The sequence below is a fragment of the Haliotis rubra genome, unplaced genomic scaffold (genome assembly GCF_003918875.1).
Source record: "Haliotis rubra isolate DU_JTF1 unplaced genomic scaffold, ASM391887v1 Scf1775, whole genome shotgun sequence".
Lineage (NCBI taxonomy): Eukaryota > Metazoa > Mollusca > Gastropoda > Lepetellida > Haliotidae > Haliotis > Haliotis rubra.
In genome coordinates, this window is record NW_025765753.1 from 42,352 (window position 1) to 113,545 (window position 71,194).

At 40.6% G+C, this 71,194-nt stretch overlaps 2 protein-coding genes across 2 annotated transcripts; both read left to right on the forward strand.

Annotated features, from left to right (window-relative positions):
- Positions 1-12,280: 12,280 nt before the first annotated feature.
- LOC124273176 (kinesin-like protein KIF11-B) lies at positions 12,281-36,072 on the forward strand. The gene is made up of 24 exons (XM_046708394.1): positions 12,281-12,424; positions 13,117-13,344; positions 14,208-14,349; positions 14,677-14,796; positions 15,095-15,219; positions 15,899-15,989; positions 16,287-16,353; positions 16,646-16,724; positions 17,160-17,256; positions 18,558-18,742; positions 18,987-19,074; positions 19,344-19,553; positions 25,181-25,388; positions 26,443-26,615; positions 27,767-27,895; positions 29,208-29,453; positions 30,254-30,315; positions 30,817-30,916; positions 31,325-31,408; positions 32,177-32,272; positions 33,400-33,622; positions 34,390-34,571; positions 35,325-35,423; positions 35,902-36,072. Exons 1-24 carry the CDS (start codon positions 12,360-12,362, stop codon positions 36,070-36,072), a joined length of 3,270 nt encoding a protein of 1,089 aa, XP_046564350.1. The 5' UTR covers positions 12,281-12,359.
- A 22,311-nt stretch (positions 36,073-58,383) lies between these two features.
- Positions 58,384-60,681, forward strand: LOC124273177 (death-associated inhibitor of apoptosis 1-like). Its single transcript, XM_046708395.1, has 2 exons — positions 58,384-59,191; positions 59,655-60,681. Exon 1 carries the CDS (start codon positions 58,493-58,495, stop codon positions 59,165-59,167), a length of 675 nt encoding a protein of 224 aa, XP_046564351.1. The 5' UTR covers positions 58,384-58,492; the 3' UTR covers positions 59,168-59,191; positions 59,655-60,681.
- Positions 60,682-71,194: the final 10,513 nt, after the last annotated feature.

Genomic DNA, 71,194 nt, shown 5'->3' on the forward strand with positions numbered 1-71,194 from the left:
ATACCACACTGTTGTTGCTTTTGTTGCAGCTGCTACTGCCACTGCTACTACTATTGCTACTGCTACTGCAACTGCTTACCTAAGTCTACAGAGACATCTACAGGTTCATCGATACCGTCGAGAGATACTCGTCCTGTTATTTAACGCAAAAGAATGTTGTAATTGTCATTTGCTTATTGCCTTAACCAACAAGATAACCAAACCCACCAACCTTCTTAACATAGCAGATGTAAGGAGACACTTTTAAAACGATACATTGGCAACGTATCTAACTGTACTTTCATGTAGCACGAATCAAAGACCTACACCGTACCAACAAAAGCAATATATAGATAACTTATAATATCTTTGTATTTAGTACTGCCCTCTGCAACATTAGAACCTAATTAGTCTGTCATACAGATCTTCAAACAAATATACCCAATGCAGCCCGTGCAAGTCTAGAATGTGTGGCAAGTCTAGATTACCGCAGTTTCAGGGTCTCTGAAAATGAAGAAAGTCTCTTTGCTCCTTTTTATTGTATTTATAATATTAATTAATAACCTTTTATTTTTTGTAAAACATGTTTATATCAGAGACTATCCGTTATTTTAGAACCTATATTATGGCGGTCACTAAATATTCGAGCCTGGGCCAGACAATCCAGTGTTTGACGACATGAACACCTCTCTCTACACCACTGGTAGACTAACAACTAGTCTCTGAAATGAACATATTTTACTGAAAAAAGTTCATAGTAAAATATAAAAAATATATAATGAAAAGGAGCCCTGAGACTTTCTTCATTTACCTGAAGCTGAGGAAATCTAGACTTGCCACATTTTCTAGACTTGTGTGGGCTTTCTTGGATATATTTGCTTCAGGGTCTGTACGACAGACTACACCACTGGGATTTTTTTCATCTCTTTGCAGTTCACAGAGTAAACGAAAACATAATTGACAAGGGACATGTAAATTCATCATACACCTGACAAGTCTCTTTGATGTCGTTATGGTAAAACTATGCAGAGAAGATAAAACGAAAGCATGGGTATTCTATTCAAACTGTATCTGGACCAGATGAATATTTTTTGTCTTTGTTGCTTAAAGCCACCATCAGTATTCCAGTTAACGATCCACCGCGATTGATATCGTGAGCAACGAGTCATCCGTGTACCATGATACGCTGTCGACAAAAGTCGCCGAGCCTCATTATCAAATACATTTGACTGCCTCACACCACTACCATACGGTGCTGCATGTTGACCAGTTCAACGCGGATGCACACTGAGGAGATACTCCAGTCAAATACCGTTGTGTCGAACTTCCGGTTATGGTTGATATCAGAATATTCATTATGCATTTGTGTCCATAGCACGAGTGAGTGAGTGAGTGTAGTTTTACGCCGCATTCAGCAATATTCCAGCTATATGGCGGTGGTCTGTAGATAATCGAGTCTGGACCAGACAATCCAATGATCAACAGCATGAGTATCGATCTGCGCAATTGGGATACGATAACATGTGTCAAGCAAGTCAGCGTACCTGACCACCCGACCCCGTCGATAGCTCGCTAATGATCAATCTGTATGGTGTGTGAGTGAGTTAGTTTAGTTTTATGCCGCTATTAGCAATATTCCAGCAATATCACGGCAGGGAACACCAGAAATGGGCTTCACACACTGTGTGCATGTGAGAAATCAAACCCTAGCCTAATGTTTCAAACTTTCGGATGAACGACAAAAAAACAGATTCGATTCCTCACACGGGTACCATGTGTGAGACCCAGATAGTGATATTGCTGTAATGTTGCCAAAGCAGCGTAAAACACTATACACTCGTTCACTCTTTTCGATGTACCTGGTTGAACACAGAAACAATGTCTATGATGATTCATCTAATGCAGTGAATCACAACAGGTCAGACCCATTCTATTATTGATGCACGATGCAGGATCTACCAAGCCACATGTGACTCACTGAAAAAACAATGTCATATATATTTCCAGTTTGTGAGTCATCTGCCTTCCTCATAAAATATTTTGGCTGCAGTACTTTCAATGTGGTTTCTCTTCCTTGTTCCTAAAATCCGATACGTGAAATCTGTTTCCTTTTCTGATTTGATGCCTTGTTTCGACAGATTATGTTCCAAAGATAATGTTTTCCTACAACTGATAACAAAGTGCTTTAAAATTAAAGGGAACTAAAAGAAAACACAAAATTTCAAGAATGTGGGTCTTTTCATACCTGATGACACATATGTCAGTCACGTGTCAAAACTGCAGTCGAGATTATACAGATATGTTCCATATTAAACTGGGGGGGTGACAGATGCTTGCCCTGGATGCATGTTGTGTTAAGATGTTTTAGTTATGTTGAGACTTGTGACGTACTAGTGTAAGTTAATTGACAGGTTATGCATGGGGAAGATCAAGAGACGCTCTTGAGGCTCTAGGGCACAATATAGATTGTGACTGAGTGAGTATGGTTTTACGCCGCTTTTAGCAATATTCCAGCAATATCACGGCGGGGGACACCAGAAATGGTCATCGCACACTGTAGCTATGTGGGTATCGAACCCGGGTCTAAGACGTGAGGCGCAAACAGCCCAATTGTTAAAGCGTTTGCTCGTCAATATATACTCTCCCAAAAAAGAAACGCATCATGAAAATAGCAATTTCATGTAGCAATGAATTAAAACGTGATTCATTTTACAAAAGGTTTTGCTCTGTTTATGAGTCCTATGGTGTTTATGTTTGAAACATCACAACAAAACGCACCATCCGTAAAATACCCGTATGTAACAGCATGATTTTCAATTTCGGCGTGTAGTGTCACAGAATACACAATTCACATGCAATGCACGTGAAAGTTGGAAATCAGATAGTCTCAATGATGGGTATAAAAGGTTGATCGCTGTCTGTCGAGTATTCACTGTATTTGGAATATTGTTGACGAACGCAAAATGCCACGTCTAAGTGAAGCCAACCGTCATATCGCCACTGGTTTGCTTGAAGCTGGCCAGTCTCAACGTGCAGTTGCCCGACGCATGAATGTTCACCAAAGCACCATTTCACGGCTCTGGGAGAGATATCGCCGGCAGAATGCGGTAGCAGATGCCCCTCGTAGTGGGCGACCTCGAACGACCACTGCGGCGCAGGATCGCTACATCCGGGTACATCACCTGCGTCATCGAACAGCTACGGCGACCAGTACCGCTCGACAAATACCCGGATTGAGGAGGCTTTCTGCACAGACCGTCAGGAACAGGTTGAGAGAGGCTGGTTTACGTGCCAGAAGACCTTATTTTGGCCCTGTGCTTCGACAACAACACCGTCGACATCGAGTTCAGTGGTGCACCAACGTTCAGGCCTCAAACCTACCGAATTGGCGTAGAATCTGGTTCAGTGATGAATCACGATTTCTATTGGAACGACGCGATGGAAGAATGCGGGTGTACAGACGTCGACGTGAACATTTCGCCGACGCTTGCGTTCCCCAGGTGGGCAGATTCTGCTGGGGAAGTGTTAGGATGTGGGGAGCGATCACCTGCCGTAGGAGAAGTGATTTGGTGATGATCCAGGGCAATCTGACAGCTCAACGGTACTGTGACGAAATCCTACGCCCACACCTCCTTCCAATCATTGATCGCCAGAGGGAGTTGTTTCAACAGGACAATGCCAGGCCCCACACAGCACGTCACACTAGAGACATCCTCCAGAACAACAACATCAATGTGCTCCCCTGGCCCTCAAGATCACCGGATTTTAACCCGATCGAACATCTGTGGGGTGCCCTGGACAGACGGGTGCGACGCTGTAACCCTCAGCCCCAGACATTTCAGCAACTCGCACAGGCACTACAGGCAGTGGGCTGCGATTGGGCAACACGAGATTCTGAGACTTATTCGTTCGATGCCGAGACGATGCCGTGCAGTTCTGGATGCCCACCGTGGTCACACGAGGTATTGACTTCAGCGCCACCACACGTCTCCATGTGACACTCAAACTGACTTTCCTCGAGTTGGTGCCAAATACGGATAAGTCTGCATTCCCAGTGTGCAATTTCGCTATATTTCATTGACTCATAAAGCCTACAAGATGTCTCAAAATAAACATAAAAATACAGTTGAAATTCCTATCTGCGTTTCTTTTTTGGAGAGTATATATTGTGAGGGTAAGACACTAAATACTAATTCAACAGACGTAGACAAAATTGTGGATTTTCTCGTCAACATTTTTCTTTATCTCACCACTTGACCTAAGTGGCGTTGAGTGAGTGGATGTATAGGGAGTATTTGGTGACTGAGTGAGCAAAATAATATTTTTGAGAGCAATCTATATATTCCTTTCACAGCTGTAACCAACCAATATATTTGAACAATATCAAACAATCTATTCATCTTTACCTTCATTATTTAATTATATTTACGTTTGTGTATTGTCCATAAACCAAATTCTTCATTTCTTTTAAACCACTGCCGTCAAACTATTCGTTTGGGGCATATCTCGAACAAAATATTCTCCAACCCTCAACCCGAGAAATCAAGATGGAAACACTCCAAACATGCTTAAGGATAACCATTGCAGTTCCCCGTGTCTCTACTGTATGAACATCTGCTAAAGGAGATAGTCTAGTAATGCATTATCCTTCAGAAGCCGTCAGGGTGTGTTGAATAATTAGTTATACACGCCAATCAGCCATGTTATTCTCCAGGACCAGGTTGTCATTCCTAAAGAGGCTCGGCTCGGTCAGTTGTCGGTTTCAGCAGATTTCGTGCAACATTTATTTATATATACATGTAGTCATTTTGTTTTTGTTTTCGCCTTTAGCGGCCATCCATAGGTCTGCCTGCTAGAGTAACTGCCCTTTATCAAAGGGAAGTAACTCTAACCCGAATCTATGAGACATCGCGTTTATTTAGAGTAAAATATACCAAAGACCCTGTGTACATGCGTCTTAGGATATACGCACAAAGACAAAATGAGACGTGTTCTATGGGCACACCGGCACTTATTTTGGCCATGTCCAGCCGTTTTGAATTGGTGGAAAAGACCGCGGAGGTCTAATGCTCTTCCTACTCGGATACAATGCCGTCCGGTAATTCCGCGCACATAAGCACATCGATCGCAACACGGCAACTAACGTCTCTTATTTTTTTGTGATTTACGTGACTAAACATGCTGGTATGCATCATATTTATATAAGACTATAAGATTCTAACGTTGCATTATGCCGTATGGTTGACCTTACCGGCGTTCTGACGACTTCGCTTGTTGTCCGGTAATTCTGCGCAGCAACTGATGCGCATAACATCCAGCTGGAGATCCGAAGTATGGAAGCGTATTAGGGCCAGATTATTTTCAAAAATCACTTCATCAATGTAAGGAAGAGTGTTTCATATTAAATCCAATTATGAATAATGAAGAAAAAGGTTTAAAAGTCTGAAGAAAACGAATTTTTATAAAACTGTCAATTAATCTGTCAGTTTCTGTTACATTGTATTTACTTACCTTTAGTGATTAAAAGCCAGTCCCTTGTAGAAATGTCCCGATTTCAAGCGTAAATGTGGTAGCAGACAATTTTACCTTCGATACGGAAGTACGCTATTGCAGCTGCGCAGAATTACCGGAACCTGATATCGCTGGATGATAGTGATTAAGTTTCTTTTGCAATATTTATCTTCAAGGTGCACAACCGAGTAAAACACAGTGTTCAGTATCTTAAAATCGTTATGATTGTTTTGATAGTTGAAACATTGACCTCTTGCGTTTTTCTTCATATTCCGGAGGGTTCCGATTGACAAGTGCGACGCCATGTGTTTGTTTGTTAACAGGGAGGCATAATACACTGTACTGTAATAGACTCTGTTTATATTGCTATACATGTACCAGTAGTTGAAGATGAATACCATTTAAATTGTCAATGTTTAAAAAATGCATCAGATAGAATGTTTTCCACCTAACCTATATATTGGTAACCCGTGTAAAGATAGTCTCGTTAGTCTTGTGTCATCTAAGGATGATGTTTTGATAAGTGTTGCTACTTTTTCCTTAGTAGGGTATATTATGGCTGTACATTGTACACAAATGTTTTCACAGCTTTCAGAGGCAATAATGTATGACCATTACTGGTTTTACCAGCATCAAACCAAAATGTAAAAATATTCTGTAATGTGGGCCATGGCCTTGTATACTGAAAATAAATCTGTCTGTCTGTCTGTCTGTCTGTTTGTTTGTAAACACTGAAAAAGTACCTACCTGTCCTTTCACATTTGCATTCTTATGTGACCACAACAAGTACCGTTCTATTTTTTGACGATATTCTGCCGAGAATTCCCATTATATGATAGCATGTATTTTAATCTAAAGATTTATTGTGTATATCAATAAAACCGTATTTTGTCCTAGTTACATTGAGTCATTGACACAATGTTTCAGTTCAGCACTAACTACAAAAACTAAACAAAGGCTGTGAATGTTGTCTAGTCCTCGTAGCTTCCCTTTAAGTATCATCCGGAACATCAATAACGCCAATCACCGTTTCTTGACACGGTGAGTCACTGTTGCTGGTAGTGCTTATACACATTTAAAGTACACCTTGGAATGTCTCCTGACTCTTCCCGAAGAGGTTAATTTGTTTAGAATGCAGGATCGACTTACCTGAAATCACCGCTACTGCGGTATGGTGCGGTATCGTCCTGGCCAGGACATAGTGCCTGAATAAACATGCACTCCAATATGACTTCCTTTTGCTGAAAGTGAATATTATTTTACGTGGCTTAAGCAATGGTCCAGCAACATCACGGCCGGTGACGCCAGAAATGGCTTCAAACATTCACACTGCCAAAATGTGTTTTGAATATGTATATACATACAAGACATGTTTAGATATACACGTGTTTAGGAATGTGCTTAAGTCTCAACGGAAAACACATTTGGTGTGTTCACGTAAACACGATTTGGGTCAAAACACATGGAATGGGCTGCCGTCTCACAGCATAAAACACCACCTAAACACATCACCGTTATCTAGGTTAACATTACCCGAAAACACAATCATAAGCATGCTTAGACCTCTAAACGTGTTCAAATTATGAGACAAGTAACGTGCTTAAGTTTGTGTGTAGGATGTAAACACATTTTAACATTGTACCCATGTGTGAATCGAACCTATGTTCGGTGTGGTGTGCGAACGCCTGTAACAATTAGGGTACACGACCACCAGCTTGTTAAGACCTGCATGTTCCAGCAAACAGCAAAGAATAGAAATATATAAATGTAACTTTCTTAGATATGACCTGGGTGTTTACAAGGGATTTATTCTACTGGGTTTATGGGGGCGGTGGGGTAGCCTAGTGTTTGCTCGTAATACTGAGGGCCCGGGTTCCATTCCCCACATGGGTACAATGTGTAAAACCCATTTCTGGTGTCCCCCGCCGTGATATGGCTGGAATATTGCTCAAAGCGGTGTAAAATCATACTCACTCACTACTGGTCCTGTAAAATATCCCGTGTATAGGAATAAATAGGAATAAATTCTGTCAAACATACTCATATCTTCATTTATCCAGTGTGTTACATCCCCGTTACATTATAGTAATAAATATAGAACTACGATGATCTGGATAATCGAGGATGACAACCGTAAGGAAAATGTGCGCTCAGCTGTTAACATTAAGTGGAACTAAATATGAAAGCAGCTTCGTTTTACCATCTTTGAGTATCATCTGCTCATCCCTGAATCCCGAAAACTACTTGACACAAATCTCAACTGCACGTGTGAGAATCCAATCAAGAAACGCAGAACAAAATCCCGTAGAACCTAGGTCGTTAAAAGGAGTGGTTTGACGTTAAATCATTGAATTTAAAAAAAATAAATTAAAATGTCATTTAAACTTTTCAATCAAAGTGCATGTATCATATTCACGTATATAAATACCCTATAAAGAGACCCTCAAATAGTACCAGTTGAAAAACAGGAAAGTTATATGGCGTAAATGTGCTGGGGAATGACATGAACTGAGATTGTCTGTTTGTTGTTTAACGCCGCACTGGGCAATATTCCAGCTATATGACGGCGGTCTGTAGATAATCGAGTCTGGAGCAGACAAGCCAGTGATCAACAGCATGTGGATCGATCTACGAAAGTGGGATACGATGACATGTGTCAACCAAGTTATCGAGTCTGATCACCGATATCGCGTTCAATATGAGAGTTGAACGTGGATTTGGCTCTAACACTTGGGGCGCTCCCGTGTCCACGTGCCCATAAATGAAGCGGGCATCACCATTCCCAATTGAAATAACAATTATATATTACTCAAATGTAAAATGTTTTACTCATGCTTTCTAAAACAATAACTGAACTACTAAACTACATTACGAAATTATTGAACAGACATAAAAAAGACCTGTATCTTTGCGTCCTCTTGAACACTGTTCCTATCACGAACATTATTATTTGAACAAACTAACAGTGCTTTACGACACAAAAGGGCCCGTTAGCATATTAAATATACATTTTTCGAGAAGTGTTCAACCAATAAATATACATTATCTACCAGTCACAGTAAAGGCACATTTAACTAAAGCTTAGTCTCCGAAGGTCTATAATTTTGATAGAAACAACAACTAGATTAACTTGAAACGAAATCAATGAGAGATGGGAAATGTAAAATTGCTTCATTTAGGACTATAGTATTGCAGATTTGACAGGGCGGAAAGGAAAATAAAATTGTTGAGGGACTGTGTCACAGATCAATGGCGGCCGTGATATATCAGGAATTCCGGATTCTATCTGACAGTTTTTTACAAGTTTCCTACCGACGTTAAACAAACATTATTTCCAAGTTTCCGGACCCACTGCAATAATTCTATTTCCACATGGGTTTTACTGGGTGCGCGAGTAGTTCCACTTAATCGTACAGCTTAGTTTCCTGCACGATGAAGTCATTGGGAAACCACTTCAGTCGAACAGTCTCCCCACATACGGGAATTATAACACGGCGATTATTTACTTTAAGTCATGAATAAGGACCTCTGACTGGCAAAGGAAGGAGCTCAATATCAAGCCTTCCGTCTGTTTGCCCTCACTATAGTCAATGAGGTTTACTTTCACATATCCTTTCCCTTAAGAAAACAGAACCTGGTCATACCATACTCTGAACCGTATGGCACGGGGGAATCTCCGCCTTCTAATTGGCGAATCTACATAAGCATATACTACAATGAAGCCAGGTGTAGAAGGACAATGTTTCTTCATCTCGAGGCTTGATTTGTATCAATGGAATTTCTTGCTCAAACAGGACATAAGTACGCGGACGTATGTGTTCAGGTACATATTGGGTGGTCTGCCGTGTTAAAGTATCCTTGAATCTTCGACTGTCTGGTTTGGTTGTGTTCTGGAGAGTCTCCCCCAAAGGTCAAACTGCGTACAATCTGTGAGCTGGCATAAAATTGAGCCCATTGCCTGGTTTGTCGACAGTGAACATAGTTTACTTATTATTGAAGCTGATTAGACACATCTGTCTTGGACGCTCCGACAATGGCGCATTGTGACCTTCTTGGGATTCGACCTGTTACAACACTCCACAATCATCGACGTTCTGTTCGAACATTTTCGTAATATGCTCCGTATAATAATGAAAAGACTTGCACAAGTCTCTAAGGTAATAATTAATAGTTTAAATGATAATTTCTCAAAAATATTAATATCCCTCTAACAGAATGGCGTCCTTGGATGTACTGTTCCCTTATCTAGACTTGTCTCTCTAGGATGAATTACTATACATCCGTAGGCTCAGCATTCTCAGTACAGCCTTGGAGCAAGGCTAAATTATGATTAGTTAGAATTTGAATATATACTCATGCCAATAATGGTTGTCACCCCTCCCACTCAGTACAGCCTTCCCCAGCACCCTCTCACCAATTAAAAATTGAAGGGGTGACAATCTATTGGCATCTGAATATACATGGGTATAAAGAAGCTATTTGAATGTGTGAGCGACTGTGTTTTTACGCCGTTTTAGCAATATCACGGCGGGGGTGGAGGGGGTGATTTCTTACCGTCATGTTTTTCAAATACCTACATCATGTTACATTTTCAAGGTAGCCTATCGACCCGTGAAGATCCGGATTAGAATTGATCTTCAGTAACCCATGCTTGTAAGAGGCGACTAACGGAATCGGGTGGTCAGCCTCGCTGACATGGTTGACACATGTCATCGTATCCCAGTTGTGTATATCGATGCTCCTGTTGTTGATCACTGGATTGTCTGGTCCAGACTCGATTATTTACAGACCGCCGCCATATAGCGGGACTATTGCTGAGTGCGGCGTAAAACTAAACACACTCACTCAAGGTAGCCTATCACTGGACATAGGATACTGAGAGGTTGTTCTGTTTATCGATCAACCTTGCCGTTAAATGTCACATATGTTATGTGAAACAAGCCCCTCCGACAATGTTATAGTCTGTCATACAGAAGCTGTAACGAATATATCCAAGGAAGCCCTTGCGAGTCTAGAATATGTGGCAAGTCTAGATTACCAAAGTTCTGAAAATGAAGAAAGTCTCTAGGCTCCTTTTCATTACATTTTATGATTATTATTCAGGAACCGTTTTTTCTGTATACTGTACCAGGTTCATTTCGGAGACAAGATGTTATTCTAATAATGTCCCTGCATACCACGGCATGGAGCATCTCACAGATAACATCCTTGCCTTTTCAGCATGGAATAACCTATGTGAGCATTGAGTCAAGGCCTTTCGCCCTACAATATGAAAGCACGTGGTTCAAATCCCGTCTCGGGACTCACAAATGTTATAGCTCCTACAAAACCACGAAGAAATAACTCGTGAGATCGAAAAATTTGCACACTCACGCACAGGCGCACCCAGAAGTGTGTGTGTGTGTGTGTGTGTGTGTGTGTGTGTGTGTGTGTGTGTGTGTGTGTGTGTGTGTGTGTGTGTGTGTGTGTGTTGGAAAATGGAAGTGTCCCACCCCACCCCTTTGTCCTGGTAGTTTATTAAATCACCCATGAAAAACGGGTGAAAATGAAGTGTGCACCCACCCTTTCTCAAAAAAGCTGTATCCACCCTTGTCACTCCCCTCCCTTCATCCTCAAACACGCACAGGCGCACGGACTCACACACGCACGCCTTTTTCTTGCTTATCGGCGCAGACACAGATTATTGAAAAACCGATACAACGTGACAACGTGACTCTTCTCTTGTTTATGAAAGATACAATCCTTCCCATCCTCTCATCAAATTTGTATGTTTGAGAGAACAATTAAAAGTCGTGGTTGGTGGACAAAGGGAGATAACCCGTGAAGACTCATGGATTTGCTACCTGGTCCGAGCCAAGCCTTATCTTTCAACAAAAGATATACATACCAACATGGACAATTATGAGTAGTTCATATATATATATCAGGGAGTTGATCAAAATGTCAAAGCTTACCTGCTATTTTGTTTTGCAAGGTTATGATTTAATTATACATATGAGCTCCCTGAAGAAACGAAACGTAGAACAAATGTGTCCAGTGATTATTTTGAGAACTTTTTAGTATATTTGCCACTGTACACACGTGAATTTCGCTTTTCATATATATTGATATGTTGCATGCGCATTTATGAAAATTTATTCGGTGGTAGTCTATATATGTAATCTTTCCGACTCTTTGATTCTTCTTTGGGTGACCATCCCCTAATGCGTGCCTTTTAAATCTTGGCCCTTCCTGTAATTGTCTTTCCTTTTCCAATATCACATGGTATTTAAATACATGCGTTCAAATTCCATCTCCCATCCCGAACATTTTAGGCCGATATAAATTGATAATCCTCCTTTCTCTCAGTTTGCAATATGGAATCACATGTCATTGATGTCAGAGCTATATGATAATATCATGCCATGAATGTTGATAATAATTATTTAAATCAAACCTGAAAGTGGTGAATTATTAAGATTTAACATCAGGGTGATTTTACGTGCGTTTTAAGTAACTCATCCTTCGCATTACATTATGGCTAAGTGTTTTCTTTCTGTCAAATATACGCCATTGCCATTAGCCTTGTTTTATTAAGAAGAATATTATCGTGCATAAGAAGAATATATTGATACAAACAGGTTTCAGACTAAAACAATATATTTGAAGCTATGATTCAGTTGAGAAGACTGGGTTACTACCCACAACACCATTCTACCAGTTTGTGGAAAATGAGAGTTACTCCCCTTTGATATTTTGAAAATATGACCAATCACAGTTAAGCTTTCACAGGCATTTTGGTTATGGTTGACTCATCTGATTGGCTGCTTCGAAATAGTCACAAAATTCGAACAAGGCGATAGCTCCAAAGAAAACAAACCACTGGCAAAATGCCTCTTTACAAGAAACCCGAAAAAGAAAAGAATCAAAACATTCAAGTTGCAGTTCGATGTCGGTATGTAAATCAACAAAATTGGTTTAGTTGTAACATTTCATCGTTTGTCTTGAGACGTTTTAGTTGTGTTTTTTTCGGACGTGTCAATGATCCGATGAGATGACAAAAGGCCGTGGAACTGCTGAAAAGCTTATATTTTGGCTTCTTATCATGCTTATTTCAACAAGAGCGTGCTATTGAAGACTCTTGCATGTGGGTTAAAGGCGTGTGAACGTACAGAATTATTTTGAGTCGAGTTGAGTATACAAGTCAACAGTAAAGTGTTTTTTCTCCTATGAACATGGAGATTGGAGGCTGGTGGGGGCCTATTAACGGTAATTTTACTTCCCTAATCTCGCATATGATGCGTGTATGACATGATGTATTGATTTCGTATGCTTCAAAAGTCAAGATTACTTTCATATCCACAGGCTATCGACACATATGATATGCCCTATAACTGTATAGTAATAGTATAGTGGCATATCGTATGTGTCGATAGCCAGTGTTCATATCCTAGGCTATAGGAATAAAACATTTAAAATTATTTTCCATAATATTTTGTCCCCCCATGTTTTTAGAAATGTTGTCATTGCCCATAATATGATACTGCTTGTGTGCTGAACTTTCAATTATTAACCATTTATGACAACTTACAAATAATATTCATTATCTCAACTGAGGCCAACAGCATGACTTTTATCCTGTTTCAGACCAATCAATGGCATAGAGAAGAAACAGGGATCGTATGCAGTAGTAGATACAAATGGAGATAAGAAAGAAGTGACAGTCAAAGAAAGACTAGGAGTCAGCACACACACAAAGACCTTCACCTTCGACCATGTGTTTCCCCCACATTGCAAGCAGCTGGATGTCTACCACAGCATTGTCACGCCCATTGTTGACGAGGTCCTCCAGGGATACAACTGTACAGTCTTCGCGTCAGTATATCTTAGTCTTTTGAAGATTTATTAGGATTTTAAAATTGCATATTATAATGCATATCAACCTCATTATTATATATCAGGTCTTTATCTCTGACAGGACCTTTACTAAGGTTAACCTTAAGTCCGGGTTAGAATGAGCCTTCAGTAACCCATGCTTGTTTTAAGAGAAGACTAACAGGATCGGGTGGTCAGGCTCGCTGACTTGGTTGACACATGTCTATTGTCATCGGTTCCCAATTGCGCAGATCGATGCTCATGCTGTTGATCACTGGATTATCTGGTCCAGACTCGATTATTTACAGACTGCCGCCATATAGCTGGAATATTGCTGAGTGCGGCGTAAAACTAAGCTCATTCACTCAGTTATCTCTGACAGATTATTCTTTGTGGCAATATGTGTTATCACCTCCATAGAAGGCTGTGTCTCGTGAATCCTTCACAAACTTTGTCAACCCCGTCTAAATGAAGGATGTGTAGATTCCAGAGGCAATTCGTGGTCAGCTTTCCAAAAGCTTAGGCTTCATTTGTTTGCTGCCTCAATTTTGGGAAAATCTTCCCGAAAGAAAAAACGCCACAGGAATAAATATACCATTGATGATCATGACAGTAGTGAGTGAGGTTAACTACATCGTGGCATCAGCAGTATTGCAACCATATCGCCAGTTGCCCTGGATAGAAGACACATTTGAGTAGATGCCATGACTGTCATAAATACATACAGATGTAAAACATTCAACGCATTTGTATCATGTGATAATATTTCAACAGGTGTTTCTTCACATCTCCTGTCTCTAGAATATTATCAATGTCATCTATGTCTGAAAAGGTCTGTCTGTTAAAATGTATCCTATTTGCAGATATGGCCAAACAGGCACAGGTAAGACCTTTACAATGGAAGGTGATCGCAGCGATGACCCCAACATCTCCTGGGAAGATGACCCACTGGCTGGAATCATCCCAAGAACCATGTACCATATATTTGAGAAGCTGCAGAATCAGGTAGGCAGCCCTCTGTGAAGATTCTGTTCAAGTAATGATGATATAATACACTGTGGGTGTGTTGAGCTAAAATATAAGCACCATATTTGAGATTTCACATTAACCTTATGTCATATCCATGCAGTTGTATGCTTGAATTGTGATGAGTTAGATCCTGAGACTATTGGCAAACATGCCCTGCTCTTGGAAAAAAACACCGCAAGACTCACACTGATACAATGCTGACTCTAATCAAACAGATTGAAGAACAAAATCAGTATGTTCAAATTGTGAAGCATTTTGTATTTGTCAACCACAATGACCATGTGCTTCATCCCTGTTTTCTAGGAGGTCGAGTTCTCAGTGAGAGTGTCCTTCCTAGAACTGTACAATGAGGAGCTGTTTGACCTGTTGGGATCATCAGAAGATCCTCTCCGCCTCCGCATCTATGAGGACAGCACAAAGAAGGTATGTAGACATAGATGCCCTTGATACACAAGAATCAGTTTGATACCCAGTTGCTTTGTAGTGATCTGGATCAGTAATGCTTGTACATATTTCTAACCCGGTTAAACTGTGTAGTTAAAGTAAGTGTTTAAACTGTACAACATTCTATTTTTGAAGCACTAGGTATTATGGCTTGTACAAAACCTTTCTCTATCTTAAGTCCATGTTAAGGTATGGGAATACCATAGATTATTGCCATAGATTATTGAGATAGTCTTGTGTGTGATCCATTGTCATGATCATTGTTTCTTGCATCCAGGGTTCTGTGATTATCTCAGGCCTAGAGGATGTGGTTGTTCGCAATAAAGATGAGGTGTATGCCATCTTGGAGCGTGGAGCTTCCCGACGTCAGACTGCCGCCACACTGATGAATGCTACATCCAGGTAGGTTGTGGTGTTTCATACAACACTCAACTTGATGGGATTCTGGGGTAGGATGGTTAAGCTGGTCGTAAGTGGTGGCCAAATAGATTGGGTGGTCAAGCTTGGTGATTCTTTGATGGCGTGTCATTGCACCCTGGCTACATGGATCAATGCTCATATTATCAGTCAGAACATTTTCTGGTTCAGTCTCAGGGGTGGAAATAACCCATTGCCCGACGCCCGAGTCCAGTGTTTTTTTCTGTTGGACAAGCAAATTTGTATATCACACTGTACCGGTGTCCAGTTGACTTTCCAATATTAATTATGTTGTTTATTTAAAAAATCAACAAGAAAACGTACGGTATAGTGGAAAAATTATCAGGGCAAGTGATTTTACATGTGCCACTGTACCGGAGTACACTAGCAATTTTAACGTTATTTCCCCCCCCTGAGTCTTAATGATTTATAAGCCTTCATTAGGTAGCTATGACAACCTCTAGTCTGTGAGGACAAGAATCACTATGTGATTATGATCACATTGAGAATTTGCAGTTGTTTTGAAGGTGGAAATTCTCTTGTGCAGACTCTGATTGAATTGGGTCCTATCTGTCCTCGTCTCTTTACTCGATTAACTTAATGAACAAATTACTTCATGAATTCCTGGTTGTAATACAAGGCGTATCTGACATGTTCTGTCTAGTCGCTCCCACTCAGTCTTCTCTGTGACGATCCACATCAAGGAGAACACGGTAGAGGGGGAAGAACTCCTCAAGACAGGCAAGCTGTACCTGGTAAGTGCTTGTGTTGATGTCATTGTAGTCTCCAGATCGGAAGCTGTTTGCCAACATTGTTTTGAGTGAAGTCTAAGTGACACGACTCCAAAATGGATGCCAAAAGACTGTCATGATGATAATGAATATAAAGTATATGTTGCAACCAGTGGTGTAGGATTGAGAATCAAGTGCAACACTAACTGTGAAAAGATAATGGACTCCTGATGTTCTGCACCTCCAATGTGTTATGATTTGTGGGGGTTTGGTGTGTTGCCATGGTAACACCTCTGAAGAACATTGTTAACTATGCGACAGGTTGACTTGGCCGGGAGTGAGAACATTGGCAGATCGGGAGCAGTTGACAAGCGTGCTCGGGAAGCTGGTAAGTAAATAATTCATTGATCCTCAGGGAAAGTACCAAGTCCTGCTTGAATAAGAAAAATATTTAGTATGTTGACATTTGCTGTCTATTTTATTCAGTTCTAATATGTAGCAAAATTCAAGTATTGAGAACTCTTTTAGAACTATAGCAATCAACGATTCACCACTACTTGTCAATGAAGACCCCCGTCCTCAAATTTTTAGTTATTCATGCTGAGGGACTAGTAGAAGTTTTCAAAGCTGTAGAGATGTGAGAAGTGTCAGGGTTGTAATGTATTTCATGTGTTTGACAGGTAACATCAACCAGAGTCTGCTGACACTAGGCCGTGTTATCACCGCACTGGTGGAACATGCCCCCCATGTACCTTACAGGTTTGTGCTGCAGGATCAACCAGCTGTTTGTCTGTGCCAGGTTTAGATACCAACACACAGTAAAACTCTTATATTGCAATGTCGTTAACAACAGATCTTATTCTCATCCAATATCTCTGTGTAAAGATCTGTAGACAACCCTAGAGCCAACTTTAACCACCCAGTCTAAATGGATTATTTTATTTATAGCCAACCGCATGTCAGTTTCTAAACTGATTCAGATTCATTTCTTTTCATCATTGGCTGGAAAAGTTAGATCTTAGTTAAAAGACCCTATATCATGGGAGGATTATGGTAGAACTAGTTTTCAACAGAAAAATAATATGCACTGAATATTTTGTTTCAATACGTGATAAGTAAATCTTTAAACATAATTGTAAACAACTGTTTGAAATTAGCTTAGATCAATTGTTGAAAGGGGCCTTTTGTTTGCAGAGAGAGTAAGCTGACTCGCCTCCTACAAGATTCTCTCGGAGGTCGAACCAAGACATCTATCATTGCCACCATCTCCCCAGCCTCTTGTAACCTTGAGGTACACAGCAGTCTTAGTTACAGTATTGTAAGATGTAACGCAAGGGAGTGGGCAATTGTAAGGGTGCGACATTCATATCTGTCAAGACTAATTTCATACTAAAACAAAACCCCATTGAGGATCTTGGTAAGGACTGGTCTTCAGCAGCACATCCTCGTTTTAAGATGGGATTAACAAGTTCAGCTGATGGTTGATGCATGTCTTCATTAGTGTTGGGAATTGGTTAAAATCTCATAATTTATGATTGGTTTGTTATAACGATCAATCATCGAAAAAAATTGGTTAGCGTCATTAATGAAATCTGTTAATGCACATAAAAATAAGGAAAAAACTTGTAGTTCTTTTGGGTTATTTTGCAAAATTTCACATCTTTAAAGGATGACTAGTATGTCAGGAACAGAAATGTCTTGGAGTCTTTAAGATAAATTCAATCATGACTTGAAATGAACTTGTAGTGCTTATGAAATGTAACAGACAAAACCAACCTTGTGAAAAATGTTGTTTATGAAAACAAGTGTTCCAGAATTGTTTGTGTTCGATTATGAGAAAACATGATCGATTGCTTGGTCGTTAAGTCACTGCGACCAATCTTCGATTATTTCAATTAATTGGACCACCACTAGTCTTTATATCCTAAGTGTAAACACTGGTGATCTATAAGAGACCGTTTACAGACCACTTGAGTAGTGCTCAGTGAGGCAACAGATAAACCGAATGTACAAGGCAGGAATTTTATGATGCAGCAAAGAGATAATTTATCAGTGTTCATGATAAGGGTTTCAGATTATTCAAACAAGGACAAGGGTGGTCAGGTAGTCAAGTGTTTAAATCATTTGCTTGTCAAACTGAACACCCAGGTTTGATTCACCTCATGGGTACAATGTGTGAAATCCATTTCTGGTGTCCCCTGTGATGATATGGCTGGAATATTGATAAAAGTGGCGTAAATCCATACACAATCTATCAAGAACCGAACTGATGCTCATACTATTGACCATGTGTTTGCCTGGTAAATGCTTGATTACATTTGGTTGAGGGACGGTGGGGTAGCCTGGTGGTTAGAGCGTTCTCTCGTCACGCGAAAATCCGGGTTCGATTCCCTACATGGGTACAATGAGTGAAGCCCATTTCTTGCGTCCTCCGCCGTGATATTGCTGGAGTATTGCTAAAAGCGGTGTAAAACCCAACTCACTCACTCACATTTGGTTGATTCTTGCCAGAACTGGTATTTTTATGATGATGTCACATAAGATGTAGCAGTACATGTGCTTTGTTTAGTTTGGTTTGTGTTTCATTTGCAGGAAACGTTGAGCACCTTGGACTACGCTCATCGTGCCAAGAACATCACTAACAGACCAGAGGTCAACCAGAAACTGACCAAGAAGGCTCTTCTCAAGGAGTATAATGAGGAGATAGAACGTCTACGTCGTGATCTGCAGGCAGTGAGAGAGAAGAATGGAATCTACCTGGCCGAAGAGAACTATGTGTGAGTTGAAGCTTTAGCAGTGTGACAGGCCACACAGCAGTTTTGCAGCAGTCACAAACTGTCAGTATATTACTAGTGGTTTATTCTGTTGTATTTAAATTGAATAGTAATTGTTCAACAGTGGCACAATCCACATGCTCCCATCGTTGGAGACTTTGATGAAGAATGTTTCCAGGTAGCATTATGATGAACCTTTTTCTTTTTAAAACTTTGCGATTGATGGCTGAAAATTTGTATGTTTCAGTGCTATGCAGAATAAAATCAGTCAGCAGGAAGACTCTATCCAGGAGTTTGAGGAGAAAATCACAGCCCTCACAGAAGAGATGACTTCGGTATGTGTAGGCTCAGGGTGTATGTTATGCCAATAGTCACTTTGTATTGCACTTTTCTGGGCTGGATATAGGCACAAAGCACAGCATTATCATGCCTGTCGATAGATCAGTTTGTAATCAAACTTCAAATAAAGCATACAACAGTTGGTGCTAGAGGGTCACATTACCACATTACCAAACATTTACATCATAGGTGGATGTGTGCAATAAAATGCTTCATGTTTTAGTCAGATCACAGCACCATTAATGACTTCATATAATTGATGTAGTTGTCGGAGCTGTTCACGGACACGAAGAAGGAGTTGGAGGAGACATCGGAGCAGCTGACTGTGACCACCAAGAACCTGGAGGAGACGACAGTAACACTGCAGGAGACCCAGGTGAACCTGAAACACACGACCCAGGACCGCGACGAGCAACAGTTCCTGGTGGGGGAACATGTGAAGACAGAGGACCTGCTGTACACCGAGGCCACTGAGGTAAGCCTGTCACTCAGCTTGCTGTCGGGGGGGGGACTGGTGACGGGGTAGGGATCACATTGGAAAATCTTTAGAGGGATAGAGGTTGAAATTATTGTCAAATTTGGGGAAAAGTTGACACTATTTGAAACAAACTGGTATGATGTATGCATTTTGCACTTAAAATGTATTTTGCTGGATTCATTGTTATTATCGATGTGCATACTTAGTTGAAGGCTTCAATAGCAGATCTGTTTAGTTCTGTGCTTTTAGTATAGTTCCTACAATTGTAGAAGGTGACTTAGTGAAAGATATATGGATTTTGAGAATAAATAAATTTCTTTAGTGACAAAGTTTCATTATTTTCATGAAATACAGCAGAAACCTGTACTCAAATGCATACATTTATTGAAATGTTTTTAAATTTAATGTCATAAATATTTCTGCATTAGTTTACATATATTTTTCCTTATCCTGACTCATGCTTAATTGCTTGTCTCCTTCTTGCGAAAGGTAGTGGAACACTTGAATCCCCTTTTGAAGCTCCCTTCAAAAAAACGGATGTAAAATCACTCACCCAGTGTTATCTCCCTTTAGCTGTTTTGGCGGGAAACTCCGTCACATGACCCCACATGTTTTCACTCTCTCCTTCTTCGCCCTAGAGGACGTTTATGAGAGCGCCTGGGTCCCCTATATGGCGTTATATCCTTTTATATTTAGGCCTTTACTACTAAATTAGCTTTATACGGCATTTACGATTGATATACCAGCAATATGGTTTGAAATTTTTGTCTAAATTATCTGTTTATTCACGTTGTTGACAGTTTTTTTTATCTTGTTTACAACTGATGAAAACTTGCATTCGTTGCAGATACCGTTTGTCGGTTGCTGATTCGCATTTATTATGTCCTAATTGTACTTCAATTGTTCTTCCAGGTTTCGCTGTTAACTTTGTCAGCATTTATCTGAATTTGAATTTAATAATAATTTGTATTCCATTCTTAGACATGCCAAGGACAGGTCTAGACGACTTTTACAAGTCATGTCTAAACCGAGTGATTGCGCTGATAACTGTTTATTGCTGTCTGCTGACATTCACTATTCCAGTGTTTTACCGGTTGCTTCTACGGAGCATGTCGCTGTGACTGATTGCAGCTCAGCATGGACAACGATGAATCTGCAATAGATGTTCCAGAGGAGCCTTTGGGCAGGAGCAGAACCAGACGTTCACTGGAGCATAGCAGATCCTCCTCCTCAGATACGGACAGCCATCAGGAGCCTGCGCGCAGGCACCCTACATACTGTAGAAGAGAATCTACACCTTCACGAAGGCACAGAGACACGTCTCAAGGCTCCAGGGAAGATCCTTATCTGAATCAGTCGCCTGCATGCAGGTCTCCGTGCAGGTCTCCACGAAGACCTCCACGCAAGTCTCCATGCAGGAAGGAGACACAATGGCAACCATCTCCAGAACAAGAAGCCTCTAAATCTGAAGATGATGGTGGAATCATATTTTCCGATACTGAGATCAAATCTTGGATGGCAAATGGATTAGAACTTGCATCACCTTCTGAAGAGGATAATGAAGCATTCACGTATATGATGTCTAACGAGGACTTTGATACACTTACCCTTCCACCCATCGATCCTGTCTTGGATGTATCGGAGAACCTCAGCACAGCCTTCTGGAAGGCAACGAAGTTCCAGAGTCAAAGTGTCCCACCATTCAACGCCAAGAAGTTCTCTCTTCACCGCATGGAACCCTTCATGAAGGCCCCATAGATAGATGAGAACTACAAGATCATCAACGACTCCTGATCTAGGACTTATAAAATGGAGGATAAAAAGTTGGTACAAATAGACACAACTACCAAACGTACCTTCTTTGGTCTAGCCAGGTCAAGAGCCATCAATGAAACCCTCATCGTGAAGTTTAGAAACTTGACCTCTGAAGAAGATAGAATGATCTACTCGTCATTGCCGACAAGGATTGCTGTCTTCCTGTAGTTGGAGTGAGCGCTTCACCAAGTCAATATACAGAGCTCCGTGGTCAGCATCATCTATCTTCGCAGGGGAAATTGAGGACGTGGCCAAGGAAGTAACGAAAGAGTCAAGGGAGGTAATGATGATCAAGTCCATCGATACACTAGTCAGTGTTATCCGTCAGACGTCGCAACCCTACTCCGGCAGGTCGAAGTTTACGGGGATACAGAGAGCCATTGAAAAGAAATACGGCAGCTCCAGAGGAGGCAAGGATTCTTTTCGTCGCCCAACCTGAGCTCCTAGAGGTAACCCCGGAAGAGGCAGGGCACCAAGAGGTGCCAGGAACTGTCGATGCTGAAGGATGGGTTCGGAACGACTGGAGTCTTCCACCCCCAGCCGTTCCCATACAACCTTCAACAGTGGGTGGACGTCTACAACGCTACTGGAAGAATTGGGGAATTCTTCAGGACGACTACGTATCCCAGATCCTACACAGAGGATACAAGATACAACTACAAGCAGTACCACCGTTGACAAGCAACTCTCTGGCCCACAACTATTCTGCCGACCAGATGGAGAACCTACTCAACGCCATCACAACTCTACTCGAAAGGAGGCAATCGAAGAAATAAAACAGGAGCTCGTCACGCCCGGCTTTTACTCCCCAATCTTCTTAGTACCAAAGAAGAATTCCAGGTAAAAGTTCCGACTTATATACAACATGAGGAAATTCAACCAAGATTATCTTCACGAGTCCCGCAAAGTTCAGAATGATACATCTTCCTCAACTGCGACAACTCGTACGTCCGTTAGACTACCTCGCCAGCATAGATCTACAGGATGCGTATCTTCACATCCCGATACATCCGGACTCAAGAAAATACCTACGATTCCTCTTCAACATCACTTCCAATGGAAGGTGCTACCATTTGGAATATCGTCAGCACCCTGGTTGTTTACTCGAGTGACAAAGCCAATCATCACATATCTACATCATCGAGGTCTACGCAGTGCATTTTACCTGGACGACGGGATTCAAGCTCATCAAGATCCCAGTCAACTCAGACTGCAGCTAGACTTCACAATCAGGCTACTCACTCAACTAGGATGGCTAGTAAATCTCCTCAAGTCGGAACTAGAACCCACACAGGATCTGCAATTCCTAGGAATACGGCTCATCACATCGCAGAATCGTATAGTCGTCCCAGAGGAGCGTGGGGTCAGGATACAACAAATGATATCTCTAGCACTACTCTCCCAGTTACCACTACGAAGTTGGCAGAGCCTACTTGGCATTCTCACGTCAGCAACAGACATGACACGCAGAGGAAGGCTACAACTGCGCCCACTACAAGTGTTTGTGAACGCTCATCTAGACAGTCTGGACTCCTTCGGACTACTGGACGGACTGAAACCATATCTCCTATGGTGGACTCGGAAGTCTACAATGTTCAACAAACAAATACCAACATTTGTCTCTCCGGTTCCGGATCCACAAGCATGGGCAACAGATGTTCTAAGCATCTCCTGGGAAGGACTAAACGCTTACGCGTTTCCACCTCCAGCTCTAATACCGCAGGTGTTGCAGAAAATCAAGCAGGCGAAGAACCTGCAACTGATTTTGGTCGCGCAAGGGTGTGGTTTCCCATCCTCATACAAGAACTTTGAAGTTCAACCCTGCAACTCCCAGAGTGGCCGAACCTACTAATTCATCCGCACACCAAGCAAGTACACGGAAGTCCACCAGTATTCCAACTACACGTATGGAACTTATCAAAACTTGCTTGAAGAAAAGAAGATATTCCGCCAGAGCAGCGAACGCAGTCACACTAGCTCTACGTAGATCAACCCGCAGCTTGTACGACGACAAGTGGCAGAGTTTTGAGAAATATGCATTGAGGAAGGGCTTCACGGCGATGAAAGCAACACATCCTCAAGTGGCGGAATACCTTTGTCATCTAAGACAAACATGGCGGTTAAAAGGTTCAACACTCTCTACATACCTAGCCGCCCTCAGCTCAGTTATCACCATGAAGACGAGTGTGAAACTGACCAAAGTACCAGAGATACTGGCTCTACTACGCTCCTTTAAGTTGGAAGACCAACAAAAGAAATTTAAAGCGCCTGCTTGGGATCTCAACGTAGTCTTGCAGCATCTCACCAGTGACGCTTACGAACCACTAGAAAGGACATCCTATGAGTTTCTAACACATAAAACTCTGTCCCTGGTCACCTTGGCAACAGCAGCTCGGATGTCAGAAATACATGCTCTGGACTTTGAACGAATACGATTTGATGCACATCGCAACATCATACATCTGGGATTGAGTTGGGATTTCATAGCAAAGAACCAACTGCCCGGTCAGCCAGACAGAAAATTCCACATCCCCAGCACTCTTGTCAGTCCTTGGGCCACAGGATACTCAGGATCTATCCATATGTCCAGTCAGAGCATTGAAAGTCTACCTACAAAGGTCTAAGACGAGGAGACTAAAATTCAAGCACCTTTTCATCCCTCTATCTACGGAGACACCTACAGAGATCCCACGTACAACAATATCAATATGGATGAGAGCCATCATCTTAAGGGCCTACAAAGCAGCAGGAACTTGAGCCTCCACGAGCCTCAATCCTCGTGAAGTCAGAGCACTGGCATCGACATTCGCTCTACATGGAAACTGCTCCATCTCGACAATAATGGAGGGCTGCTATTGGAAGTCAGAGACGGTGTTTGCCAACCACTACCTCAGAGACATGGCTACCAAGGACGTCTCCGGCATTCACCAGTTTGGGCCTTTTGTTGTAGCACAACAATTGACGGTTCCTCAAAGGCGCTGAGATGAATCTCACCCTTTTATCACGTGACTTGTAAAAGCCAACACTCAGAAGAGTTAGAGCTTAGAGTCCATGCGCATGTCTGGGATAGGCCAGCATGAGTGACAGACCCTATACTTGTAAGGACATACTCGTATATGATGAAGGGTCGCTTCTCCACTTGATGCGAGCAGCGAGCATCAAGACATGGAGACACTGAATGTCAGGAGAAGCGGTTCCAGAGAAATCTGACAAGTTGTTGTCCCCCCAAACTCATCAGAGGAAGCTAGAAGGAAGGATCAGCATAGTACTATAAGAAGTTCCCTCAGGGGGGTATGCAGGACGTAAATCAGCATTGAATCCAGAGTGGCTTGACCCACCACCGGTTCTGTTAGATTCTACAAGCAATTAAGCATGAGTCAGGATAAGGAAAAATATGTAATTTCTTTTATTAAATTGATATTTTATACTTATCCTGACTCATGAGGTAAGCCCTCCCAACCTCCTCTCATGGCACTCTGGATGTCCTGAAATCCAGGTGTCGGAGAGAGAGTGAAACATGTGGGGTCATGTGACGGAGTTTCCCGCCAAAACAGCTAATGGGAGATAACACTGGGTGAGTGATTTTACATCTGCTTTTTTTAAGGGAGCTTCAAAAGGGGATTCAAGTGTTCCACTATCATTCGCAAGAAGAAGGAGACAAGCAATTAAGCATGAGTCAGGATAAGTATATAATATCAATTTTAATTAAAAATTACATATTCGTATAAAATACTTAAGTAGCGGATTGACAGAGCAATTAAGTTTTGTGAAATCAAAGTCTTCTTCACTTGATGTTTTTGTGTGTTTAGCTGTTGAGCACAGCTGAGTCATCAACATCCGATGTGAGTGGTCTCCATGCCAAGTTGGACAGGAAGCGGGCAGTAGAGGCCCACAATGAGGAGAGCCAGGTGACCTTCCAGGAACGGTTCCGAAATGACATCAGCAACATGCGCAACTCAGTCAACACCTACCTCTCCCAACAGGACTCCTTCAAGACCAATGCACTCGGCAACATAGGTTTGTACACGACCATTACCTAAACAGTGATAGGTTTCCTTGTCATAGGGCAAAGCTGTCATACGTACGAGCTGGTTCCCGACTCCCTTTGTGTGCGCCAACTTGCGATATCCCAGACGGGGCCCAGCATACTTCTGGTACCACATTTCCAGTGACAAGCGTATATTCAAGAACCAGTTCTGGTTCCAAATTGTGTGACCGCCAATTATAACTTTACTAGACCCGACCAGGTGTATAACCATGTTTGGCTGTCACAGCTGTTGACAGCCTTAATAGCTGGCTAATTTGGGGATGGTTAGGTCAGAAATTTGTTATTCCTGCAAGGATTATCTGTTTCTAACAACCATGAGACCATTCGAAAATGTATGAAACGTTGTTTGTCACCAGAAGTACTAAGGTCTCGCAAAGTGCTTATTGTGTCCTAAGCAATCTTAGCCCTACAAGGTTTGTAACTCCAGTTGTCTTGAGACATAGCCTTAAGATGGTCTTATTGCTGAAGTCGTTTTGTGCATATGGGCCCAGGTAGAATGTGTTCTTTGCACTACATAGTTAGTTTAAGAGGAAAGTCATTTGGGATCATGAGGAGATTTCCAGGTCAGGCAAACTTTTCTGGTAGTTAAAGGTGATTAAATGGATGACTGACTTGGCTGATAGCATGTCACAGTAACCTGATGGCATGTCACAGTGACCTGATGACGTGTCACAGTGACCTGATGGCATGTCACAGTGACCTGATGGCGTGTCACAGTGACCTGATGGCGTGTCACAGTGACCTGATGGCGTGTCACAGTGACCTGATGGCATGTCACAGTAACCTGATGACATGGATTGTTGTTCATTATATCAACCACTGGACTATTCAGCAGGTCATACAGCTGGAGAATTGTCAGTTGCAGTGTTAATACAACACAAGTGCTGATTTTAGTGTATTATGCTTTCAGTAAATACCCTGTTGTTACATTTTTGTAATCATTATATCTCCATTACCCAATGACTTCTTGTATGTAATGGCAATTTATATCATCAAAATTCTTACGCAACAATTTCCCTCCAGAAACAATGTTGAGCCGTGGCAAATCACAGGCAGACAGTTTGACATCGCAGATGACCGGTCTGGTGTCCCTACTTGGTACCCATGTAAAGACAGTTGACGCCCATACACAGCAGGGACACGAGGACAGTCTCAGCACCCTCTCCCACATCCAGGAGGCCGTACAGTCCACCAAGGTAGGTAGTCAGTTCCAGGTGTGGAGATCATCCCTTAACACATAGTAGCACACTGTATGTGTCACCAGTATATGTATTCCTTTTTCAGAAGAAGTCATCCTTGGGGTACATATAAGCATTAAAATGTCCATTTTAAATACATATGACAGTTGTAACAATATTTCAATAAAATATTTTACAAAATGGAAAACTCGTTTTTGTCTTGTGAGACCACCCCACAGGGCCCCACAGGGCCCTCTACAGCCAACAGCGGGTAACTCTGGCTGCTTACCTCAAACCTCACTTTTCATGCTGTCGTTTGTATAAATCTTATGATCTACTGGGGTTATTGAAAGAGTTCCACCTTGATTGCATTGGGCATTTTATTTGGAGATACACCTTTGCTGAAACACTGTGAGTTTGAGTATATAAGCAGGGCTCCTTATAAATTCTTGAGGCATCGAGTATTTACTCACAAGTTATTCACATTTAGCAGTATTCTTTAGGTATTCATGATAACTTTACTCCCTTGGGTCCAATCAGTTGGGTATTTTTGCACCCATACTTTTGTTTCAATAATTTTGCCTAAAATGCTCTCAAATGATTTCCTTGGAGACACCAGAAACCCATGATTCTGGGATTGAATCCTGATTTGCCCCCAATTGTTCTGAGCACCATTCCCAAGCTTGTGTTTCATGCAGTAATAATAGTACATGTCTTCAACCTGTGTCACCTCAAACTCATTAAGCTAACAGAAAATGATATAACTGGAATATTGTTAAAGCACAACAGTTTACCTAACAATAAGCAAGATGTCAAGCCTATTAAAGCATTTTCTCTGCTGTAGAGTTCATGTACGTGGACTGTGGCCATATAATCAGTAAATACAGTTCCGTTAGTATAGTTATCTGAAGAGAAAAAATTGGGCAATGTTGTACTTCAAGGGTGTTGAAATCTATCCTTCATATATTTACACAAAGAAATCAAAATAAATTGGGTAATGTTGAACTATTTTGTGTCTTTTAAGCAAATACTCACCTGATCTGGAGCTCTGATGTAAGACAGTTTATCTATATCCAGCAGGCACATATTACAAAAGACACATAGTACAAGAGATTCACAAACATACTACTATTGTGTTGTTAATGTCTCTACCCTCTTTCTCCTGACAGAGTTCGGAGGTGTCAGCTCTGGACTCCCTGACTCAGACTGTGGTTGTTTCCTCGCTCACCGAGCTGCAGAACAACATGAAGCAACTCAGCTCATCTCTCAGCTCTTTGGCGGAGTATGTGCAGCAGCAGGTTAGTGAAATCATTATTACCTACGAGGGCGAACATATCAGGGTTCATATTTTTCATACGATGCCCTAGGGCTAAATATCACTTTGTCATGGTGACGTTTCTTCTGTGACGTTGCATTCAACATGCGGCGATGGCGGGTAGACAGCCTATGTTTGAAAGTAGATTGGGGTTATTTTCCTCAATTTGATGACTTCGGCAATTAACAGAATATTATATTCGTGCCCATATCATACTATGTTTACGACACTCGTGCCTAAATATCGGTATATCCCTCGCTCTCACTCGGGAAATACCAACATTAAGGCACTTGTGTTGTAAATATAGTATGACATGGGCACTCATATAATATCCTCTATATGTGTCATGCCAATATAAAAAAGTACTGGAATATTTGAAAGAGTGTAAGAATATTATACCGGGTAAGTTAGTGAGCAATTAATGAGAATCTAAACAAGTTTAATGCTTTTCTGTAAGCAATGTTAAGAGGATTAGTAAACTATGGCCACACTGCTGCCTTGTGACAGGCACAAATCATTGTTCAAAACAGCTGCTTGTGATATTGTTATCCCCCGCAACGCGTTTTACGGGGGGTATTAAAATGGACTCCGTCCGTGCGTCCGTCCGTGCACTTTTGTCTTTTCCGGAACAGAACTCTAAAACCGTTCACTATTTCTTCACCAAACTTGGCACATAGATAGATCTGGCGGTGTACTGGTGCCTTTTGGTACTTATGGATTTCTGAATAATATATTTTGGGCATTTCCATGGCAACAAGCTTGACTAATACTGAAATTAGTGGTAGTGTTCTTTTCCGGAGCAGAACTCTAAAACCGTTCAATGTTTCAAACTTGGCACATACATATATCTGGTGGTGTACTGGTGCCTTTTGGTTGTTTTGGAATTCTGAATAAAATATTTTGGCGTTTCCATGGCAACAAGTTATACTAGTACTTTGACTGAAATTGGTGATAGTGCTATTTTCTGGAGCAGAACTTTCAAAACCTTTCAATACTCTCCTTCCACTTTTCTATATACACACATAAATATTTGACATAATTATAACTCGTAGACATAATCATGAAAAGTATTTTGCCATTGCAGAGGATATTGATGACTTTGTTCTCTTGTTACCCTGATTTTTCAAACTGTTGAGACATTTCCCCTTGACTTTCATGGTTTGTTATTTTCACAACAGTGCAAAACAACCCTCGTATTTGAGATTATATTGTTTTCTTACCATAAATCCCACCTACTGTGCTTTGTTTTTCCAAATATTGCGCTGTTTCCTATTTATGGTAAATTGTTTTAACAGCGAGAGAGTCAGACTGCCCTAATCAAGGCTCACACACAGAAGCTCCACACAGACTTGAGTGCTATCACAGACACTGTGAGGAGTTATGAGAAAAGCCAGCATGAGAAGATTGTGACACTACAAACACAATCCCAGGAGAATGTGGCCACTCATGGCACTCTACAGAAGAGCATAGAGGAGAAACTGAAGGAACTGACTGACCTGATACACAACAAACACTCACATGTTGCCCAGTACAATACACAGGTAAGACCAACAGGGACAGTGGTAGTTATGTGATGCAACATACGCTTGTTTGGTCAACACTGAAGGTACTTGGTCTGTTCTTGCTTGTCCTGTCAATAAACAGGGTAGACGACATGGCCTTGTTTGTCCTGTCAGTAAACAGGGTACAGGACATGACCTTGTTTGTCCTGTCAATAAACAGGGTAGATGACATGGCCTTGTTTGTCCTGTCAATAAACAGGGTACTTGACATGGCCTTGTTTGTCCTGTCAATAAACAGGGTACTTGACATGGCCTTGTCTGTCCTGTCAATAAACAGGGTACTTGATATGGCCTTGTCTGTCCTGTCAATAAACAGGGTACTTGACATGGCCTTGTTTGTCCTGTCAGTAAACAGGGTACTTGACATGGCCTTGCTTGTCCTGTCAATAAACAGGGTACTTGACATGGCCTTGTTTGTCCTGTCAGTAAACAGGGTAGACAGACATGACCTTGTTTGTCCTGTCAATAAACAGGTACTTGACATGGCCTTGTGTGTCCCATCAGTAAACAGGGTACAATCGACATGGCCTTGCTTGTGAGGTCAATATATAGGGTAGATGACATGGTCTTGCTTGTCCTTTCCATAAAGAGGGTATATGACATGGTCTTGCTTGTCAGACTGAAAAAGCACTCTACATGGAGCTAGTAAGACTTCTAGTTCCTGTGCACAGCTATTGAGTGCTACCATATATCATAATTAAGAGCTTATAAAATCGTTTTCTGATGATAGTACAGGGTTTAAAGGCCAACAGTGTTGTAATGCTGTCTCTCATCTTCAGGTGACGGAAGCACTGGGAAACAGACAGGAAGATGTGACACAGCTGTCCTCTAGCATACAGAGGTATGTCCATGTTGTTACTTGTCATTTTCACCTTTTCAAAACAAAAACGTCTTCTGTTGTGGTATAGTGTGTGTTTCAGATGTTCAGTCGTATGTGACATCTTTTTATTAAAAGATTAATGAGGAACATTGTCAGCTATGTCTCTTTGCACAGCTGAGGTTAACTTTCAGTATCGTCTCCTTTGTTTTGCCATCATTAGGCATGCTTGTAATCTTCTTCCTTGCATGTATGCCTATATCACATTGCAAGTGTCCTTTACAATAATTTTGAAATTTTACCTTTAACCCTTCAATTTCGTGACATTTATATTTAATGTGCTTATTTTTGTCAATATTTGAGAAATTAGGAAGTTTTTTGTTCAAATTTGGATTTTTTTGCTGTAATTTCCGGCCGATTTAGGGCCAAATATAGGCCTTTCGAGCAAATGTAGAAAAATCCTTGGAAGATTAAAAACATTTATCCATTAATGTCATGTATGTTACATGCATGTGTGTATTGCAGTGCTGTAGACAGTGCTACCACTGACTCCTCCACCAGTTCAGACAACCTACAGAGTCAGCTGCTCAGCTGTGAGAAGTCAACATGGGAACAGATCGACAAGGTCAGTCTTTACAGTTAGATAATCAAGATTCTGTAGAATGCTTCTATTGTGGAAGTCAGTGCTTCTTGTTGCAGAGATACTCACATGAAGGTCCGGGTTAGAATTGATCTTCAGCAACCCATGCTTGTCATAAGAGGCGACTAACGCGATCGGGTGGTCAGGCTCGCTGACTTGGTTGACACATGTCATCATATCCCAGTTGAGTGGATTGAAGCTCATGCTGTTGATCACTGGTCCAGACTTGATTATTTACAAACTGTTTTTGTTCTTTTACAAAACACTCATGCCTTTATTTGGAAATTGAAGCTGACTGAATTTGGTGTGTTTTAGCTTAAATAATATATTTTACGTGTTATCAAGTGTGTGCATAATAAATCTATGACCCATCTGACTAAATCATGTTTGCAGATGTGTTCTAATCTTGAAGACAATGAGAAGAAAGTGGGGAAACTTCAGACAGACATCACAGACAACCTGAAGCAGAGATGTCAGGTCAGTCCACGGGACACCTTCTCACTCTAATCCCGAGAGTTTGCAGCTGTCCTGCTTGAACGAATCAGAAATGTCCACTTTGTTTCCTTTTCCTATCACTTTTAGTTGGTTGAAATTTGTTGCAGAACTAAAGTACTGAGGACCGGTTTGAAATTAGGACCATCAATGTTACTTGTCAGTGAGGACTTACATCGTCAGACTTCACTTGTAAATCCTGTACAGTTTATTAGGCTTGGCCAAGTGTGAATGTCATAAGCAGTATAGCAACATTTGGGGATAGAGGGTTATAATATTTTCAAACCCTCACTAGGATTATTCAGCAATTTCTTAGATTGGTATTTTTAGATTGTAAATGATCCAGAATGACTGCCCAAAGTACAAAGAGTGGGTTCATGATGAATTCTGTTCTAGTTCCAAATTCTCACTTTCAATATGTCACTCAATTTTGAACTTTAGCTGTGAGGAAAACTGCCATAAGCATAGGAAGGCAAAAGCAAAATGGAACCTGTTATAAAATTTATTCAGTATTTAAATAAAAAAAATTAATTAATTTACATCCCTGTCAAGTCTGAAATGTGAAACTAAAATATATGTAAAATATGAATCAGTTGATGTCATACAAGCATCATTACAGTCCATCCTATTAGCAGCTTTATTAGTGGATGGAAACCAAATGAAACAAGAAAGAAAATACAACAATAGATATTCATTGTGAAGTGAATTGTGAGGATACTGAACTAGGGTGACGCTGTTTGCTGTTGTGTTTAGGCCTGGGAAGACCACAGCCGTGAGACAACAACAACATTAGACAAGCACAGAACAACACTGCAGGACAACCTGAAACAACATCTCAACAACACACAGGTAAGGTGTCCCCACAATGTGCAGTCTGTGTAAAGATTTGGCTTAAAGTTATTCTTGAGGAACTGTTGCTTGTTGTAAGAGGCAACTAATAGGATTGGGTGGTCAGGCTCGCTGACTAGGTTGATGCATGTCATCTTGTCCTAATCTTGTAGACTTATGCTCTTGATGCAAATCACAGGATTGTTTGGTTGATACTCAAATATTTACAGGCTGTTGTCATATCTCTATTGCTGAGTGTGGTTTTAGACAGCAAGCAAACAAAACACATGTGAGTGAAAGCTGTAGGGCTTCCTGGTGAGCATATATGTCTCCAGCAACTCAAGGTTGTCATCTGAGCTTGGCTGGTCAGACCACCTCTGTGGTGTAGTGGTTAGAGCGTCCGCCCGGAGAGCGGAAGGTCGCGGGTTCCATCCCCGACCGAGTCATACCAAAAGACGTTAAAATATGGTACTTGTTGGTCCCTGCCTGGCGCTCGGCATTAATGGGTACAACAAGGACTGGTCTGGTCGGCTCGGAGTCAGTATACTGTGTCTGAGTGGGGTATTCATGCTTACTGCGGCGTGGTATCTCAGTGGGCTAGCACTATAAAACCAGCTTAAGTCTGGGCTAGTACATACACATACACATACACACGCATGCACGTCGTCATATGAGCGAAATATTCTCAAGCACAACGTGAAACCCAATTTCACATCATCTCACCTTGGCTGGTCAGGTTTGGTGACGTAATTCATTTCATGTCATCTACCTAAATTGCATGGATCAGTGACCATGATGTCAAATGTGTTACTGCTGGAATATTACAGAGTGGTTTTAAACAACGAACAGAAAGTGTAGCATGTGATAGAATTGGTAGTGAATGAAATTAGCACTAACCTGAAGACATTTGTGTTAAAGGGTGATCATGGTTTTACCTAGGTATATATAGTCACGAGGCTGGTAGACCTTCAATGTTAATTCCTATACCTGCATGGAAGTATTTCTAACTACTAATCAGAAACACTACCTGCTTTTTGGTGTTGTAAGTCCATATAATTAACTGATTCAATTTAATACAGGTATACTTTGTAGATATTTAGAAGGAAGAGCTATCTTGGTATTTTCTGACGGCCATGTGTCTGCTTCAGTCCCTGGCTGCATCAGTGTCGGAGGTGTCAAGTCAGGTGTCTACATGTGTCGGGGAGAATCTAGAGATGGAGGTGTCCGAGCTGGGTCAGCAGAGGAAGTGTGTGGATGAGCAGCATGCAGGGACCACGACGTTCAGTCAGACCCACACAGAGGAGCTGCAGGCTAGGCTGGGTGACGTGGACAAGTTCATGGCAGAGGAACTCCACAAAGACATTCCTACAGGTGGGTGGCTCCTGGTTGATCCACAGCCTAACTGGTTTGGTTGATTATATGGATAGACTTTGTGACTTGGTTGAATGTGTTGTATATTCTACTCCAATGGCAAGATCATTTCTTGCAATATTGGCCACTGGATTGTCTAGACTAGAATCAGTTATGTATATGCTGCTGTCAGATATGAATGAAATTATGTACATATACTGGATTGAATAACCTAACATTCATACCAACGAAAATGATTTGGGAAAATTGAAAGGTTTAAAGTTGGATGATCTTAATGTTATTGGTGGACATTATTTGAAAATTAGAGACTGTGTAATAGCTTGTTTGGTAAATATAATTCATTATCATAATTCATTTCCATCAACTTATTGAGAGACATCATATTGTCCCCATTGACCAGTAACTTAATTTAAAATCGGCCATGTAACAGTAGAGTGAGTGAGTATGGTTTTACACCGCTTTTAGCAATATTCCAGCAATATCACGGCTGGGGACACCAGAAATGAGCTTCTCACATTGAATCATGTAATGGTAGAATTTAACCTTATCATCCTAAAACATCGAATGTACAGATATTTTTAAGTACTGCCGTTCCAGTGAACAAGTAAATTTATAACTGAATCGAAATGCTACATATTACATTCTAGTGTTTCCTGAAATGCAAACATGTGGAAGTTGTCTCCCTTAGATCAGTTGACTTGACACTTAGGTTCCCCATTTTCTGAACAGTCACACACTCTAACTACATTGTGTTATTGTTCTGGCAGGTCAAACCCCCCAGAGGCGAGACTTCAGCTACCCCCGGGCCCTCAGTAAGACTGACCCCCACGATGCCTTGCTGAAAGAGTTCCGGGACCATCAACAGGCTGACCCCCTTGCAGTCAGTCTGTCAGATGCCCTTGAAGCTGCAGAGGTGGACGACAAGATGGTCAGTTCACCAGAACCTGAGGTACGTGGTCAGCAGTTTCCTATTGCCAGACATTTAGAATCAACCTGTCAATATTGTCAAAGTTTATGTAAGTTTCGATCCCATAAAATCAGATGTGTTACCCCATCGCGATACCTGTTGACTGCCTCCTTGGCCCAGTTAACAGATTGTCTGTCCAGACCGTAAAATATCATTGGTTCATTCTCCATACAAAATGATCTTGTTGCTCAAACACATCACAAGTTGCTACTTGTTTGACTGTCTTGTGCCTGACATTTATGGGATAACACAAGAAATTCAGCTTGGGGGTCAATGTAATGTGTCTGTCTGGAGCGTTAGGGTAGCCTGGTGGTTAAAGCGGTCGCTCATCACACCGAAGACCCGGGTTTGATTCCCCTCATGGGTACAATGTGTAAAACCCATTTCTGGTTTTGCCTGCCATGATATTGCTGGAATATTGCTAAAAGCAGCGTAAAACTTAACTCACTCTCTCACTCACTGTAATGTGTCTGAGTGGGGCATCCATATTAATCTGCGGCATGGTATCTCCATGGACTATAACTATAAAAACCAGTGTTAGTCTGGGCTAGTATTAATAGCCACACTCTCTGATCAAAATATTTTTGAAAAAAACATTTCACAGTGAAAGCTTCCTATTGAATCATAGAGATGTAGAAATGATTAAATCAAAAATTGTTTGAAAAGGAAATCTTTTGTCGTTTGGATCCGTGTTACCTGATTGAATGTGTTGTATAACAAGCAGCTGTCTTTCAGGATGTGAAGGACATATCTGACAGCCTCAGTGACGCCGGCAGTGACGTCTCCACCAACTCCAACACATCCGGCATCTCCACACTCAGTGACAAGAGTCGGGTATGTACACACGAGGCTGCGGTATGATGTACTTGAAGGACAGGGTATCTCACTAGCTTCATTGAGATGAATTATTATGAATTTACTGTCATATTACAGGAAGCATGGGATTCTGATATTTCATGACTCTCTGGATTATTTTGTGAATGTTTCATGCTATTTGATGAAATGTTTATGTGTAGTCTAAAGTATGGCCCATAATTATTATTGTGGTACCACTGTATACAAATGAAATCAAATGATATGCAGGTCAGGAATTCACCAAATATATATTAAACATACTGTTTGCGTAATGAAATACAATTTAATGACTGTTTGAACAAAAAAAATAAATTTTCTTTGTCCTTTTAAAATATCTTCAGTTTGTTTTTTTCCTGTGACATTGGACATTATTCCTCAAATCACATTTATGTTTTCAAATTGAAATGTGGAATTATATTTATGACCTATAATTTTCTAAATACATTTATGTTTCCAGGTTTCCAACAAGGAAAACAAGCAACGGATGAAGCCACCAAGTTCATCCAGAGTGAAGAAGAACATAACGACACGGACCCCAAATAAAACTCTCACCCCCCCAGAACAAGACCAAACTGCCCCTGCGGCAGGGCAACACTCCTCTCTCATAAATACAAAACATATTCTATAATCATAATATTTAAAACCTTCATGTAATCTCTGTTGGACTTGACTGCATATAGTCTAATCCGCAAGTGATGTGCACACAGTGTAGCTGTGACCTTAAACTACAGCTCTAGCTATTACCCTGAACTAAATCATACACAGCACAGTGGTTAAAGCGTTCGCTCGTCACGCTGAAGATCCGGGTTCGAATCCCCACATGGGTACAATGTGTGAAACCCATTTCTAGTGTCCCCCGCCGTGATGTTGCTGGAATATTGCTTAAAGCGGTGTAAAAACCAAACTCACTCACTCATACACAGCACCAGCGACAACTTAGTCAGAGTGTGGAGGTTTGAAATTTCTAGCCTGAATTAACATGACTGCCCAAAGTGTTGAGATCCATAATCACAAAACTCTGGCCTGAAAATTGCATTCATATGCACAGAACTTTCAGTTGTATCTATCCTGGTGTCTTTTCTTGAGGATTTCTTGAGGATTTCTTAAGATTATGCTGTGCCCCAGTTGGTTGCACAATACAATTGTGGCTTGTAAACTTTAATATAGACATATGACAATCATAGACCTATAACTGTATTATGAAACTGGACCCAGGGCCCGCTTCTGGAGCAACAATTGCCTTTTGAAATGGGCTCATAGTCCTATTCCACAAACAGTCTCAATAAACATCAGTCATATCTCATACCTTATAAGGGGCGGTGGGGTAGCCTAGTGGTTAAAGCGTTGACTCGTCACGCCGAAGACCAGGGTTCGAATCCCCACATTGGTACAATGTGTGAAGCCCATTTCTGGTGTCCCCCGCCGTGATGTTGCTGGAATATTGCTAAAAGTGGCGTAAAACCAAACTCACTCAGTCAGTCAGTCATACCTTACAAGGACAAATCTCTTTGTAAAACTGTAAACAACAAAACTTCATCAATATTCCAATGGTTTGTATACAGTATTATCCTCCTGAATCATTGGAAAATGTAGTGTACACAAGCCTGTGAGGTATTATCAAGGCTTTATCCTATCCTATCTGTTCATCTTCAGTGCTCCTATCCTTCCTACTCAAGCTCTGTATATTACTGTGTATCATATTGTATAAAAGCATATTATGCATGCATTGCCATTATTTATGTCAAGGATAATGTCCTGTAAATATCATTGCTCATCATAGTCTGCTGAAAGCAGGAATAGTGAAAATTAGTGTTTCAGTTCTAAATCTATTAATGTATAGAATTGTTGAAAAAGTGTTAAAATATGTGTTATGTGGACAGCTTGAATGAGGCTATGCTGAATATTCAAGCTGACATTACTGTCAACTTTGTGTGCAGTTCTAGGTCTGGTTCTGTCGATTAATTTGCTCATCATCAAATATTATTGATTTTGTTTACAATTTTTAGATGAAAGTTCAGTTTAATCTTTTTATTGAATTTATTTGTATGAAAACTGTTTTATATCAAGCTTGAATTTTTATGCTATCATGTAGAATTTTAAGTAAATGATTGGTGTCTGTTGTCATTAATGTGGACTAGTTGTATAAACAAGTTGAAGTCACAAGGATTTCATTTGTATGAGACAGATTGATGTGAAGTGTATATACACAACATGAAATGTAAGGCTGAAACAAAAGTGATAGAACTACAGTGTTATCCCGTCTTTATTAATCCTCTACCCGACAGAGTTGTGTCCCTTTAACAATACTTGCTGGCGAGCATCTCTTACATCTTTGGTGGAGCAATATATCTAAACTTTAATGTAGTGTGTGAGGATGTTTGTATAAAACCGAATTCTGGCATACAGAAAATATATGATCCCGACAAGAAACATTCACGGAAATGCTTGATCCTGATAGCGATGGTACTACATTGAAACAGAAGCTATCATTCCCGTCAAGCATGGCTATGTATTGTTATTACACTCTGTAATGAAGCTGTAAGCAGTCACTACATTCATATTGTTTCCTTTGTTCCACTAAAGAGCAGTTAAAACCTGACTGGATCATTTTCAATATGTAATTTAACTGTCAATGTGAGCTTGTTTTGGTAAATCTTATTAAACAACATATATATTCTATTTGGTTCTTCTTGTTTTGTTACCTGAGTCATAATGATGTTGAAGGCACCAGACATATGTTCACGGCTATTAATATGGTAATATTTCAGAAAAGCAGACTCGGCATACGTTAAGAGGGGCTTCTTCCCCACATTGGGAATGTTATGAATGGTGTTTACTGTTTTGAAGTTGAAAAATTATTTTACCAGAAGTTGTGATGTTGCTGAAAGCAGGGGAAACTCACACAAACTCACAAAGTGGCAGCAGGATTTCACCGTATGGTGCCCATTTGCATTGAAACTGTATGCCACCCCAGAAGGTCCCGATAGATCAGGGGCTCCTTTCACGAAGCAACCTTTACTAAGGTTAACCTTAACTACCATTCTTTAACACTGCACTAAGGTTACCTTAGCGACTTATGATCACCTTAGTGCTTTGTGAAAGGAGGCCCTGGGTGCCGTTCCACTAACCGATCCAAGCTTAGATCGAGACTCTTTCGTGCAAGAGATAGAGGAATGCGAGGCACGCGTTATCTCCCTTTGCATAGTCTAGCAAATGATAGAAAGTAGTTTACGAACCAACTGAGAGTGAGTGAGTTTAGATTTACGCCGCACTCAGCAATAGTCCAGCTATATGGCGGCGGTCTGTAAATAGTCTAGCTAAGATGCATAGCGTTCACTAACATGAGCGTTCATGTTAGTGAACGCTATGTATCTTAGCTATAAATAATCGAGTCTGGACCAGACAATCCAGTGATCAACAGCATGCGCATCGATCTGCGCAGTTGGGAACCGATGACATGTGTCAACCAAGTCAGCGAGGCTGACCACCCGATCCCGTTAGTGGCCTCTTACGACAGGCATGGGTTATTGAAGTTCAATATTCTAACACGGTCCTTCATGGGTATTTTTCCAACCAAGTGTAAACGTGGAGAAAAAAAACTAGAGCAAAATATTAGGGTAGTGAGCACCTTGGTTTCAGGAAATCTGGGCTGTGAGAACATAGCATTGGGTTAACGCTTTTTGGAACAATATTCAGCTATATTTAGGTTAAGGCCACGCGATATCGCCATGATGTATGATCTGATTATAATTCTGGGTTTTGTCATTGCCATCCCCCGTGTCCTCCGGTAGTCGGCGGCTCCTGGAGAACAGATTAATATCACGGATGTTCGTATTAGCCCACGGGTGTCATATTATATCCGTGTTTGAAAAGTCAATTGTTAAAGTCCGTGATCATTTTCAGGAAGCATGTGCTGTGGCAATATTTCTGACGTGGGACTGAAATATCATTTAGTTCCGTTTGAATTCAGCTGATATGTTCGATTCAGGTTTACTTGTTGTTCTTTGTTAGTTTGTTTATTGGTTGTATGACGCCGCACTAAGGAAAAGTCCATCTACCAGACAATTGTTTGTGAGGTGAGGTGAAATTGGGTTTAACGCCGTGCTTGAGAATATTGCGCTCATATGACGACGTGCATGCGTGTGTATGTGTAGGTGCGGCTGCTTGTACTAGCCAAGACTGAAGCTGGTTTTATAGTGCTAGCCCACTGAGATACCATGCCGCAGTCAAGCATATATACCCCACTCAGACACATTATACTGACTCCGAGCCGACCAGTCCTTGTTGTACCCCATAATGCCGAGCGCCAGGCAGGGACCAACAAGTACCATATTTTAACGTATTTTGGTATGACGTGGTCGGGGATCGAACCCGCGACCTTCCGCTCTCCGGGCGGACGCTCTAACCACTACACCACGGAGGCGGTCCTGATTGTTTGTAAATAATCTATTCTGGACTACACTATCCAGTGAGTGACACTATGAGCATCGATTTATGCTTTGGGATACGATGACGTGCATTAACAAGTCAGCGAATCTGAGCATCCAGTCCCGTTAGTCGCTTCGAACGACAACAATAGAGGCGGTGGGGTAGCCTAGTGGTTAAAGCGTTCGCTCGTCACGCCGAAGGCCTGGGTTCGATGCCCTCACATATTCCAGCAATATCGCGGCTGGAGACACCAGAAATGGGCTTCACACATTGTACCCATGTGGGGAATCGAACACGGGTCTTCTGCGTGACCAACGAACGCTTTAACCACTAGGCTACCCCACCGCCATACTATTGAGCGAAGCATTCACATCAGCATTATGTATCTGATTTCTAAAACGATCTTTTCCGAATCAATATAATGAAGGCCCACCATTAATCTGTTGCGGTCGAAGTATCTGAATCAAGGTGCATGGTGGAGAAATTATGCCAAATATTTTCAGCACTACCACTTATCGGTTAACATGTTGATTGAAATGTACATGTCATGATCACTCAGACGTGGAACGATGCTGTTTTTGGTAAATGTTGGCCAACATCCCATTTTAGTTAAGATTGGTTGGTTATTGTTTTACGCCGCACTCAGCAATACTCCAGGTATATGGCGGCGGTCTGTAAATAATCAGGTCTGGACCAGATAATCCAGTGATCAACAGCATGCGTATCGATCTACGCAATTAGGATACGATATCATGTGTCAACCAAGTCAGCGAATCTGACCACCCGATAACGTTAGTCACCTCTTACGACAAGCATGGGTTACAGATAGCGCTGGACGGGTCAATTTTTTACCCGGGTACCCCACTCTGATATATACCCGTTATGTAAGGGCCTATTCGATTATGCTAAACCGGTTTTGGTTTCGGGAAAATCATGCACTCGATTATGTCGAAACCTAAAACTGGGTTCTGAAACTTCGAAACCATCTCCGAGGCAGGTTTCGCAGTTTCAGTTTCGCGTTCTCTCACAACAAACATGGCGGAAACGAAAGCGCCAGGTTCAGCTGATCTTGGTGGCAAAATAGAGCAGCAGTTTTGGAACCAAAATAATGATAAAAATCAACTGAGAACTAGGAAAATATTATTTAAAACCCCAGTCTATTGAACATGACTATTTTATGTAACTTGTATATATATAATATTTACCTCCAAAAACATCTCATCTCTTTATTATTTGGTTATTCACTGATAAAATGAAAAACATATGCTGTCATCCAATTCGTTCCACATATACAGTAGCTGAGACATTTTTTGGTATCCATTTTGAAACCGGATGGTGAAACCATCCACTCGTTTATAAAACAAGAAACTAGTTTCACTTTGAAACCATGTATCCGAAACTAGACGCTCGTTTATAACAGGAGAAACCAGTTTCAAAAACCAACACGAGTTTCGCAATAATCGAACAGGCCCTTAATTACTGACAGCAAATTTGTAAGAAATGGCAATATATTCTTCAGCTCGGAGGCTACAATTTCGAGTTTTTCAATATCTTAACCATGTATTATATTCAAAACAGGTAAATTATGTCTAAATCTTCAAAGACAATACAACCTTTTAATCATGAAATAATAACATATTACGTTGTTTAATCTATTAGTCACATGATCATAACGGGTCCGGGTATTGAGACGGGTCCGGGTCCAACTCATTACCCACCCGTCCGGGTATCCGGGTTACCCGTCCCAGCCCTAGTTAAAGACGAATTCTAATCCGGATCTTCACGGGTCATTTCTTACTTAAGAAAATCAGTTTGCTCTACCCCCATGGGTAGTGTATAAAGTATAGTATTTCACTGAACTAATACAGTTAAAGCACGTAGACGCTTGCCCATTGTGAGGCAACTATAAAGTGTACTTTATCGCAGTGTCTGATAAAGTACTATCGGCGACTTTGATATGACAAGTTTTACTGATTTACGTTGGAATATGGCACAAAAAAGTACATAGCAGGATTTTGAATATATGTGCTATGCCGCCATTAAAAGATACAATATATTCTTAAGATGAAGTCACGTTTCATGCACATGTGTTGTTTAAAACTGTAGGAGGTATTATTCAGTCTCAGCGTTTTCTTTGCCTTCACGAAGCCACCGGTCGGTCGGTTTAGAATTTAAAAAACCAGAATTGAATAGTCTTGGTCTGTACGTATCTACATCGGAAAAGAAGATAAAAACATGTGTAACTTTTATTCTGCTTTATTTTGCTTGTTTAGGAGTGGCTATGGGAAATCTGTCTAAGGAAAAAACTAAGTTATAGTTTTCTGGGCATACAGATTTGAACCCATAACGCAGACAGCACTGCAAGCAGAAGCAGCAGAGAACAAAGAACAAAGAAGAGCTACAGAGAACATCAAAATAGAATTAAGCAGGTGTTACTGTAAACAAATTTGACACCTCCGTCTATAAAATATTTCTTTACACTACATAATAGTGTATGAATAAATTAGAAAGAAAACAACCCCCAAGAATGTTGACACCTGGAACTTTGCCTTCCTGTGAAGTTTCACCTGTCCTCTACCTGCAGCCTTCAGCCCAGCACTGACACAGGAAGAAGTGAGTGAGTGAGTTTAGTTTAACGCCGCACTCAGCAATATTCCAGCAATATGGCGGCGGTCTGTAAATAATCGAGTCTGGACCAGACAATCCAGTGATCAACATCATGAGCATCGATCTGCGCAATTGGGAACCGATGACATGTGTCAACCAAGCCAGCGAGCCTGACCACCCGATCCTGTTAGCGCCTCTTACGACAAGCATGGGTTACTGAAGGTTCATTCTAACCCGGACCTTCACAGGAAGGAAGATATTGAATGGGCAGTCGGTAGGTCTTGAGTTCAAGTCGGGGGAAATTAAAAACAACAAAAACTTTCTTATTTTTTGGTCGGCGACCAAGTAACATTCAGTCGGGCAATGAGAAACATAGAAATAGAACATGTTGTCCTAACAATACTTAGGCCATATATATGTTTCTCATTACCACTCGGACTAAAACTTTCAACCCAACCCTAAGATTTTATATATATATTTTACCCAAGAGAAAATGCAACTTGGACTCCCCAAAATGTGCATGTTTTTTTTACATTTCTAAGTTTTGATGTTCTAGGTGAAACAGAAATCAAGGGGTTTTGGACAAACATAAAATAAAACGTAAAAATAAAATCCGGCCGCCCGACCCATATTTTTAAAAAAAGTTATGAGTGATGAATATTATTTGTGTGGCCTTACAATGGTTACATAATCGATCCTTTGAAGGTATAATGGCGTGGGACAAAAGTCAAACGTTTTCCAGTTATCGATTTCGTGGGTACTCACACAATTTACAGAATAAATAAGTTACAAGTACTCTGCCAAAAATGTGTTTTAAAATAAAGACTGACTGAGTATGGTTTTAAGCCGTTTTCAGAACTATTCCAGCAATATCACGGCGGGGGACACCAGAAATGGGCTTCACACATTGTACCCATGTGGAGAATCGAACCCGGGTCTTCGGCGTGACAAGCGAACGCTTTAACCACTAGGCTACCACACCGCCCCTTTAAAATAAAGAAATGTTTGCATTTAGGTAGAGTTGTAACTGTTACTCAATATATTCATGCAGCGATTAACTCGGAGGTGTAATTTCACATATCCCCTGCATCCAGTAACGGCATGTTGTAGCACCTTTCTTATCCTGTCTCACAGTCCCTGATCTGTCCCTTTCCAAAATCTCAAAATGAGGGGACAGCGGATTTTAATAAGGTTCATGTGTAAACCCTTTCCCCCGACTGTTACAGAATATTTCTGAGTGGTTAACAATAGATACGATAAAGCAAGTCGTTTAATTGTAGCTACCAAGGCGAGCAACTTTACACATGTACACATGGACAGATTCCCTTCAGCCAATGCCTAAACTTGTTCTGCATCCATGACGTGTGTCAACCAAGTCAGCGAGCCTGACCACCCGATCCCATTAGTCGCCTCTTACGACAAGCACGGGTTACTGAAGATCAATATTCTAACCCGGACCTCACGGGTCATGCTTGTCTTAAGCAGCGTTAAACAAACAAACAAACAAACAAGGTTGTTCTGCATGCGAAATATTTAATTAAATGACATATAACGTCCCGCCGTGCTTGCACTGTCGTATGTAAACCCCACATGGAGAAGTACAGCCTGGTTCCCGGGGTCTGCTGCTGGGCCGTCAGTCGAAGCGTTAGTGTGGCAGACTCCGAGCTGTTAGAAACGCTGAATTCATCGATTCTGGTGCCAGAAGACATGTGGTGCCTGCTGATGTCGGTTTTCTGATTATTTTTGAATATTACGATAACATATTACAGACATCAGCTTCTGAAATATACGTCTCATATAATACCCCCATTTGTTTACATGTACTCTTACAGATCTCGGTTAACGCGCAGCTATATCTATTTATAGCCAAGGTGTGTTGGTTCTACGTTGTGTCAACTCAACCAGTGAATTAAATGTATTTGATTTCTTCGTCAGTTCCAAAGATAAATAGCCACTCTCAAGTCCACATCAATGGAAACTGCGCTTCGCCAACCTGATGGAAAACCAAGCTGATGACTGGGATATTTAAATCACATCATCGTATTACCCACTTGTATGCTTGTCATTATGATGATGATGATAATAATAATGATGATAATGATGGTGATGACGACGACGATGATAATAATAATGGTGGTGGTGGTAATGATGATGATGATGTTTTACATATTTACATAGATTAATGCAGCAAGGTTCGGGTGATCATGGCACATCCATGCCGGATAGGCTCATCATCAGTTCAGGTACCTCCCCTATCACACACAGCCCAAACAGTAGTCTGTCATACAGACCCTGAAACAAATATACCCAAGAAAGCCCATGCAAGTCTAGATTATGTGGCAAGTCTAGATTTCCACAGCTTCTGAAAATAAGAAAGTCTCAGGGCTGCTTTTCATTATATTTTATTGTTATTTTTTTTTTATGAACTGTGCTTTTCGTTAAATTTGTTCATTTCAGAGACTAGTTGTAGCCTACCCTGACAGCGAATGGGACTTCTCCCAAGAAGCGCACACGCCCTCGTGTCTTTGCGAGGATTAAAGATTTAAAAGAAAAATATATGAATTTGAGATGACTCCCGACACGAAATGCTTCACAGTACAATACATGTATTTGTACTGTGAAGCTTTTTGAGTCGGGGTCATCTCAAAAACAATAATTCTTAATGTTTAATTCTCGCAAAGACACGAGGGCCCGTGAGGAAGCCCTGTACATCCGAACCCAACTTTCCGGAGAATATGTAGAATCCTCAACACTAAAGCCTTCTGCATTAAGCATAATGTCAGAAGGGCTCCCGGTGGAAAACACTGAAATGTTTGGGTGGTTGTGTGTCTGCATACGAGCCTGTTCCAAAGAATTGTGTAATGACCATTTTCCCATTGCCTTAACAAAGAAGCGTACCCGCTCACCGCCCTTTAACACATCCTCGATAATCTCCAGGGTATGCGTTACGATAACTCTCCACTAAACCCTGGATGCATCTACGGTTCGGCCCGATGATTTTATTACTTCCCTTTGTTAGGTTTCCCATTCAGGTGTCTACGCTAGGAAGTTGAGCGTACCAATCACAACTCACTTTCGCTTCTTAAATTATCTAAGCGATTAAACTTGTCAAAACAATAATATATTGTTGCAGATACTCTGAAAGAAGGAGTTCTTGCATATATTTTGTTAAGGTTTCGGACCTGTCAATTTGTCTGTATGTTTTCCCCCCAAATCTGTGTCGCACTGCGAACAAACTGTGGCGGCTGCGACCGCTATTTTGTTGACACTGGCAAGCTCGGTTGTAACGGCGGCTTATCTGATTGGCTACTTGAGAATGCGGAGCCAGCAAAGGGAGCTGTAGATGCATCCAGGGCATAGTGGGGAGTTATCGTAACGTATGCCTTTAACATAGCGCTACACATACATGCATGTTGCGGGACACTTTCAAAACAAGCGGCGGTGGGGTAGCCTAGTGGTTAAAGCGTTCCCTCGTCACGCCTGTGACACGGGTTCGAATTCCCACATTGGTACAATCTGTGAAGCCCATTTCTGGTCTCCACATCCGTGATATTGCTGGAATATTGCTAAAAGCGGCGTAAAACTAAACTCACAAACTTCCAAAACGATACATTGGCAACGTATCTAACTGTACTACAATGCAGCACGAATCAACGACCTTGACAGTACCAACAAAAGCAATAACCTATACATATAATAATAATAATGGAAATTTATATAGCGCTCAATCCAACCACTAAGTGGGTGCTCAAAATGCAACGTATAGACAACTCATCACATGTAAATTCAACTGAAGACTTGTGTGGCGTTATTTTTTTTATATTTAGCAACACAACAAAGAACTGTTTTCATCTATGTACGTGATAAGGGTTTCTGTATTCAGATTACTCAAACAAGGACAGGGGTTAAAACGTTCGCTCGCACGTCGAAGACCCGGGTTCGATTCCCCACATGGGCACAATGGGTGAAGCCCATTCCTGGTGTCCCCCGCTGTGATATTGCTGGATTATTGCTGAAAGCGGCGTAAACCTAAACTCACTCACTATCCTTTTCATATAGTTTTATTTTTCATATTTCATTATCTAAGAACGCAGCGTCGCGTGCTGGGTTGATGCCTGACGCCAGCTGATACTGAAGCCTGACACCAGTTGATACCGATAACAGTATCTATGTCACTCAAATGCATGAACAGGACTTACTGACATATTATTTCAGAATATATACAGTGGTGAATAGTACGATAACCAGTGGAAACACACCTGTACAAAAGAAGTGGGAAGGTGAAGTACACCCCCGTAACTGTATATCACCGTCAACTGACAACCATAACACCCTGGGAGGTGGATTTTTTCATTATAAAAAACTCAATGCCCTTGACCAGACAGTCATCACTATATATAGACTTAAAGCTTCGTGCATGGAGGAGGTGGTATTTGATTAAAGCTGCTATACATCATGATGTGAATAATCAGCGAATAATCCATATACTTCTGTATATCTAAACTACAAACTACACCGCACACGTAGGGAGCTGAGCAAGGTCAAGCTTGACAACAATGTCTATGACAAAAGCAAAGCAACGGTCGATCGCACTCTTCCCTCCTCCCCCCCAAAATCTACTTAGAAATCAGACCTGCAGCTTCCATGAACATCCCTTTAACAGAGACAACATTCCTAACTTATTACAATGCTCATAGAACGATTATATTTTTCTTACTGGATATATTTAGGGATATTTCAACTTCAGACAATGAAACCTAGTCGATGCGAAAATAATGTTTGATTAAAAAACCGGTTTCCATTAAAATACACCGTTACTTAATTAAGTGTACGTAACAGACCTTTACTACCTCTACATAAAACGGATGCCTTTAGTTCAGTGCAAATACTTGACATACTTTAGTATCATTGCTATCAGAATATGTACAAATATTTACTAATATAGTAATGTTTCCCATATTCACTTTTTGAACATGTACAATATTATGTCAGACCTTTAACTGCATCTACAGAAAATGGATGCCTTTAGTGTACATACTTGACACACTCTAGTATTATTGCTATCTGAATAATTATGTACAACTATTACCAACATATTAACGTGTACCATATTCACCCTCTGTACATGTAAATACCAGACTTTTAACAGTGTTCTGCTTCAACAGAAAATGGACGCCTTTAGAGCACATGCTTGGCACACCTTAGCAATATTGCTATCCGGATATGTAGTATTATGTACAACTAATACCATATATTAAAGTGTACTATATTCATATTCACCTTTTGTACATGTGTATGCCAAGGGATGAATAAAAAGATTTGAAAAAAGTGTACGTGCGTGCGTTTTATCTAGTCCCCCTTTACTCGTTACTTACAGTGAGTGAGTTTAGTTATACGCCGCACTCAGCAATATTCCAGCTATATGGCGGCGGTCTGTAAATAACCGAGTCTGGATCAGACAATCCAGTGATCAACAGCATGAGCATCGATCTGCGCAAGTGGGAACCGATGACATGTGTCACATGTGTCAACCAAGTCAGTGAGCCTGACCACCCGATCCCGTTAGTCGCCTCTTACGACAAGCATGGTTACTGAAGGTCAATTCTAACCCGGACCTTCACGGGTTGTTACTTACAGACTCATGATAAACAGTGAAAACTTCATCTTGAGTAACACCTGGCTTGCCGATGATCCCTCATACCTGTACATACATAGGTATTGATGTTTTTTGGATGCATGTTCACATAAACTGCTGGGCAACAGATATACATCCTTGAACAGAGTTTAGATAAATGAGCGAGTGAGTTAAAGTTTTACGTCGCAGCGGCATTTCTTAAGCCATAAAGCGACGAGGCCAAGTTTGCATGCATACCCATTGTAATTACAAATAATAATAATAAAATTATTTATAAAGTTTAAATGAGTTTCTTAAATAATACAAGCGTTCCCACAACGTTAGCAGGATGAAAGTAGTCACCGACTAATGCACTTAGAAGTACCAACATGCTGGCATGTATATTCGAGAAGCAATTTGTATTTGATGGCAAAACCATAGTCAATAAATTATTGTTTTTGTTGATTAGATCCCAAAATGATATAGTCGTGTTTTTTACACATGCATTAACATGTCTCTTAAGCTTAAATAACAAGATATATACGAATAATTCAAATTTGCATTTTGCCTCTAAAACATAGTTCAGTTTTTGTTGGTTGAAAATAGGAATGGGGAGCTGTATTATATATATCTTGTCATTATATTGTAATATTTGCATTCTGCAGGATAAGATAGGTATGAAAATTTTATTATTTTAGTGATCGGTATCAGTTGTATATGCGTTATATGCAGTGCTGACAAAAGCATGTTAACGCACTGAACGTTTATATCATTTTAATAGACTTAGGCCAAGGTAGCAATATTGTGTGCAGGCCAACTTAACCGCACTGATAGCATCATGATGTGTGTGTGTGTGAACCTAAAAATGAATCCAACGCAAGTCACATGTAATCACGTGAACAGCTGTTGTGCATTTTGACCCCATGATCCGTGAAATTAATAAATATGAGTTGTACGTTAACATGCTTTATGAACATCGATTTACGGTGAAGACCAAAAGAAACTGATTGTTATGACGTGTGGTTTTACTCAGTAGACTTAACTAAGGTAATATTTGAAAAGTTTTAGCTAAGTGACATATCCCGTTAAGAGATCCGCATGCTTATGTCAAGAGACACGTACTACGATCCGTGAAATGTAAAGTGCTCTCAGCATTGTTCATACCGGATAGTTGCGTTGTGACTGATAGAGTTCCAAGTAATGCCACGTCATGGCTTGATTAGAGCAACAGTATATTATCATTTCAATTAACTTTAATGGTTTTGAGAAATACTACAATGAGGTCATGTCACATGTAAGGTGTGAAAGCTTGACAGGGTAACCAAACTGTGAAGCCGTTTGACCGTCATACCGTCGACTTGGGTTTGATCTCACAATTGGTATGCCCATTTTCGACGTTATATAGCTCATATATAACTAAAAATGCTTTCTCACTTTGAAATAACTTGCCTGAAAATTCACCCAGCAATGAATGGGTACCCGGTGGGTTAAGGTCAATTAACTGAGAGAGAGAGAGAGAGAGAGAGAGAGAGAGAGAGAGAGAGAGAGAGAGAGAGAGAGTGTGAGTGTGTGTGTATGTATGTGTGTGTGTGTGTGTGTGTGTGTGTGTGTGTGTGTGTGTGTGAACCTGAAAATGAATCCAACGCAAGTCACATGTAATCACGTGAACAGCTGTTGCGCATTTTCACCCCACGATCCGTGAAATTCATAAATATGAGTGGTACGTTACCATGCTTTATCAACATCGATTTCGAGGGGACATGCAAAAAAAAGATATGTAGATAAGCACTGCTTCAGTCACAACTTGTCTTTCCGACTAATATAGGAGCTTTCATAAAAAAATGTCTGCTTATCACAGGTTGTTTATGTTTTACAGTTATTTAAATTGTTATTTACTGTAGTATATATTTAATGACCGATTTCAAATTCTGCCTCAGAGTTGCTGTCAGTTACTTTATATGGACAATGTCAAACAGGAATATTTCTTTTGCTATTTGATAAATAGTTGGGAACTCTGTTTAATCACTAAACGGACTTTCTCGCATGGGGCTCTCCCAATAGAATTATACATGTAATACAAACAACGGATTTCCTGTCTTATAATATTGTAAAGCTCGGAGTTGCAACCCAATCGAAATGAAAGCACTGGTCATAGGTATAAGTTTGTGTATTTATATTCATGACTGAAATTTATGCAAATATACAGCCTGGCTTACGGCAGAGAGTCAGACGCAGTATAAGCTATGATATGAAAGTATAAGTATAAGTATTTATTACGTTGCGCGTGCTTTTGATAACAGGATTCAGGATTTTTTTTTTATTCTCATAAATCATACAAAATGATATAGAGAACATACATATATTTTGAAAAATACAAAGTGCCATTATGGCTTATATGCATATAAATATAATATAAATGTATAACTAAAACAGGAATAATACAAGTTTCGTTAAACTTGACAGTTTCTGTACCAAAGGATGATAGTGAGATTTCATAAGGGAAATAAATTTATCAATATGGGGGTTATTACAAAATAGCTAGGGAGTGTACTTTTTATTACATCATCTAGAGCTCTGCATGATAAGATAATATGAAATTCGTCACATATAACATGGTGGTTACAAATTGTACACATTCTATTTTCTGTATATATAATACCATCTGCCTGTATACACATATCATCAGTGCATATCACATTAATGTGCAGGGATTTTCTCGAAAACAGTAAACAGTCCACTGTAGGGGTGAAGCGGTACACCGCGGTATTAGTAGAACCGCGGTATTTTGCCTTCAGTTCGGTATATCATAATGCAATCCAAAGATTCGGTATTTTCGGTTTTCGTACCGTCAGTTCTATTTAGTCATAAAATGACAGTTTTGTTCATTCAAATTTACAAAGATTATGGTTATTTTGTTTCCATGTTAATAAACAATGTACGGTTTGGTTCGTGTTGTCACTTTTCTGCTTTATGATCATATCCCATATACCGAACCCAACCGATGACCTTGTACCGCAATACGTACCGTACCGTGGTAAGAGCGTACCGTTTCACCCTAATGTCCAAGAAAATGCTGGCAAAAAGAAATATGCCTCAGACTGATGTAAAAAGTTGTCTTCGGCAAAGGTAAATAGCCCAATTTGCTTAAAAAACATTTGCACTCGTAGTTTTGATAAACAGCATGTAGATTTTGCAGAATCAGTTCTGTGATCAAATGAACGGTCGCTGGACCGCGTTCCACAAAGCGATGGTAGCGGTAAGTTGATGTAACTCTATTACTTTAAAAATTACACAGAGCAACATCAACACAGACCTAGTCTGTCATACAGACCCTGAAGCAAATATATCCAAGAAAGCCTATGCAAGTCCAGAATATGTGGCAGGTCTAGAGAGTCTCAGGGATCATTTTCAGTATATATATATATTTTTTTTCACTATGAACTGTTTTCTTCTGTTAAATATGTTCATTTCAGACAATAGTTGTTAGTGTAACACAACCCTTGCTAGAGTCCAAGCTAAATTTAGACGGTGTCGTCTCACGACGCCGACCTTTCGATTTTCCACTAGTCTCAGGACGCCGACCTGCGGTTTTCTTTGAAGTTTAGGTTCTGATTAGGCTTAGGGTAATCTACTCTAGATGTTTTGATAAGGTGAACTCGTCGCACATGCACGGGTCACTTGAGGGTGAACTCATGTCACTTGAAAAGTTTACAATAACACTTAGCAGAGTGCCAATATTGAACACTGTTCATATCTTTGGTATAAATATCTATGGAATGGCCAAATGATTCACATTCGATTTCGAAATGGCAAATGCACAGCTAGATCAGAGATTCATCCCTACAGCCCGCGGCGGTCGTTACTTGGTTGTTGGCGGGTTCATGTACAGAGTCAGCAAGAGAAAACGAGACTGGATATCTTGGATATGTACTGCAAAAGGCTGCAAATCCACAGCATCAACAACGAATGACATCGTCACCATGGTGAACGATGAACACAATCATCAAACTGTCACGCGTGATATTAAGGTAAGAGTTTAAATTCTTATATATGTATAAATTTTGTTATTGCCACAGATGTTTATAACAGATGCTTAATAAATGGAAAAGTTTGGAATTTTATAACAGATGCTTAATAAATGGAACCAAATGGTTAATAATTCTTTGCTTTTTGTAGGCGAAGGAGACGCTAGAAAAGCTGAGGAGGTAGAGGACCTGTGGCTGGATACCTTGGCGACGATGCCAGATGATGACCGGTGCCGACAACTCGGGGACTACATGACCAACTTCTAGGTGGAGGGAGATCTGCACATGACGCAATGGAACCACCACAACTCAGATGGGCCAAGAACAAACAACCACCTAGAAGGATGGCATTCCCGCCTGAAGAAATACGTCGGCAAGGCTCATCCAAACATTTTCGAGATTGTGTCCTTCTTGTCACGAGAACAGACAAACACCGAAAACAAGCTAGTCCAGTATGCTGCTGGCCAGAAGCGTCCCTCCAAAAAGAGGAAATACAGGGATTTGGAGCGACGACTGGATAACATCTGTCACCAGCTTGAACAAGGAACACTGTCCGTGAGGCAGTTTGCTGATTCAGCATCCCACCTATTGCATTTAGGTTAAAATCTTTGAAAAAATGTATGCTATATGAATTTACGATGTATTTATTAAAAATGCTAAAATCTGTCAACTAATACAAATCTGTCATCTGTTGTCATCTTCTCATTAGGTGCGCTCTCATCCGCATAATCCGGATTATCCTCCTCTAACAACACTTTGATCCTGCATTGTCCTCGTAATCCATTATTAAGTGGCAAAGTGAAACTAGTCTCAGGACGTCGACCTTCAGATTGCACCCAACCGTAAAGTTGGGTCGAAAGGTCGGCGTCGTGAGCCTGAACCATTTAGACACGACCGGTTTTCCTAGCCAGGCTATTAATATAACAACCCGTGAGCAGTCTCTGGATGAGGGATAAATTGCTTGATGTCTGAACATAGTGCAGCATTCAGTATATTGCAGAAGGTAAATACAAATGTTTGGTATACAAAACTGCATACTTTTACACAGGGCATACATATTGGCATTTTGTACTCACAAGTTTTGAAACTGTCCAATTCCCTTGTGATCCAATAAAATTAGAAAAAAAACCCCAATATTTAGACATTGCTTGCCAATTACCGTGGAAACAACACTATTTCCCAAACGAGAAAAAGCAAGAAATATACGTTTATAAATGCGGTTCAATAATTACCCTTCGGCGGAACACGGCTTTGCACAATTGTACATTTTCAATTTATCATATTATATAATTTAACTGAGAGTTTTACTCCATCTCATTTCCAAAAAGAAACATTGTAACGATATACACCCTGAGTTCAATATTAAAACACATAGATGAATAGGTGATGGTGTACTTTGGTTTCAGATCAGCATTTTTGTTTAATGTTTAAAGCTATAATGTTTTCAACATCCAAAGGTACTTACTTAAATAAGCAAATGTTTGCAAGACAAATTACAATTTGATTTTCACTACCGTGGTCCGCGAGTCTATTGTTTTCTTCAGTCAGTAAAATAAAGGTTTGATAAGGTATTTAGACCCTGTGTGCCGTTGTATTTTTTAAAAGATAACTAAGCTCTAAAGTTAAACTAAATTATGACCTTTCACTAAAACTGACCGCATATTGACACTTTAGGATTATCACACGTCGAGAAAATGGCTCAAAAACACATGCATGGAAATAGAATAATAATATATTGACATACCACTAAAATTCCAGTTATCACGACGTGGTTTTCAATTTTCCAAAATGCTGTTCACGGTGACCATTGGTTTACCATCAGTATCTGTACAATTATTTGTACCTTGAACATTGAAACCGCCTTATAACAGAGACATCCCCAGAAAGTAAAACGATGGGATTTACATCGTTAAAATATATAGCGCTGCTTTACTTACAAGAATACTCGATGGCCGGATGCACATGTGTATATACACACACGATGTGAAATAACACTATCTATAAATAAATCTCTCAGGGTGCTTCCCCCTTCTATTAGAAGACCATTCTGGGTTTCCCCGTGTCTAAATCAGTAAATGGCGCGCCTGCGCATGATTTGCGCAGACACAAGGACATAAATACGTTCACGACATCGCACTAGGAGTTAGACCGATAGAGCTCGCTATAAAGCGTAGTGTAACGTGGTGATTTGGTATGGGTGATTTGCGGGACGTGGTAGAGGCCGATGGGGCACAAGTTGTTCAACCTCCCATTACCCAGACAGCTCGATATGAACCGACAACTGAACCCCAAAACGACGCCGACAAGCTCAGGCAGAGACTGAACACATATGCAAGATGGTCGAGCAAGAAGAGCGCGCTGCAGTTAGCAACGGCAGGATTTATCTTCACAGGTATTTTGCTTCTGACAGATTTGATTAATGTCAAACATAAGTTGACTCTGCTGGACTGATATATTTTTGGGGTTTTCTTGCAGTTAGTTATATAGGGTGTATGTCTGTGTAGATCAGGTCGGGGAGAACCGCAAAACGACCTATAATAGTTAGATGGAGCTATAGTAGTTCAAACGAGCTTTATGCCTATAGGTCGATCGAGCTATAAGAGCACATAAATGGAAGAGGCCCTTTAAGAACAACTTTCCGCACTGCGGTCATGGCATTGCTACACACGACTGGAATCGTCTTACCCATATTTGAAGCGACGTGCACCACAAACCCGAGCGTTTGTGATATATGAGCTGCTAAACTACCTAACCCTATGGACAGTTACACTTGGGAGACAATATAACACACCTGAAAACTGAAAATATACCCCAAAACTTGGAGTCCCACTTCGCGAACAGCTGAACTTGACGATTGCATGACTTCCGGTTTGGAAATAGTACTCGTTACACGTGTATTTTTTGTTTTCCACTACCGTTAGACGAATAAACAAAAAAACTATACAAGCCCAGTGTGGGACACATTTATCCGTCGCGCGAATTCTGAATCTGTTGCGTATTGATCACTAAATAAGGTCTATCCTTGTTTTGTATCGCATCTGGATGTGTTGTCGTGAAATTGTTTGTGTATTTAGTCGTATGGTCATTGCAACTCTTCGGAAGTACTTGTCATTTGGTCACATTCACTCATTCCATGCAATATGTTATCACCATAATGTGTAATGCACTGACATACGGGTCAATTCTTGCATTTTACCCATTCCCAAGGAGGTAGTGTTCAACAAATTGAGTGCAGATAGCAGATATTGAAAGAATACACATTCAATATTGAACAAGAATACTGCAATTCAATACTATTTATGAACATGTTGTGAATGTGTTGATTCTGCAATATAAGTACTATCTGAACTCATTACACATTGTTGATTACCAATCCAGGGTAACATATATTAAACTGACGGGCAAAAAAGTTTATAACCAATTGGTGAATGGGTCTAATACTGGTAGCACTCAAGACAGGCCGAGAAGTGGACGGCCACGGGTCACTACACCCATGGAAGACCGCTACATCCGGACTATCCATCTCCGGAACAGGTTCGTGACGGCAACGTCGACGGCGGCTACGGCACTCGGGCATCGTATCAGTCGTCGCACAGTGACCGAAGGTGAGATTAGCTGGTATAAGGGCTTACCGGCCTTTCCGCGGAATGGTCCTGACCCTCAGACATCGCCAAAACAGACAGCGGTGGGCAAGGCAAGTATACAGGTGGCAAGTCCGAGATTGGCGACGTGTTCTCTTTTCCGATGAAAGCCGTTTCACCCTTTACAAGTGTGATGGCAAAGAACGGGTATATCGTCGACGAGGGGAACGTTTAGCAAGGCCATGCATCAGAGAAGTTCATCCATTCGGCGGGGTGGAGTCATGGTTTGGGGCGGTATCTGTGGAGACCAGAAGACCCGTCTGGTTGTAGTGCAGGGCAATCTCAATGCACGGGGTACATCGGACAGATCCTACAGCCAGTTGTGGTACCCTTCCTACAGAATCAACCCCAGAGGGGTGTACTCCTACAACATGACAACGCGAGACCTCACACTGCCAGAGACTCGCTACTTTCTGCAACAGAACAATGTTGACGTCCTGCCCTGGCCAGCGTGCTCACCGGATATGAACCCGATCGAGCACCTCTGGGATCATCTTGACAGGAAGATCAGAGGTCGGCAACAAGTTCCACAGAACAGGCAACAGCTAGAGCAAGCAGAGAGGAATGGAACCGCATTCCCAATGACGTCATTCGACGTTTGACGACGTCAATGAGGAGACGTGTGAGGGCATGCATTGACGCAGCAGGGGGTCACACACGATACTGATGTGCACAAGATCCTGTATTCAAGGAATGCCCCTGCTACTGACTCATAAACTCAGATTGTGATAATCGATTTATGCAAAATTCCACCCCTTGCGTGTTTACTTGACAGCGGCTCACAAACTCTTTGAATGAAATTGTTGATTTTTTGTGATTTACAGCTCAAGTGTTTTTTTATTATGATGCATTAAATATTTTTGGGAAATTTCGGTGTATGTCTTTGTTACAGGACGTTCAAAACGTCATATACTAACTTTTGCCCGTCAGTTTATATTGCATGGAATGAGTGAATGTGACCAAATGACAAGTACTTCCGAAGAGTGCTATTATAGCTCGATCGACCTATAGGCATATAGCTTGTTTGAACTACTATAGCTCCATCTAACTATTATAGGTCGTTTTGCGGTTCTCCCCGACCTGTAGATCAGTATTCCACCGTTTGAAGATATGACATTGTGTTTAATGTGTAGGAGTTCGGATAATTTAGAAATGGGATGTTGGGTGGTATAGAATAGTGTTATAGTGTTATGAGTTGTTTATATTTATTTATCGGCAGATTGGGTGGTTTTTATATACGTGGTTTGCTAATGTAAACAAATAGGTTGGGTGGCTTATAATTACGTTACTGCGTATTTTGCAAGTACTGTATTGACGTCGTTATCTTGTAGTCATTTATTCTACTTATTACTCACGTTTGGCAGTAAACTTCCGTTGGAATTTCCTTCGTCGGTCATGTAAGGTAGCTGGGTATCTGTCGTATCCCTTCGCTGTCCGCCATGTTGGGAGCGGAAGCGGAAGGTGCGCAGTGCCGCGGTGAAGTTGTTTACTGTTGCGTAGCCAATCATAACACTTCGTCGTGACCTTTCGGAGGTTAGCTCACGGGGTATATAAGAGCCTGATGCGACCCCCCTTTTCCCCTCCAACATAACTCCTTTTATTTATTCATTCCTTATATAGCCCCTTATATAACTTATGCAGCTTAACTGCATCTAATATCTGCCCCCTATGCTATACATCCTTAGTACTCACCGCCCCCGTCCCCCCCGCATTTCCCCCCTAGGCCCCTTTTATTTCACCCATCGTTTATTTCAACTCTATTTCTTACTTATTAACAATCACTATTCCTATTTATTACTTCTTTCTCCTTTTTTTAACTTGGCTTTTTATTATTTTTATCTCTATTTATGTTTATAAACGTTTTTTATTCCAAATTCAACTTAGGTTTAACGCCCCAGCATTTATATTTTTTTGGGTAAGGTGGTTTATCCCTTATTAACATTTATTATTTATTTATTAGCTCCCACCTACCCCGTCGGCGAAATTGGCTTATGCCAGAAGCCGACGTTAAACATCCAATTTCGTCGTCGCTATCGTTGTCTTGCGTATCGGTGTTCCGAGCAAGTAAGTCCACTGCCTATACGAGGGATGTTCCCTACGGCTCGTTAGGTTTGATTTAGTTTTTTTTTGTAAGACTCTTATTGTAGAAGTAGTTTCATACTGTAGTCGGGTGAGGTAAGAACATAGATTATGACATAGTTTATTTTCTCGGGTTTAACAGGTAGGTAGTGTGGGTTGGGGGAGAAACTAGTGTTAGGAATTAAGTAGGTCATGTAGAACTTAGGAATTAGTGTAGGGGATAGGTTTCTTTAAGCGAGTGAAAGAGAGATATTTTGTTCAGTTTTTGTTATCATTTGTTTTGCTTGTTTTCCTTATTTTTATTTAACAGAATAAATTAGTATTATTTGCTGCAAGAGGTGACTACTGCCACTGAACCGAAGAAGACTGTACACTGTTCCGCTGGTTTTTAAAGCTTTCCATCATTTAATAAAAGTACACGACGCAAAGTCTATAATAAAACTATGAACAGGGAAACACTGAGGTACATTCTACATTGAACTCCTGTCACTGGGTTGCCTACTAGAGGGCGCCTATTACAAATGTTTGAAATATATTGAACAGGTATCACAGACAAGGTGGAATGCCAGTCGTGTGGTATTCGACTCTACAACTGGCAAGACGACGAGGAGCCTCTCAAGCACACACAAGAAATATGCTCCGGATTGTGAATTCATGATAAAAGAGTTTCCCCAGATCAAAGCCCCGCCTAAACCCAAGAACATCCTCAGTGTGAAATACCCTCAATACTCTGATTATGAATCCCGCTTGAGGAGTTTTGACTCCTGGCCAGTGAAGTGTGTCGCCCAGAAACCCGAAATGATGGCCCGGTCAGGCTTTTTCTACATAGGCTCGGCTGACCGGGCAAGGTGTTTCCACTGCGGTGTGACGCTGAGAGACTGGGACACCGACGACTACCCACCATGTGCACACCGACAATGGTCAGAAAACTGCCCGTACGTTCAACAGCTCGATGTGGATGGAATGAAAAGAGAAATTGAAGAATGGGAAAGGAATGAGAAATTAAGAATACAGTATGAAAATTCGACTTTTATCGACTGTTCAAGCAAACGTAACAATGTGAATGTTAGTTTCTACGGTGCCGGGGATATCACAGTTGATTGTGCTACAAGTGGTGCAGCGGCCAATCCCCAAGTCCACTCCCAAGTTTCGGATCCTTCTAATGACGATTTCGGAAATAGCCCCACGATACAAGCTGTCGTTGAAATGGGCTACTCCCATGATATGATCAAGCAAGCCATAGCCATTAGAAGGAAGAATGGAAATGGAGATTTTCCCGATGCGGTCACTCTCTTTCAAGCAATCATGGATATCGAAGACGGAAGATGAAATCTACATGAAACCAACGCCACGGTAAGCACCAATGAGAGTAGGGCTGGTGTCCACGTGACAAAGTACATATCAGCGTTTGTCACCACTATCAACTTGTATCACAAGTGTGTCGGCTCATAGATTATTCGTTTTGACACGCATATTAATACTCTTGATGTCCTAAGTCGAAAACGGCAGATAATGAAATTTAGATTGCTTGTGTTGTATAAAAAGTGTCACATTCCTACAGAATGTTATGAGTCCAATATGATTATCGGGGAAATAGAAATATATTTGCGTATTATTAATATATATGATCTTAAATTTTGATATTCTGAAATAGATCTATTTACCTTTCGCAGATATATTTTTAGTGTAGGCTATACAGTAACGTTTTGTGTTGGTTTGAACAAATGACTATTTCCTAAGATATATTTTATTTTGGACAATGACATTATTATTAAAAACTAATATAATAATGTCATTCTAATTTTGTTTGTTTCAGTTGCATGTACCATTGCATGTACCACACCCAAGTGGTAGAGCGCGAGCTGGTCACGAGAGAAGAGGATCAGATGAGGGATGACACAAGTTCCGGCAACCGAATTTAAACTTGAACTTCGTTTAATAATTAAGAATTATTGTATTAGATTCAAGTTCACATTTGGAATCGATCTTAGGTCTGAACATTCCACTGAGCGTTTTTGTACACACCGTATTCGACTCAATTGGCACATGTTCGATGTGTTTTAATAAGATCGTAATAAGTAATATATTATAACTCCTGAGTCCACTTTTGTCCGAGAGTATATGATGACCCAATATTTAACATATTTCAATCTGATTCAGTAGCTTATGGATAGTGATCGTTTTCTAGTTATCTTCTAACATGGTGTTCACTGCTGTGATAGCTGCTTAAACCATACTATACTAACTCCAACTCCAACTGCTTTGTGGGCCAGTTGAGTCGAATAGGGAATGTTTTATTCACCTGATTTGTCCTTTATTGACCACAACACTTCTGTGGATTGTCAACATTCTCACATACTAGTAATCAAACATTGAATAGCTTATTGGAGGAGGATAGAAAAAAACTTGAGAGTTTAAAATACCAAATGTGTTCTATTACCAATGCAGTGTTGGTATTGTTCACATTTCAAGCTATTCATATGAATCAGCTAGTTGTTTACTGACGAGGGGTTGTCATGGAAACAGCTTGGTCGATCTCGCAAAGCAAGATCAGACTGACAAATTTAAATATAAATTACGTGGAACGACCACGTTCGTAATACTTCATCTGACGATTATAAGACGTCATAACATCACTTCGTCAAGACAATAAATTGACCACAAGTAAATTCAAGCATTTTGGGCCCTTATAAAAAAAACCCCAACTGTTCATTTAATAAATCCTACCGCTCCACAGATATTAAATGGATACCCCCTAACCGTATCAGTCTTGTTACAAATGGTGCTTTCAAACTGTGAATGCAGTTCATGTATCGGCATTGTACATATGTATAAAGTAGAATGGACGCAGTGAAACCCGTCAGTCAGGGCCGTTAATCGCCCGGATCTAAGAAGCATATGTTGCAGAAATAAATTCTCACAGAGTAACGTGTTTCCAGGTTGACGGGTCTGATCTAGCCAGGTTTCACTGCACCATATAGCCACATTATAACTGGATCACAAAGTAGTCCCCAAGAGGGAAATGATGTTTGTGTGCACATGGTCTCGATGTGTTTATTGCAACGAATAGCTGCAAAATTGCTGATGCGGTGTTAAACAATATTAAGTCATAATGTGTCGATTGGGGAGTAGTACCCGGGAAAACAGTCGGACATTCCGCGTTGACTCTCATTTCCGTTCTTTCTATTTGTGGGAATTTGGTCTAAAATATTTAAGATAAATTTGCAATAAGTTTTAATGATAGTGTGTGTGATGTTTATGCCTCCTGATGATGTGTAGTGTGTCTGTTAATCTCTAACTTACTTTTCTACTCAGTACTGCATACTTTTCCTTATTTCAGTAGGGCATTGGTGAAGTCTATGATATTATCATGGTGGAAAACAGTATGAAGGAAGTTATATAAGCTTTCTAGCAATACTGTTGTGAAGAGCGTCTTAATATTTTACATTATAGGAAATATACACCTACTTTCAACGTTAAGGGGCCTATGATTCGTTATTGGATGAAACCTAATCGATGCGAAAAAATGTTTGATTACAGACCGGTTTCCATTAAAATATACCGTTACTTCAGTAAGTGTACTTAACAGACCTTTAACTACCTCTACAGAAAACGGATGCCTTTAGTTCAATGCACATATATATGACACCTTAGTATCATTGCTATCAGAATATGCACAAATATTACCAATATATTAATGTTTCCCATATTCACTTTTTGAACATGTACAATATTATGTCAGACCTTTAACTGCATCTACAGAAAATGGATGCCTTTAGTGTACATACTTGACACACTCTAGTATTATTGCTATCTGAATAATTATGTACAACTATTACCAACATATACTACCGACAATAAGTATGGGAACACCCAAATATCAAAGTATAACAAAGTAAATGTAAAGTGGCAGTGTCGGTTTATTACAAGGGTATCTAAAACATTATTTGTTCTTACAATGTAATGGATTTATGGGCAGATATCATTGACTGCAATGCCAGTACAAGCAGCGGAAGAGGATAGGGGTCAAAACTGAAAGTCACAGTATCAATAGTGGGTGTGTCCTCCACGCTGATTGATGCATTCTGTACATCTGCGCCTCATGGACCTGACAAGGGTGCGGAGGGTAGCTTGGGGAATCAACTGCCATTCCATCTGGAGCCACTGTACAAGAACCTGAAGAGTCGGTGCCATTCCATGATTGTCTCTAACACGTCGTCCAAGAATGTCCCATAGATGTTCAATTGGAGCCAGATCCGGTGAATAAGCTGGCCACTGCATCACATTCACATTATTTTGTTGCAAGAAGTCTCTAACGACTCGAGCTCGATGTGGTCTGGCATTGTCATCTTGCAGCTGTGCTCCGGCACCAATGGTGTTCAAAGCTGGAAGAACCAGAGGACGCAGAATCTCATCCCGGTACCTCAATCCAGTCAAATTGCCCTGTACATGGTACAGAGGAGTACGGTGATGTAAGCTGAAGCCTCCCCAAACCATCACAGAGCCACCACCAAATCTGTTCCTCTCCCTCACAGTAGCATCATGGTAACGTTCTCCACGCCTCCTGAAAACCCTAATCCTTCCATCGTTGTGCTCAAGACAGAATCGTGACTCGTCAGTGAAGAGTACCCCGGACCACTGTTGCTGATTCCATCTCAAATGTGCTCTGGCCCAGGCCAGTCTTGCAGCTCTATGATGTGGGCGGAGATGAGGACGTACCGCTGGACGACGTGACCGTACATTAGCAGCTCTGAGACGGTTCCTGATGGTTGAGATGCTGACGTTTGTGTTGGTTGCATGTCTGAGCTGCAGCCGTAGAGCACTGGCAGTTGTGAAGCGGTTCCTAAGGGCGTGGAGTACAACATATCGATCGTCTGCCCTTGTCGTTTTTCGTGGCCTTCCTGATCGAGCTCTGTCTTGTACTCGACCGGTGGTTTGGAACCGTTCCCTCAGCCTATGAATGACGGAAGGGGACACCTGAAGACGACGACCAACGCTTCTTAAGGATTCACCATCCTCTAGCCATGCAATGGCCCTGCTTCTGTTGTGGTCGTTTAATGGTCTACGCTGAGGCATGTTGGGGTAATTGTGAGGCTTCAACACTGTCTGCAGCTTCTTTTAAGGAAAAGTTGCCACAACATGCATGGGAAGTCTGTCTTTCACGTGCACTAAGTTGTTGTGTTTGGGCGTTTGAATCAGACACAGTGCAGGTGTGTTTTGATACCTTCGTTTTTTGCTGTTTGGGACACTTTTTAATTTCATCAAAACTTCACGAATATTGAAGCAATTGCTTCAACTGTTGTTTTAACATGTCTTTTAAAGTGTCCACTAAGCACATGTCACAGATACATTTCACTTTTATGAATTAATGAAGCCACCACTGTCAGGTTTGTGCATGGCGATCAAATTTGAGGGTGTTCCCATACTTTTTGCTTGTAGTATATATACAAATACTAAAGATATGAATTTCTATTTATAAAATATAAATGAGTTTGTCAACACACAAGCGTTCCCACAACGTTAGCAGGATGAAAGTAGTCACTCACTAATGCACTTAGAAATACCAACATGCTGGCATGTATATTCGAGAAGCAATTTGTATTTGTTTGATTAAAAGATGTTTTTATAGTTAACATTTAATATGTACATTCAGTTGTTTCTATCTTGAGATGATTTCATCTTCTCAAGGCAGGATTAACTATTTAGTAGAGTTAACTCAACTATATTGAGAAAATACATCATTTACTATAAATGGCTGGGGATGACCCTTGCACATTTTATATGTTTATCATTATTCACCTAATAAGTAGTAGAGTATGTCACATCGCAGCGAGGCAGATCACAGGTTCTTTTTGGTGGATTCCTCTACAACTAGTATACAACACGACAGACATGTCGATATATTGTTAGGACCTGCAAGGGCAAATGCACAACAGTTGGAGATCTTGTCAGGAATGTTTCTGACCACAGTCATCCACCAGAAAATGTCACTCGGGCTAAGTTTATCAGTAGTCTTAGGAAAAGAGCTAGAGAAGAGACAACCCTCTACATGGCCTCTACAACCAGGTGATCGCTGAACACGATGCAGCAGAAGTCCCATTTGATTAAACTTGGTTGAGACTCTTGGTATGTGAAATCTATGTGCTGAGTTGAATCAGTTGTTTAGAAATAAATGATATAAGACATGGAAGAATGATGAACTTCATATACATGGACTTGCAAACAAATGCAATAAAATGCAATGAAATTATATGAAGTGCTAATCAATTGTGTTGCGTTGTTCTATCTATGTCTGTAACGAGTATGGACTATCCCATTCTTCACTATAGGTAATAGGTGTGTGCAGTGGTCTGTGACCTTATGTATATTGGGGGTGTAACAACTGGCATGTGTAACAAATGGGAGGATACCGATTTGTCATGTTTTTTTCCCACACACATCGCAACATGACTCTTATGCTTAATTAACAAAACATGTATAAGGGTTCTTAAAATACGAAATATAATTCTGGAATTTGCATTTGACTCATAATCAAAACATAATCAGTTTTCGATGGCTTCAAAATAGGAGATCTAGTTATAATGTCTGCACACTGCAGGATAACATAGATATGCAAATGTAAATAGTTTAGTGATGGATTTAAATTGTATAATTGACGTTATATACAGTGCTAACAACATGTTTACGAACTCATTTTCTATATCTCATTGTTGATAAAACTAGGCCAAGGCTGCAATTGTATGCAGGCCAGCCATGATAACACAATGGAGTGGTATACACTATATAGTTTCTACGTAAATAAACTAGGTCACTCTGACATTTGGAAATCGTTTCGTACATCTTCCAGACGGTTGTTTGTATATAATTGATTCTGGACCAGACAATTCAGTGATTGACATCATGAGCATTTATGTATGCAATTGGGATACGATGGCATGCATTAACAAGTCAGCGAGCCTTATATTTACCACGTTGTCTTCGGTTCCTCGAACACTGGGGTTCGATTCCCAATATTGCTCCAATGTGTTAAGCACATTTCTTGTGTCCTCCGCAAGAATATTGCTAAAGGCGTCGTAAAACTCTCACTCATTTCATTCACTCACTCTCACTCGGGTCACGGAAGCGCCATATCTGTAACAGGAAGCAAGTAGTCCATCCGATACTGTTCCTCTTTGCCAACGTGTGTGCAATAGAAGCAGACGCGAGCAATTGACTAGTGGAGAGTGACCTTCAATGGCTTCATTTACACCACAGCTAATATCCCCAGGAAAATATATCAAACTCACGAGGAGCTACCTGAAACAACGCTGAACATATCTTCATTTTCAGAGTGAGTGAGTTAGTGAGTGAGTGAGTATGGTCTTACTCAGTGACTGCTTCTAGCAACATTCCAGCAATATCACAGCAAGGGACACCAGAAATGGACTTCACACATTGTACCCATGTGGGGAATTAAACCCAGGTCTTCGGCTTGATGAGCGGATGCTTTAACCACTAGACTACCCCGTCATTTTTAGAAGCAGCTTGAGTGAATAAATGTTCTTTAAGGCCACGGTAATCAATATTCAAATAACACCACGGCATCCTGTAAAGAATAGAGTCTGGACGTGGCAAAACAGCATTTGATGATGTGTGCAACGCCTTCTGCGCATGACAAAACAGTGTGTGAAATCACAGTTTACACAATAGATGTTCATGCTGTTGATCACTGGATTGTCTGGTCCAGACTCGACTATCTACAGACCGCCGCTATATAGCTGGAGTGTGGAGTTAAACAAAAACTAACACAGTTTATACACCGGTCAAATAGTCACCCATTTCTACAACAGTAGAGTGATGGGGGCTATACTACCGTAACGTCTTGTTTAAATATTGTTCAACCACATGTGTATGATATACTAGAATATAACATGCAAATAGAAACAAAATGATATAATGTATATCATATGGTAGGATATTACATGTTTGTGTTATTATAGAATATAACATGCAAATAAATTTAGAAACAAAATGATTTAAAGTATATGATATGTCAGGATAGTGCACGTATGCGTTATTATAGAATTTAACATGCAAATAGAAACAAAATGATATAAAGTATACGATATGGCAAGGATATTACATGTATGTGTTATTATAGAATATAACATAAAATAGAAACAAAAATGAGATAAAGTATATGATTTGGCAGGATATTACATGTATGTGTTTATTATAGAATATAACATGCAAATAGAAACAAAATGATATAACATTATATGATATGGCAGAATATAACATGTAAATTTAGAAAATGTTATAAAGTATATGATATGACAGGATATTAAATTTATGTGTTTTACAGAATAAATAGAAACAAAATGATAAAAGTATATGATATGGCGGGATATTACATCATGTGTTATTATAGAATATAACATGCAAATAGAAACAAAAATGATATAAAGTATATGACATGGCCGGATAGTGCACGTATGCGTGAATATAGAATTTAACATGCAAATAGAAACAAAATGATATAAAGTATATGATATGGCCGGATAGTGCACATTATGCGTTAATATAGAATTTAACATGCAAATAGAAACAAAATGATATAAAGTATATGATATGGCAGGATATTACATGTATGTGTGTTATTATTATAGAATATAACATGCAAATAGAAACAAAATGATATAAGTATATGATATGGCAGGATAATGCGCGTATGCGTTATCATAGAATATAACATGCAAATAGAAACAAAATGATATAAGTATATGATATGGCGGGATATTACACACATGTACATGTTATCATAGAATATAACATGTAAATTGAGACAAAATGTTATAGAAGTATATGATATGGCGGGATATTACATTTATGTCTTTACAGAATATAACCTGCAAAATGATAAAAGTATATGATATGGCCGGGATATTACATGATAAGATGGCGGACCGTGACGGTCACGACTTTGAGCTCTCTCTCAGTGTTGTTGAAAATCCGGATATAATAGATAACAGTGTTGAGAAAACATACTCAGAACTGACAAATGTGATTCTAGATGACGTAGGACTGTTTTCCACGAACGCAGAAGTTGTGGATATGGATATTACACAGAATGGAACCCAGCATGAGGATAAAGGATTCTCACAAACAAGTGACGAGGACAGAGACGACACAGGTCACAGTAATCGTGAGTTTGTGGCATTCTTAAACGATAGCCAGACTATGAATTTACCAAAACAGACATTTATTGAACAGTTACTTGACTGTGTGAAATGTGATTTACATGAACTTGAAATGTGTCGATTTGAATTGCACACAAACGCAAGACAAAAAACTGATTTTCCTTATCAAAATGATAATTTGAAAAAGCGGCTACATCCGAGAAGGAAAACCGGGGAATCATTAGAAATAAAATTAGCCAAAGATTGTTTCTATCTTTTACGGGCATGTAATGGGGAATTCAGTGAGGAATTGTGTGACATGTTTTATGTGCCTAAAAAGTCCAAAGAATCTGCCAGCCAGTGCTTCGATCATGAAAAGTGTTCGGCACAAATTAGAGTACAAAAGTCCATTGTTGTGAAGTTACATAGAGACCTATTGTCTCTTCGCGGAGAGTATGCTCAAGACGTGGACTTGTTCTCTAGACTAATCAAAGACAATGCCCGTGAAATAAATGACCTCAAGGAGATTGTTAAATCCCAAGCGGCCACCATTCAAGACCTATCGGCAAACATTGAGTTACAACAATCCGAGCTTCATCAGCTGAGAGCAACTACATGGACAGAGAATCCGTGCAATAACGGTAATCATAGTTGTGAATCACGTAAGAGCACGAGACCCGATTTGCAGCACGTGATTGTGAACAGTGATAGAGATAACAGCACTGTGAATGAGTCCACTCGAACCCCTGATGAGGAGATAGCAGAGCTTAGAACCCCCGATGATGAGAATGCAGGTATCAATGTCGTTGGACAGACATCAACAGAAATTGAATGTGAAAAAGTCAGTAGTACCATTAATCCAGACTTGACACCTCGCATATCCATTGAAAGCCAATCGTGTGATATATGCGACCATTCTAGCAATGGCGTCACTAGATCTGAGAAACAGGGCAGTAAGAAACATGTTATTGGCAGTATGGTGGATAGGTTAATCCAGTCTTCACAGTTATCATTCTTTCCGGAGCAGGATGATTCACAGACACATATGGATGATGTAATGGATTACGTGGAGAAAAGCGACACCTTCCAAAGCGTTAATGGAGAACAAAAAAACGTGTCCACATGTCGTCGTACCCAGCTAAACAAATCATATGATATTCAGGTAACCTGTAACGCAGACGAAGAGAATACCAGGCAAGTGAAATCTGTGAAGAGGAAAGGAATTGAGAGATTCAGAGGAGTAGTGAGTGGAAACCGGGTAGCTAGGTTCTTCATTGGAGGAATAGACAACCGGTGTACTGAAAGCGCAATGAGGGACTTTCTTCAGGATAAAGGTGTCCGGGTTACACATCTCCGCTTTAATTGTAACCCTAACAAGAGATCAGCTTGGGCTCAGTTGAATGTTGACCTCTCTCGATAAGGTGAGAGTTGAAGATCCAAACTTCTGGCCAGACCGTATTACTGTGAAGAAATGGATTCCTTGGAGTCAGTACCAGAAGAAAATGCAAGATAAATGGATGTACTAAGCCTAATGACATGGAACTGTAGAGGATTCACGTCCTCAGCTGCATATCTCACTGACTGTCTGCAGACATTCTCGGTTGATATATGTGATCTTACAGAACATCAGTTGCATCAACGCAACGTATGTCTACTGTCACATTTACCACCTGACTATTCTTTTCTTGTAAAATGTTTTGCGATCATGATGATCTTCCAGAAAATTACTTCCCAGCACGGGGAGGAGTTGCTTTAATCCTGTCACAACGTGTGGCACCATACACACAACTGATTGATACAGATTATGACTTTGTAATAGGTGCAGAGATACATATACCAAATAGCCAACCATTGGTGATATTGTCGGTGTATTTACCTGCAATAACACAGCCCTTAAAAAACTTTATGTGGGCTGTTGACGTTCTAGAGGGTTTGATGCAGTCATTCTGTGAAGAATATACAGTTATTGTAATGGGGGACTTCAACACCAATGTTACAGGACCTAGATGTGACTTCCAGCCGAATTCCAGAAGCAGACGACTTCATCACCTGCTGTCATCCTTCGACATGGTATCGATAGTAACACAAAGTGAGTGTCAAGGACCAAACTGGACCTTCTGTTCATATGATGGGGGACCTAAGACACTCATTGATCACGTGTTAGTATCACAGAACGACCAAATTAACGTTACTCATGCCAGAGTACTTGATGATCATGGATTCAATGTCTCGGATCATCACCCCATTAATATGGATTTTGCATTAGATACTGCCTTGCCACATCATATTGACAATGAAGCAGAAACATAGAGCTGGCGTGGGAAGCTCGTGACCGTGGTATCATCCGTGATTATACATTTGTTGTGTCACATATCCTGTGGCTGTTGCCGGTTGTAGATGTCAACTGTGGTGAAGAGGGCTAAACCTATACTATGAGACAATTGTCGCCTGTTTGATAAATGCTGCTACTGATACACTTCCTCTGAAACGGTTCCAGAAGCATCTAAAGCCCTACTGGACAGATTGCGTAAAGTCTCCCATAGGGACATGACTATGGCAAGAACAAGGTGGAAGCAAGAGGGACGTCCCAGAGGCATGCAACACATATCATTCAAAGGGTACAAGATGAATAAAAACAAATTTAGGAGAGAGATGAGACAGGCTGCAAATAATGTGATATCTCAATGGATGAGCGGACCTGCGAGGAAATCATCTGAACTGAATCAAAAGCTTTCTGGCACCTGGTGAAACCGGAGGTTGAAAGGATCCCGTGACAAAGTGATCACACCAATTCAAAGTAGAAGGGTCACATGCAGCCAAACTGATGATGTGCTTCAAGAAATGGGCTTATCACATTGAAACTGTCTTTCAGTCATCAAGGAGATAAGCCTCATTTTGATGAATGTTTTAAACCATCACTTATCGAAGTCAGGTTTCTGGAGATAAAGGAAACTGTGCAACGCGGACAACATCTGATCCCTGTCTTATCACACTTAATGAAGTTGAGGCAGTGTGCAAAGAAGCTAAAAATGGAAAATCAGGTGGAGATTGATGGATTGAGTATATAGGCATCTGAAGTTTGGAGGGAGAACATTAATGCATCACTTTTAGGCTGTCTATATAACCTTGTCATTCAAACTGGTTTCATTCCACGAGCCTGGAAGCGTAGTGTTATCCTGCCACTGCATAAAGGAGGCGGCAAATCAAAGAAAGACCCAAACTGTTATCGCGGTATTTCATTAAGCCCCCGTAATAGAGAAAGTCTTTGAAATGGCCCTACTGCCTCACTTAAACGCTCTGCGCCAGGATAACAATTTCCCTAACAAACAGCAGCAGATGGCTTACCAGGAGAGTCTCTGTTCACCCCTCACGCTTCGTTCAACCTGCAGGAGACAGCGTTCAGCACTACCAAGAGCGAGGCAGCGACGTTCATGTGCTATTTCTTGACAGCTGTAAAGCATTCGACAGTGTGTGTGGCATGATGGTTTGCGGAAGAAGTTGTATGATGGTGGAGTTAAAAGGAAAACTGTGGACTGTTATAGACAAGCTGTACCATGATATGGAGCTGTGTGTATTGATAGGTAACATGCAGTCGAGAGGTGGTTCCTCTTCAGCAAGGCGTACGTCAGGGTGGAGTGTTGTCTGCAAGGCTGTATCTGCTTGTATATCAACCAACTCTTGGACGATATTACTGAATCGGAAGAAGAGGTGCCCTGATTTTGTTTGTATTATATGTATAATTCTATTAAGGAGAGCCCAATGTCTGAGAAAAGTCCGTTTAGTGATTAAACAGAGTTTCCAACTATTTATCAAATAGCAAAGAAATATTCTTGTTGACATTGTCCATATAAAGTAACTGATAGCAACTCTGAGGCAGAATTTTAGGATTTGAAATCCGGTCATTAAATATATAGTACGGTAAGTAACAATTTAAAAAGAATCCGAAGATTTGGAATTTGAAATTAATCTTTTGACGTGTGTTAAGTTTCATTATTTGTAAATAAAAATAACATGAAATTAAATAACACCACAAAATAGTTAGTCATTCAATCGAATAGCTGATTAAATTCGATATTTAAATGTCCAAAATCGATAATATTTAACACAACAATATATATTATGTAACAAATATTTTTAAATTTTAGGTTGGCGTCGCCGGATAGATGTGCGGACATCTGATCAACTTAACTGGGACGCA

Bases quoted from the DNA above. Each gene is read 5' to 3' on its own strand.
- LOC124273177 (XM_046708395.1), top strand. From the start codon at position 58,493: ATGATAAAAGAGTTTCCCCAGATCAAAGCCCCGCCTAAACCCAAGAAC.
- LOC124273176 (XM_046708394.1), top strand. From the start codon at position 12,360: ATGCCTCTTTACAAGAAACCCGAAAAAGAAAAGAATCAAAACATTCAA. The intron at 16,354-16,645 runs GTAAGTAAATAA...TGTGTTTGACAG, and splicing joins CAAGCGTGCTCGGGAAGCTG to GTAACATCAACCAGAGTCTG. The intron at 31,409-32,176 runs GTCAGTCCACGG...TGTTGTGTTTAG, and splicing joins ACCTGAAGCAGAGATGTCAG to GCCTGGGAAGACCACAGCCG.